Below are 72,089 nucleotides of genomic sequence, written 5' to 3'. Positions count from 1 at the left end.
CTGCTGTATCCTGAGGAGTGCAAAGCACAGTCTCTCAAATCTCTACAGTGGGTGGTTTGCCCACTGCTGCATCCTGTGGAGTGCAAAGCCACAGTCTCTCAAGTCTCTAAAGTGGGTGGGTTGCCCACTGCTGCATCCTGGGGAGTGCAAAGCCACATTCTCTCAAGTCTACAGTGGGTGGGTTGCCCACTGCTGCATCCTGGGGAGTGCAAAGCCACAGTCTCTCAAGTCTCTACAGTGGTTGGTTTGCCCACTGTTGCATCCTGGGGAGTGCAAAGCCACAGTCTCTCAAGTCTCTACAGTGGGTGGTTTGCCAACTGCTACACCCTGGGGAGTGCAAAGCCACAGTCTCTCAAGTCTCTACAGTGGGTGGGTTGCCCACTGCTGCATCCTGGGGAGTGCAAAGCCACAGTCTCTCAAGTGGATAACAGTCTCCACTGGTTCTGGAGGGGGACTGGTGCCCAGAGTGCACCATTCACCCCGTGATGCCCTGTCCAGCGGTGCTTGCCCTGTTCAGCGGTGCTTGAGTTTGCGGTGCCCTGTTCAGCAGTGCTTGAGTTGGCGTGCCCTGTTCAGCGGTGCTTGCCCTGTTCAGCGGTGCTTGTGCTGGCAGTCCATCATGGCCCAGCAGGGCTTGTGCTGGCGGTCCTTCATGGCCCAGCTGGGCTGTGGCTGGCGGGGCCCTCCTGGGCAGCTGGGCTGGGGCTGGCGGTGGCCTCCTGGGCAGCTGGGCTGGGGGTGGCCTCCTGGGCAGCTGGGCTGTGGCTGGCGGGGCCCTCCTGGGCAGCTGGGCTGTGGCTGGCGTGGCCCTCCTGGGCAGCTGGGCTGTGGCTGACGGTGGCCTCCTGGACAGGGGGGATGGGCCTGGCAGGGCCCTCCTGGGCAGCGGGGATGATGGCGGTCTTCTCCGCCGTGCTGCCCTTCCCAGACTTGCCGGGTTTCTTGTGGCCCTTCCCCACCTTGGGAGGTGCCACAGCTGAGTCCATACTCCCACCGGGATCCCTGGGAGCGGCTTGGGTGGCTGGAGTCTTCCCCCTCTCCTGCGGGGCACTGGCCAACTTCTGGTGCTTCACAGGGGGGGACTGGCTGTGCTGTGGCTCCGTGACAAACTGGCTGTCCTGGTGGCCGGTGCACCCCACATACCTGTGATTACAGGCACCACTGGTCCCCGAGATGTTGTGGCTGAGGTGCTAGTACGGGACCTATGAGATGGACGGGGTGGGGGAGGTGGGGGAAAAAGGTCAAGGCTGGACAGGAAAATTCTTTTGGACACACTGGGACGGGTAGCTGGAGGGGGTTTGGGAGTGGAGGAGGAGGTGGGACACACACACGCAACACCCCCACCCCCACCCTCACCCACTACAACACACACACTAATACATATCTATACATTATAGTTACACCCCCCAACCACCCCGGAAGAACGCAAAGACAAAAGGAAATGAGTGTAATCATTGTAATATATGAAAATGCAGTACGGAAAAATATACATATATACACCATTAACAAAATATACACCAAGAATAGTAGTCCAGGTATTGCACCATTCATAGTCCGTGGACCACTGGGCCCAAAATGCAAGGGCGAGGCCCACACTCAATACCAGATCAAAATAGAGAGAACACTGCAGGGGCATCAGATAGAAATACAACAGGCACCTCAGGGGGGAGGGAAGAGGGGGCACCTCAGACGGATGAGTGCACGACGCTAGATCCACGAGGGGGCTCCATGCCCACTGCTGTATTCTGAGGAGTGCAAAGCACAGTCTCTCAAGTCTCTACAGTGGGTGGTTTGCCCACTGCTGCATCCTGGGGAGTGCAAAGCCACAGTCTCTCAAGTCTCTACAGTGGGTGGGTTGCCCACTGCTGCATCCTGGGGAGTGCAAAGCCACATTCTCTCAAGTCTACAGTGGGTGGGTTGCCCACTGCTGCATCCTGGGGAGTGTAAAGCCACAGTCTCTCAAGTCTCTACAGTGGTTGGTTTGCCCACTGCTGCATCCTGGGGAGTTCAAAGCCACAGTCTCTCAAGTCTCTACAGTGGGTGGTTTGCCCACTGCTGCATCCTGGGGAGTGAAAAGCCACAGTCTCTCAAGTCTCTACAGTGGGTGGTTTGCCAACTGCTACACCCTGGGGAGTGCAAAGCCACAGTCTCTCAAGTCTCTACAGTGGGTGGGTTGCCCACTGCTGCATCCTGGGGAGTGCAAAGCCACAGTCTCTCAAGTGGATAACAGTCTCCACTGGTTCTGGAGAGGGACTGGTGCCCAGAGTGCTTCATCCTGTTATGGACAGAGGTATTGGATGCATGACTCCACTGGTTCTGGAGGGGGACTGGTGCCCAGAGTGCTTCATCCTGTTATGGACAGAGGTAGTAGATGCATGTCTCCACTGGTTCTGGAGGGGGACTGGTGCCCAGAGTGCACCATTCACCCCGTGGTGCCCTGTCCATCGGTGCTTGCCGTGTTCAGCGGTGCTTGAGTTTGCGGTGCCCTGTTTAGCGGGGCTTGCCCTGTTCAGCGGTGCTTGAGTTGGCGGTGCCCTGTTCAGCGGTGCTTGAGTTGGCGATGCCCTGTTCAGCCGTGCTTGCCCTGTTCAGCGGTGCTTGAGTTGGCGGTGCCCTGTTCATCGGTGCTTGAGTTGGCGGTGCCCTGTTCAGCGGTGCTTGAGTTGGCGGTGCCCTGTTCAGCGGTGCTTAAGACGGCGGTGCCCTGTTCAGCAGTGCTTGCCCTGTTCAGCGGTGCTTGAGTTGGCGGTGCAATGTTCAGCGGTGCTTGAGTTGGCGGTGCCCTGTTCAGCGGTGCTTGAGTTGGCGGTGCCCTGTTCAGCAGTGCTTGAGTTGGCAGTGCCCTGTTCAGCGGTGCTTGTGCTGGCAGTCCTTCATGGCCCAGCAGGGCTTGTGCTGGCGGTCCTTCATGGCCCAGCTGGGCTGTGGCTGGCGGGGCCCTCCTGGGCAGCTGGGCTGGGGCTGGCGGTGGCCTCCTGGGCAGCTGGGCTGGGGGTGGCCTCCTGGGCAGCTGGGCTGTGGCTGGCGGGGCCCTCCTGGGCAGCTGGGCTGTGGCTGGCGTGGCCCTCCTGGGCAGCTGGGCTGTGGCTGACGGTGGCCTCCTGGACAGGGGGGATGGGCCTGGCGGGGCCCTCCTGGGCAGCGGGGATGATGGCGGTCTTATCCGCCGTGCTGCCCTTCCCAGACTTGCCGGGTTTCTTGTGGCCCTTCCCCACCTTGGGAGGTGCCACAGCTGAGTCCATACTCCCACCGGGATCCCTGGGAGCGGCTTGGGTGGCTGGAGTCTTCCCCCTCTCCCGCCGGGCACTGGCCAACTTCTGGTGCTTCACAGGGGGGGACTGGCTGTGCTGTGGCTCCGTGACAAACTGGCTGTCCTGGTGGCCGGTGCACCCCACATACCTGTGATTGCAGGCACCACTGGTCCCCGAGATGTTGTGGCTGAGGTGCTAGTACGGGACCTATGAGATGGACGGGGTGGGGGAGGTGTGCGAAAAAGGTCAAGGCTGGACAGGAAAATTCTTTTGGACACACTGGGACGGGTAGCTGGAGGGGGTTTGGGAGTGGAGGAGGAGGTGGTGGTAGTAGGAGGTGTACGTTTGGTGACTTTGGGTGCAGGTGCATGCGTCGTGAGGTGGATGGCTGTTGGGTGGGTGTGTGCCTGCGTTTGTGTATCTTCGGAGGGGGGGTCACAGACACACTGGGAGAGGACACAGGGGACGTGTGAATGGTAGTGGGGGTGGTGACTGCACGCGAGCGGGTGTGCTGATGAGGGACGTAGTGGCTGTAGAGGTAGTGCATGCAGGTGTGTGTATAGATGAGACTGGGAGAGAGGAGGGAGACGACGAGGAGGGGGACACAGTGGAGGCAGTGGATATTGGTGTGTCTGCATGTGTGTGATGCTTGCGTGAGTGCCTGTGGGATGTGTGGTGCTTATGTTTGCCTGAGCTTCCCTTGTGTGGTGAGGTCTGTGCAGGCTGGTCTGATGGTGTGCTTGGGATAGGCAGAGGTACAGGAGATTGGCTCTGGGTGGAGGAAGTTGGAGGGGGGAGGCTAGACACAGAGACAATGGCTGCCATCATTGCTGAGACCAGAGTTTGCAGGGTTCGATTAAGGGCCGCCTGACCAGAATGAATGCCCTCCAGGAATGCATTGGTTTGTTGCAACTGCCTTTCTACACCCTGGATGGCATTCAAAATGGTAGACTGCCCAACGGTGAGTGACCTGAGGAGGTCAATGGCCTCCTCACTGAGGGCAGCAGGGGTGACTGGGGCAGGGCCTGAGGTGCCTGGGGCGAAGGTGATGCTCACCCTCCTGGGTGAGCGGGCACGGGCCAAAGGCTGAGGGGCTGCTGGGAGGGCAGTGCTGGTAGGGAGGGGTGGCGGCTGTACCTGTAGATGCGGGGGGCACAGATGTTGCCGCCACCACAAGGGAGCTCCCATCAGAGGACGAGTCCGTGTCGCTGGTGTCAGCTCCTGTCCCCGCCGTGGAGCTCCCCTCTCCCTCCGTCCCACTGGTGAATTCAGAGTCTGTAGTGTCGCCCTCCATGGCCGTGTGGTATGCAGCTCCCTCGTGCTCCGGTGCCACTGCTCCTCTGCCTGATGATGCTAATGCACACAAGAACAGGGAGACCACAAAAAGAGGGGGGGGAAACAGGCGATAGACATGTTGAGTGCATGGATTACCGCTACAGTTGGCGGACAAGACAGACACAGAAGCCCCCTGCACTATGCCGCGCTCCTGGGCTCTACAGTGCAATTCCTGGAAAATGCCCTACAAGGCTATGGACGACATCTGCACACATAGATGACACAGGGGCATGAATAGCTGTACTTGGCACTCTACAGAGGTGGGGTGGGGGGGCCACAGGGCCATGCCTTACAGTGGGGCCTAGCCTACGGAACTCGCCCTGGCCTAGGGAAACCCACAGCCCTCCTCCCCCACCCAGACAACTCCACTGCATGCAAAGGTAGCTGAATGAGAGTGTACTCACCCCCTTGTGTCTGCCTTGGTGCCCTCAAGCGCTCATCCAACTCCGGGTAGGCCACAGCCGGGATCCTGAACATCAGGGGAGTCATGGTTCGACGGGCACCCCTCCCACGTTGGGAGGCCATCCCCAGCTGAGCCTCCGCCGCCTTCTTGCTCCAGCGGGAAATGTCCTCCCATCTTTTCCGGCAGTGGGTGCTCCGTCTGTTGTAGACCCCCAGGATCCGGACGTCCTTGGCGATGGCACGCCAAATATCTTTCTTCTTGTGGGCGCTGACCTACATGAAATGTACAGGGAAAGAAGAGAAGTCATTACCCACTGCACCGTCAAAGTGAGTTGCCCCCATCCCTACCCTTGCCATGTGGCACATGCACCCACCGTCTTTCATGCATGCAGAACTCTGCCCCCTTCCTTCTTACATCCAGCCCTCTCCACACAGGCATAGCCCATACAACATGCTCCCTGTGTACTTACCTGTTTGTCTGGAGGACTGTAGAGTAGTGTGTACTGGGAGAGGACCCCATCGACGAGCTTCTCCAACTCCTCCGATGTGAAGGCAGGGGCCCTTTCCCCAGATGCACGAGCCATTGTCTCTTCCAGACCGAGGTCACAGCAGCACTTGCAGTGTAGGTCCTCTCCTGTCGAAGATCAGGTATCGAGTGATTAAGCAGATAGAAAATGGCAGTCACGTCCGAGGCGGTCACGTCCGCAGCGGTGCGTACCATCACCTCCGTCGTACATCGTCATTGGCTCCTGGGACCCATAGGGTCCAATGTTAACCAATGCAGCATTGCGCTGCGGTCTCCGACCGTCTACCGCAACGGTGTACAATGCCAGCGCAGTTACCTCACATCCCATTCTCCCACTTTAGAGGTCAGGCAGCCGCCATTTCAGGGGCCCACATGGCCTAATTTCCACCTGCATCACACATACCTAGGCCTAGTCTCAACACACACACAGGTCACATTTTGTGTAAGATTGGTGTTCTGTGTAAACTGTGGGCATCTACCTCAGAGTTGTTTGACTCTGTGGTCGCTGTTGTCCTTCATAGGCACCGTCCACTGGGACATGTGAGAAGATGGCGGAATCCTGGACCTGTCAACAATGGAGGAGCGACATTTGATCATCACCTACAGGTTTGACTGTGCCACAATCCAAGAACTGTGTACCCAGTTGGAGCCAGACCTGATGTCAGCAATCCGCCATCCCACATGAATCCCCCCTCAAGTGCAGGTGCTATCAGTGCTCCATTTCCTTACAAGTGGGTCTTTTCAAACAACTGTGGCCATGGCATCAGGGATGTCCCAGCCTATGTGTTCAAACGTATTATCCAGAGTGTTGTCTGCCCTGCTGAAACACATGCGGAGCTACATTGTTTTCCCTCAGGTGGAGGATTTGCCTACAGTGAAAGGTAACTTCTATGCCCTTGGACATATCCCCAACATCATAGGTGCCATTGATGGGACACATGTGGCTTTGGTCCCCCCCCCACAGGAGTGAACAGGTGTACAGAAACCAGAAGAGTTATCATTCCATGAATGTACAGATGGTATGTTTGGCAGACCAGTACATCTCCCATGTGAATGCCCTGTTCCCTGGCTCAGTGCATGATGCCTACATCCTGCGGAATAGCAGCATCCCTTATGTGATGGGTCAACTCCAGAGGCACTGTGTGAGGCTATTAGGTGAGCCCCTGGAAGCAAGACAGTGGGAATGGTTGTCTGGGGTTGTCCCTACAGGTTAGTGTGTGTCTAACAGTTGTCCCTCGCCATTTGCAGGTGACTCTGGGTACCCCAACCTGTCATGGCTACTGACCCCAGTGAGGAATCCCAGGACCAGGGCAGAGGAATGCTACAATGAGGCCCATGGGCGAACTAGGAGGGTGATCGAGCGGACCTTCGGCCGCCTGAAGGCCAGGTTCAGGTGCCTGCATATGACAGGTAGATCTCTATTCTACTCACCAAAGAAGGTGTGCCAGATCATCATGGCCTGCTGTATGCTTCACAACTTGACTTTGCGATGACAGGTGCCTTTTCTGCAGGAGGATGGTCCAGATGGCGGTGTAGTGGCAGCTGTGGAGCAGAGGAAGAAGACATGCAGAACAGGGACTAAGTGATCCAGCAATATTTCTAGTGACACACAGGTGAGAATACATTCCTGCCTACTACATGTACTTTTACACTACTACCTCTCCCCTGTCTGTCATTTTCACCCAGTGTATGGTCACTGAGTTGTCACTTTCCCTTACGGTTTCACAGATGTGGGTCCCAACGTGTGTCATCTGCTTAGATTCCTCATAGACTAGAGCTGTGTGACATAGGTATGTTGACATTACTATTTCAAGAACATTTTGTCACTGTAATTGCAAATACACTATTTCAAAATCAAAGACAGACTCCAGATCTTTTTGTGCTTTAGGTGTGTTTATTTAAATGCAAAATATTGGAGGGGGAAGTGAAATGGTCAGGGGTGATGGCGGAGGAGTGTCCATAGCAGAGTCCAGTCTATTAGTCTCACAGGTGCAATGCCCATATGGGCATAAGAAGTGGAGCTGGGGCAGTTTAAATATGGACAGGGTGACACAGTGGGACAGTGGGATGACAATCAGGGTAGTCTCATTTCTTGGCGGGGGTCTTGGCATCGTGCTCTGTCTTGTTCCTGGATCTCAGGGACCGTTTGCGGGGTGGTTCACCGTCTGCAGGGGGTGGGGTGCTGGTGTGGTGGTCCTGTGGTGGGGTGTCCTGTCCACTAGCACCGACAGAGGTTCATCGTCCATGCTAGAGTCAGGGGCCCCTTGTAGTGCCACAGTGTCCCTCCTGGTGTTCAGTACTTCTTTCAGCACCCCTACGATGGTGCCCAGGGTGGAGCTGATGGTTCTGAGTTCCTCCCTGAAGCCCAAATACTGTTGCTCCTGCATGCGCTGGGTCTCCTGAAACTTGGCCAGGACCGTTGCCATTGTCTCCTGGGAGTGGTGGTATGCTCCCATGATGGAGGAGAGGGCCTCGTGGAGAGGGGGTTCCCTTGGCCTGTCCGCCCCCTGTCACACGGCAGCCCTCCCAGTTCCCCTGTGTTCCTGGGCCTCCGTCCCCTGGACCGTGTGCCCACTGCCACTGTCCCCAGGTCCCTATTGTTGTTGGGGTGGCGGGTTATCCTGGGTTCCCTGTAGTGGTGGACACACAGCTGATTGACATGTCCTGGGGACGGAGGTATGGGCCCGCTGGGTGGGTGCTGTGCTGGTGTTTCCAGAGGGGGGAAGGTCTGTGGTGGCCTGTGCCTGTGTGAGGGGAACCAACTGTCCCGAGGCCCACGATGGTCCAGGCTGGTCATCTAGATCCAATTGGAAAGAGGTGCTGTCATCACTGTGGGCCTCTTTTGTGGGTGGAGTGGGCATGTCTGGACCCTCCTGTCTGGTGACGTTGGGTAGTGGTCCTGTAGGGGTGGAAAGGCATGATTATTGCATCTCTGTGTGGCATGGTGTGCAATGGGTGGGTGACCGTGTACCCCAGTGCTGGCATTCCTGTGTGTGAGCTTGTGTGATGATGGTTTAGGGGGGTGTATGGGTATGTGCAGTGGGCATGCTTTAGTGATGTGTGTCCATGCTTTGTTGTTACATGCAGGGCTTGGTGTTGGGATGTGTGGTTTGTGATATTGGTACATTTGTGAGGAGTTGGAGTGATAGGGGTGAGGGCGAGGGTGGGGGTATGTGATAGCATGCAGGCAGGGTGGGGGATGTAATAGTTAAGATTTGACTTACCAGAGTCCATTCCTCCACCAACTCTTGCGAGGCCCTCAGGATGCAGAATCTCCAAGACTTGCTCCTCCCATGTTGTTAGTTGTGGGGGAAGAGGTGGGGGTCCGCCGCCAGTCCGCTGTAGGTGATGTGTGGGGTGGTGTGTGTGTGATAAGTGTGCTGATATGTAGTGGTGTGTTGTGTGAGGTGCCTGGAAGTTGTGTGGGTGATGGTGTTGTGTGCCTGTGGATGCTAGTTTGTTGATGGTGGTGTCTCTCTCTGGCCTGCGTTGGTGAATTTCGGTCATAGGGGTTTGTGGGTGATGTGGGTGTGTGTTTTATATTGTAATGGGTGTGTGGGTGTGGTGTGTGTATGTGTATCAGCTGTGTGTATTTGGAATTGTCCCTTGTGGTTGTGTTTTGTAAAAGTGTGTGTATTTTGACCACGCGGTGTGTACCGCCAATGGAATACTGCGGTTGAAAGACCGTGTGTCATGATAGTGTGGGCGGATTTCTGTTGGCGTGACGGTGGAGGTTTAGTTTTCACCAGTTTATCACTGACCTTTGGTGTGGCGGACTTGTGTGGGTGTCTTAATTTTGGCGGATTTCGTGCATTGGGTCACAATGACCGTGGCGGAATTCCGCGGCGGTGGTTTGGCGGTCTTCTGCACGGCGGTAAGCGCCTTTTACAGCCAATGTTGTAATGACCGCCATGATGTTCACATACATGCACAATGTGTTGTATGCGTTTCATGTTGTGGCCATTCCCATATGATGCATATGTTGTGTGTGAGTGGTTGTAGGTTCACCCTGTATGGGCTGTGTCCACAGGTTGCAAGCTTTAGGGCAGATTTTTTTTCTCATTTGGATTGGCTCAGAGCAGCTACAAGATGTGTTGCAGTACACTGAAGCAGTTTAGATGTGCCATATTTATTTGAATACAGTACAGCCCTGCAATTCCCGCTGTGCCTGCACAGATTAGTGTTCCCTGCACCAACACAGTCATTGGTGCAGCATGATGATGGGGTGCCTGCCTTGAAGTGATGATTTGTTCATCTCCAGGGAGGTGTCCCTTCCTGCACATGTACAACCTATTTTTGCTGAGAAGGCATTTCAATATGTGCTGCAAGATGGAGCACACATGAGCAAAAGACAATGCGACATTGAGAAAGGGAAGCATTTTGGCAAGAGACACCACCCTGACACCACCTCTGGATTGGTATTGACTTCTGACCTAGTCTCTTAGTTCTACGTTGTGTTGGTACTGGGGCTTTGACTATATGCAATGTGTGTTCTAATGGCACAGCCACAGCCTCACTGTTTGCACGTGCCTACCAAACAATGTGAGGCTTATTTACATGACAGATTATAGCCATAGTGAGTGGCCTATGTTGACGGTGTGTATAGGTTGGAGTGCATTGCACAACCAAAGCGTCAGTAAATGTGTGGCTTGGGAGAGGATGGTGCGTCTTGATTTGGGGTCTATGTGTCCCAATGCAACCCTTTAGCATGCATTGAGTGTGTCCTATGTACCTCCCCTTTTGCCATTAGTGGAGTTCTAGATATCGCCCCCGTTGCAACTTACCCTGCATTTGTGGTGGTTCCTGATAGTCTGAGCTGTCCTGTTCTACGATTCCAGTGACCAGCTCTTCCGGGATGACCGCTGCTACCATCTTCTCCTGCTCATCCAGGTCCTCCTGTGGTGCAGGACTTCCACCTCCAGTCTGCAGTACTGCCTTACGGTTCCTGGGAAGTTTCTACTTAGTTCTTCACTTGGATTTGTGATAACGTTTCTTGACCTCAATGACAGTCCTCTTCACCTCAGCCACACTGTTGATTTTGTCCACTATTTGCTGCCATATTGTGTCTCTCCTACCAACTGGCAGTTTGGAGCTGATGAAGAGCTGATGTTGGTGCTCCGTCACCCCTCTGACCAGGATGTCATGCGCCTCCTCGCTAAAGGGACAGCTGCTCTTTCTCTTCTCTTTCTACTGTGACTTTTCTAGACACTCCTGGCTGATACATGGGTGTCTGGTGTCTCCCTGGAATCTCTCCCGGCCTGATGATTCCATCTTCTCTTGCAATTGCACTCTTTCCTGCTTGTGTGTTTTGACGCTAATGCGGTGTAAAAATGGCGTTTTGCAACAGTTTATGTGCCACAAAATGGTGTAGCGCCACTTTTTCAGCATTGTAATTTTTTCCTTACTGCATTGCACAGCTGCTAGCTCCTTTTTTCATGCTAACCATTCCTTATCTCCATCTTACATCATTTCATAAATATGTGCAAGGATCACACTAAGGAATGTCACTAGCTCATGTAAAAAGAAATGAAGCACAACGGGGCTAGCGCAGTTGTGCGTTATTTTCCATAAATATGCCCCTAAATGTGTGAGCATATTTATGTGATTACCCTAAAACACTATCAGTCAAGTTGTGTTCAAGGGAGTTTATTGTAGTGGAAATAATGGACGGGAAAGTGCAATGGAATGGGGTGATGGTAGAAGAAAGTCCAGGGTATGGTTCCATTCTGTTTCCAGCACAGGTCCAGTGTCCAATGGCCATAGGAAGGGGAGCAAAGGGAGTTCAAAGTGGACAAGGTGACAGGGTGGGACACAAGGGGGACATTCAGGAGGGTCTTATTCCCTGGCGGTAGTCTTGGTCTTGGCAAGTGTCTCTGGCTTCTGTCTGGGTCGCAGGGAGCGTTTGTGGGTGGTTCACCTTCTGTAGAGGGAGGGGTGCTGGTGGCCTGTGGTTCCTGTGGCAGGGCCTCCTGCCCACTAGCTGCAGTAGAAGTGGAGGGCTGGTCAGTAGGCTGGCTAGTGGTAGGGACCCACTGGTGTCCTGTCCAATCCCTCATGATGTTGGCCATGTCTGCCAGCACCCCAGCTATGGAGATCATGGTGGTGTTGAGGCCCTGCAAATCCTCCCTGATCTCCTGATGGTGTTCCTCCTGCAGTTGCTTGTTCCCCTGCATGTTGGCAATGATCTGGCCAATCTTGTCCTGGAATTGTTGGTAAGCCCCCAGGACATTAGTGAGTGTCTCCTGGAGAGTCGGTTCCCTGGGCCTCTCCTCCCACTGGTGCACAGCGGTCCTCCCATTGTCCCTGTTCTTCTGTCCCCTGAATGGTGTGCCCACTGACCCCAGGACCCTGACTGTCTTGTGGGTGAGGTGTGAACTGGGGTCCCTGTAGAGGAGGGCACACTTCAGATTGACGTGTTTTGGGGGCAGAGTTGTGGGGACGTTGGGTGTGTGCTGTGGTGTTGGATACTGATGGGGGAGGCTCTGTGATGGACTGTGAGTGGGCTGGGGTGGCCGACTGACCAGTGGTGTCTGATGGGCCAGGTAGTTCATCCAAATCCTGAAGTCCGGAGTTACTGTCATCACTGGGGCATCTTATGTTGGGGGACTGGATAGACCTGGCACGTCCTCTCTGCTGAAATCGGCTGTGGCACCTGTGCGGCTGTAAGTGAGGTATTATGCCTCATGTCTGTGAGAAATTGTACTCCCTGGCTTCCCCTCTATCATTGTTATTGCCCTGCAACCTTTGTTTGTGTTTGGTGAGGTATTGTGGGCTTGTTAGTTCTCCATGCTGTGCATGCTTTTGTGATGGGTGTCCATGCAGGGCTGGGACGGCTGACCATGCATTGGTATAACATGCAGGGCTAGGCATTGGGGTTAGTCATATGTGTAGGTGCAGTGTGTGAGATGGAGTGGAGTAATGGGATTGAGGGTGAGAGCGTATGATGGCATGCAGGTATGGGGGTGATAATAGTAACTATTGACTCACCAGTGTCTAGTCCTCTGGCAACTTCAATGAGTCCCTCAGGATGCAGTAATGCCAAGACTTGCTCCTCCCACGCTGTGAACTGTGGGGGAGGAGATGGGGGTCCACCGCCAGTCCTCTGTATGGCGAGCTGGTAACTTGTTGCCACAGAACGTGCCTTCCCCTGTAGGTCATTCCACCTCTTCCTGATGTCGTCCCTTGTTCTGGGATGCTGTCCCACGGCATTCACCCTTTCCACGATTCTCCACCATAGTTCCACCTTCCTGGCAATTGATATTTTCTGTACATGTGCTCCAAACAGCTGTGGCTCTACCCTGACTATTTCCTCCACCATGACCCGCAACTCCTCATCAGTGAAACTGGGGTGCCTTAGTGGGGACATGGGTGTTGTGTGGTGTGTGTTGGTCAGAGGGTGTTGAGTAATGTGGTGGGGTGTGGGATGTGGGATTCATGACGAATGTGTGGGTGTTTGTGGTGTGTGTGTGTAGTTGTCGCAGTGGTCTTGGTTTCAGTCTGGTGGCAATAATTGGTGTTCATAAAGGGTTGTGGGTAATGTGGGTGTGTGTTTTATGTTGTGGGTGGGTGTTGTGTGTGTATCACCGTCAGGTGTGTGATTTTGGTTTTGGCCAATGTAGTGTTGTTTTGTATTTGGGTGTCCATTCTGAGCGCACCGGTGTGTACTGCAAATGGTTTACCGCCGTTGAATGTCTTCTGTGGTAATTCGTGGGTCATAATGTGGTGGGCGTTGTTTTGTTGGCGTAACGGTGTGGGTGTTGTTACCGACACTTTACCACTGACCTTTGGGCTGGGGAATTTGCGTATGTAGCAGTATTCTGTCGGATTGGTGTGTGTGTGTGTTATAATATGGCAAATGGATATCCGCCACCACAGCAGTAAGCAGGGTTTACCGCCAATGTCATAATGAGGGCCTATGTTTCTTACAAATGCTATTTTCATTGTGCTGTTGTCTAGGGGCTGTTCCAAGCATTGTAGTCATATCAACATACTAAAATATTTGTGGCACACAGAAGCATGCTCCATTATGCTTTGCAGGGCATTACTTTTACAAAACATTTTTGATCATAGCTCAGCATTTGGTGCTCCTAGGTCAATGGGTGCAAAAAGAAAAGATGATGGGCGAAATACTGAACAATGCAAACATTCACCCCCCAGTCATACAGATCTGGGTTTAATCCAAAGTTGTTTTGCTCACCACACCACCTTATTTTGGACCTAGCCATAAGCAAATCCGTCTTGACCCTGCTCCCCATAAGAACAGTTCTGCCCGAACTGCCAAGCCAGTTCCTCCCTGGACCAGAAACAAGCATTCTGGGATTGATTTCAGGGTATCACCCTTCGTCAGTCAGGCTAGCTTGAATCCAGTGGTGCAGTGAGACCGGGACCTACGTTGGGGCATAGCCTTCCCACTTAGGGCAACAAATTAAAAAAGAACAGATGATTGATGTAATGCTGAACAATGCAAACATTCGCCCCCCAGTCAAGTCACAAAGATCTGGGTTTAATCCATTGTTTTTTTGCTCATCACGCCAGACCAGTTTGAACTCAGCGATATGTAAACCAGTTTCCACCCTGTTCCCCATGGGAACAGTCCAGCCCAAACTGCCAAGCCAGGTTCTCCCTGGACCGGAAACAAGCATTATGGGTCTTGTTCCGGGATATCACCCTTCATCAGCCAGGCTAGCTTGGATCCAGTGGTTTAGTGAGCACGGGACCCACATCCGGGCACATCCTTCCCACTTAGGGTAAAAATGCAAAAAAAGACAGATGATGGTCAGAATGCTGAACAATGCATACATTTACCCCCAGTCAAAAAGAACATGGAAACAGTCCAGCCAGAACTGTTAAGCCAGGTACTCCCTGGACTGGAAACAATCATCCTGGCACTGGTTTCAGTGGGTGAATGAGCGCCACCAATACATTCAGCACATGTGCTCTTTCTGTCTAGATCATCTCTTGGACCCACAGTAGCTTAGTAGGGACTTCAAAATAATAATCCCCACCACCATTTATTGTCTCATTGATGTAACTTTTGTTTTACAGTTGAGAGAAGTTACGTTTTAGGGGGCTTGGTTGTAATATCATTACAATAGATTTGCTGGCCTTGAAAAGGTGTAATGTATTACCTTCTCTAGGGACTAAATATATGGTTCAACTGCATTACTTTTGCCTGTTTCTTTCATGAGGTTATGCACTTTAGGGGCTAACAACATGGTTACATGACTGTGTTTCTTAAAATGTGTTTGTTATGGTGTTTTGTGCACCACGGTCTCATGCCATACGTGTATTTCTGATAAAGTTTTAAATGCTAATTGTATATGTTTTAATAATCTCTCTTTATTACAATCATGACCATGATTCAGGCCAATTTAAAATTATTTTTACACTATGACTGTTTGACACACTTGATATGTTTGGGTGACCCTCTAGTTTATTTCTCCTCTGTGGCTGTCTTGTGTCTTTTTTGGGGGGAATTGTGTTAGCTAGCCAGCATTTCTGATGGTGGGGTGGCGAAAGTGGTATTCTATTGGAATTAGCATGGCAGATTTAAATTAGGATGCTGCATAGCAACATTTTCATTTTTTGGTGCAGATAGAGGAATGGAAGTGCTTTAGAATTGAAATGAATTATCTTTATTTCGATTATAAATGGCATCATAAAAGCATAACCACATAAAAAGTGAACATACATAATACAATTAACATAATTTTATAAAAAATTACATAACCACATAAAAAGAGAACAAGCATAATACAGTTAAAACCATTAAAAAAAATCTATATACATCATGGGAAGACAGCTAAATAGGTAACTAAAAAGAGTGAGTCATTCTTCATTACTCAGCACATAAGATAAAACAACAAATCATTATACTAAAACACAAATTTCATCACTTTTTTTCCAAAACAGGGTGCTTTTCAGAAAAGTTGAAATCACCCAAGCCACAGAGCAGTCATGTATTAGCTTAGGGTAAAGAAAGACATGTCTAAATTGTATGAAGCCCTTTGCTGTAAGGATTGGCAGTGAAAATCTCCTCCTAGGGGGTTCATAATGATAACAAAACTGGACAAAATGCTCAAGACTCTGGAGTGAAAAACCATTGCAAGGACAACACTTGATAGAGGGCATGTCTTGTTGCCCTGGTTGGGGGTGGGGGAAGAAAGATTGAGCCCAATGATGCCCAACCTAAATCTGATAAGAAGTGATTTAGTTAAATGCTGGGCCACTGGATTTATATGGCAGGAAAAGACAAAGTTATAAGGAAGGGTTGACCAATTTATGTGGAAAGAAAAGTCCTGTTGTGAATTTACAGTGCCAGTAGCTCTAACTCAAGAAAATGCAAGAACTGTTGCATTACAAATGCTTGTTATTGCTTCTCCTCAGAGCCAGGAAATAATTGGCAAATCTTTTACAAACGGATTTTCATTTGGTAGTGGAAACGTGGGAATACTTGTGCATTTCAAGGAAGGCAACCCAGGGGATTATTTTGGGGCCTTGAAACCCTGGTCCTCTAGGGATTTCTGACAATAATCCATTCTACTCTGCTTCCACAGCAATCTTCATTTTTATTACCTCCTGGCCTTTAATGCACCACAGCCTGCCTATCACTATAAGCATGGGCAACGACCACATGGCAGGATTAGCAGATGAGAGGCCTGTTCTGAAGGAGTCACTCAATCACGGTATAAACCGAGGTCTAAATGAGGCCTTAAACGCACACAAACCTCAGAAAATATGAACAGTGGCATCATGGAGACTATTGGGGCCTTTAAGACGCTACACAGTGATAAACAGATTTTGCAACTAGTCCATTAAATCACTATCTTGGGTATGTCCTCACACCATTTCTCCCTCTAGACTGTGAAAAACAGATGTGGTCAGGTTTGGAAAAGTTTTGCCAGACGCAAAGGAAAACGCAAACACTCAGACATCCTGACCATGTTTAAGTCTTAAGTATTAATAAGCATAAATAAATTCTGTAAGTTTGAAAGTTGTTTAGTGCATGCAAGTAGGAAGACTAGGGAGGCCTAACTGTTCAATATCAAAACAGACAGTATTTCCAGTCCTGAACTTTCATAGCAAATGCATTCTTGATTTGCTTCCATTTAACTAACACGACTAGCACATTTGATAGCAATGATTTTGTAGAGTAAAAAGCCCAGGCCTTCAAACAGACTCCTTGATGACATGAGTGAGTATGCTACAGCGAGATAAACACACAAGTTGATACAAATGACACCTGTAGGAAAATATGGAAGCAGCGCAACAAACATGCAAACGAGCACACACAAATTGACACGCATAAAGCTACCCATGCTCAGACCGGTGTAAAGCATACACACATGCACTCAAACTCGCAGAGACTCATACACTTAGCCCATGTGACGTGTAGTTATCTCTACGCACAGATCAAGAGACTAGTGCTATGTTATTTTGGTAGTATGCACACCAAATGAGAGTGTAAGATACCTTAAGAGATAGATGTGACAGGAGACAAAAAAGGATGGAACAAGATAAGGTAATGGGGAGGTGTTTTGTGAATTGAATGATCTTTCCCAAAATGGAGTGGTAGGAGGAAGCCTACTATAGGTATCTGGTTGGCGTAGGAGAGGAAAACAGATTGCAGGGCAGCGAAACAGTGTGCAGGAGAGAGTAAAAGATATGAATTAAAGGATGGTAAGTAGTGAAGGTATTGTAGCCTTATAAAGTGTGAGTAGGGTAGACTGTTAGTGAGGGGCTAGGAAAGACAGGAAGAGCCAGGTAACCATGTCAACAAACTAAAACACAGAGGCCCAGATTTAAGAAGTTCTAGCATACATTAGCATCATTTTAGGGCTTCAAAAAATGCTGTGCCGTATTTACAAAATGGCGCAATGCATGCATTGCTCTACTTGGTGACTCCTTGTTCCACATTATGCTTGCACCAGGCATAATTTTTGGTGATAGTCCTGCAAGGTACATCAATAGCGTAAAAAATGTTGCTGCTATTGCCCCTACCCTGCACATTGGTGCGGCATATATTAAGTACGACACACACATGGTGACTTTAGGGTGTGGCACTAAGGGGGGGCTAGAAAAGTGGGGCTGCATTAGACGCAGGGCCACTTTTCTTAAATATGCCCCAGAGTCTGCAAAAAACAAGCAGCAAAGAGATATGCCCGCATACATTCCCACACATCACAGGTAAGATCTCCCAGCGCACACACACAAAATGAAACGGAAATGAAGAGACAAAAAGCAGGAACGACAGCTGAAAGGATGAAGGTTTCATAATGCTTAAATATGTAGGCTCTTTGGTATCAATGCCTAATCAATCCATGACCTTTCTGCTCAAGTTGATTAATGTTAGTATTTGCATGTTGGTCTGTGGCAGCCTCTCATTTTACCACTTATTTTCCAGATTAAGGAATATTTTAGCTGATACATTCCAAAAAATATACAACCTTAAGAAAATGTCATGTGAATATTTACTTCTTACACCATGATATTAGACTACTTTTGTTGCCTGAATATATCAGCCTATGTGCTGGGTAAACTGACACATTGTATACATCTGCATTTGATTTCATTCTTTCATTTAGCTGGATATAAGGAGTCTAGTTTGATTAAATACTTTAGTCTCTATGGTTAGTTAATAACAGCTTTCCTTGCCCTCATCACCTGTTGGTAGTAATGCAGCCCTCTCTGCATGCCCATTGCATCCTTTGCTCTTTTGCCTCGGTTAGTACCTTCATATCAATAATATTCACATGTGGCACACCTAAGTTTATCAAATTGCTCAATCTACACCATGCATTGTGTTCACTGTTCTGGACTTTCCCTTTACAAAGCATTCTTGAAAATTAATTGATTGTTTGAAGCCAAGACTGCAGCTTCCATAATGCAGAGATTTGTTAAATTAAAGCCAAGGACCAAAAATAGGGTGTTGGCTCCTGATTAAATGTAAGGGTGTCTTTTGCAAGCTTAAATAATCTCAAGATAATTCTATCAATCATTTGACTTGCTTTACTGCAGTGGTTCCCAACATGTGGTCCGGGGACTCCTGGGGTGGCGGGGCCGCAAAGCCTCCTCAGGGGGTCCGCAACTGCATAGAAAATGTAATGATATTAGCAGATTAGGTCCCCAGTTTTCAGTAATGACTAAGTAGGGGGTCCCTGGATTCGAATTATGATTCAGTGAGGGTCCTCGGTTCCAGTATTGATAAAGTGGGGTCCACAGAAGTCAAAAGGTTGGGAACCACTGCTTTACTGTATTTCAAGAATTGAGTCTTATTTTGTGCTCTCCATTTCACAGAAGTTACATGATTTTGCCTCTTACTAGTACTCCACACGTTTAAAAAAAAAAAAAAAAAACAATCCTATTGCAATTATTTGTTGTAATGGTAGGAGAAAAGCTGAGCTTTTTATTATATTCAGTTTTATGCAGTGCAACCTCGACCTGAAGGGATTAGAGTACTCCTCATGAGCACCAGTTACATTACACAAGGTCACATTCAGTTTTTTTTTAATGCACAGGGTGGGGAAGGGCAAGATATCAAAGCATCTTTCTGTTTGCAAATGGCCTGATTCGCAGAATTGGACCATTTGCGACCAGAAAAAATATTTTTCTAATGTACAAAATGCAAATTACAATTTGGTCACTCGTTACCAAATCACATTTAGCATTTGGGATCTGGTATTTGGAAGGGCGGGTTTAGGTCATCCTTTCCAAATACTGAATTCGCATGGCATATAATACTGTTTTGTAACCGAATTCTGATAGCAAAACAGTAATAATTTACCACCAGTTTAAAACTGGTTGTAACCCCTTCACAAAGAGGAAGGGGATCTCCAGGAGACCCCTTCCCCTTTGAGAATGTAAATGTTAATATTTTTTAAGAGGAGGCAGTGGTCACATGGACAATAGTCTCCTCTTAAAACTGAAACTGCAAAGTTTCATTTTTTATTTTTAAACATATTCTATTGTCCTTTATGAAAAACGGGCTGTATTTTTTAAAAGTTGCAATCACAGATATGGAGGTCTGTTGACCTCAGCAGGCCACCATTCCTGTGATGGCTGCAGTTCCTAATGGGTCATAAATTGCTACATCCCTCATTAATATGCTTGAGGTAGGTCTATTTGTGATCCACTAGGATTCACTTATCAACTCAAAAGAGTTTCATATGTTAGGAATACAGATTTCCTAATTGTGATTCTGAGAGAGTCGCTATTAGAAATTGATATTCCTAATGTTAGTACATCTGGCCCTTAGTGATTTGCCCAGAATCACAGGATGTTGAGCTGACACCAAATTTGAACCTGGTTCCCCAATTCCAAAGCCAGCAGCTCTGGTCATAACCCCATAACTCTACCCCATAACCACAAGCCAACTGGCTGTACACTGATATGGTTCACACAGCTACCACCAAAATGGGTACTTCAACATGCTTTCTCTATCAAACCACTTTCCTTGTATCAATGGACCACCAACAAAGACGAAAGACATGGAATGAAAAAATAAGAAATTACAATCCCATTTTTTCCTGGTCATGATGTTTGCATACTGTTCTCTTTAAATCAGTCGCAAACAGTTTTACTTACAAACCGAATTAAGTAAAGGGACATCAGGTCAGCCTAAAAAGGGTTGTCTGGATTGTGTATTTAACTAAGAAATTAATGGGTGATGGAATGTTGTAAAAACCTAGCATTTCTCCACTTATTTACAAAGGTTTTGGAGTGGAACACAAAAAGAAAAGCACACCTAATATCCCTAATAGTTAAACGTCAGATGTTACGTCATGTCATGCCATGTCACGTCACGTTTTGTTATGTTATGTTATATGTTATGTTATGGTGTTATGGGAGGCTGGCCCGCTATGTTGTGTGCAAAGCTAGACACACTGTGCAGGGAGTCCAGGCAACCATACATTGGTCTACAGGGGAAAAAACTAGAATACCTAATGCTCCAATTTTTAAGGTAGCTTGGTCTAGGAGTTAGGCCAATCTTGGAGATGTGCAAAGCATTTGTTGTACTCACAGCATCAATCTTGGAACACACACTCAAAGGAATAACTTGCGACCACTTTATAGAAATACTTCACGTTTTTATTTAAATTTTAAGACCAAGATCATCAGAATTGGGTAAGTACTTTTGGAGATATTAATTTTTGAAGTTTAATAAAAATAGGCTTCATATGTGTTATTATGCATCAATGAATGATCACCTTTAAACATACATATAAATCGTACAGTTGGTTTACCAAGTTCTTCTACTGCAAGTTGGTCGACATTGTAGGTGGGCATACTGTTCCAGCTGGAGAACTTTGGGCTGCTCCTGGTTCTTGCAGGAGCAGCAGGAGAACGTATTTGGAGCTGGTGCAGGGTCATTGCAGGAGACCACTTGGAAATGCGCTGCACAGGAATGCTTAAATAATGGTTCCTTGGGTTCACCTTGAAGTGTTGAGGTCGCAAGCAGTGGGAGACTCTTAGGGCACAGCAGGTTCTTTGGTACAGGGCACAGAGCGGCCAGGTGCAGAGTGAATCTGTGAGCCTGGACCTGTGCGCAAGAATGCCCTCAGGAGCAGAAGGTAAGTTGGTTCCAGGGTCGTTGACAGGACAATGGGGGCACTCTCGTGGGAGCTACAGGTTTCTTGTGGCGTCCCTTGACTGGGGTATCCTCCTCTTCCTTTTTTAGCCACAGGTGGGCTGTTTTTCTTGAAGTCTGACGTGTGCTGACCAATACATCTGGCATTGGCACTATTTGCTCGCTGGAGGTCACAGTGCCAATAAACTTGGCACACTGGCAGGGTTTGTCCTTGCTGTCATCAAGTTGCAGTTTGGTCTGGCTTCAGCATCCGGTTCAGGAGTTAGTGGTTGATCAGTGAAGTGACCCTCACTGGCTTGCTGGTTTCTTGCAGTTGTAGAGTGGTACCTCCACTCTGGAGGGTGTTCTCTGGTGATTTTGAAATCCTGGAGGTCCTCTAGGGTTTTTGTAGAGCTGTTCTATTCACTCACTATGTCCCAGGTTTGGAAAGGACACAGTGGGGGCATATTGCTCATGCAGCTATGCCCTCACACACAATATAGCTCACCCTGCCTTAGAGCTTAAAGGCCTGCCAGAGGGGTGAGTTACCTTTAGTGCATGCAGTGTGGAGTGGACAGGGCACACAGGCAGTGAGCCATGTTGAGTTTTCACTTTCAGTTTGCATCAGGGCACTCAGCCTGCAATGGCAGTGTTGGGTGTACATGGATGCAGGGCTCTAGAAGGTGGCAAAATCAGTGCTGCTGCCATCAGGGGCCTGCCTTTAGTACCTCCTACTCTGTGCTCTGAAGTACCATTTACTAGGGGCTTATTGGGGTAGCAAAAGGTGTCTCCAGTTGTGCCAAGGCATCACAACAATTTAGGGAATAAGGTCCAGCCCAGGGAACCTGGTTGGCAAGGGGCCACGGGCACTATCAACTTCTAGGCTAAAACGTGGGGGGCTAACCATGTCAAAAAGAAGCCTCTTTTCACAGTTATGAATATTCCTTGATCACAAGTGCACCCAGAGGTTTCATGTGCTGAATAAGTCAGATTGTCAGAAAACAAGACTGCAGTCCATAATTAAATAAATAGGGAATTAGTTTAGTTGACTTTCATGAAGAGTGCAATGATTAGCAGTGAACGTTCTAATATCCAAAGCTCTGGTTTCTCCATATATGCAAGAAATAGCCCCAGCTCAATCAGAAGGCATAGCTCTGTATTTGGTTTGGTGCTAAGCTGTACAGGAGCAAGCTTAAGTTCTGTCTAGGTATGCTCATACAATATAGATATATATTCAGGCCACTGGAAATATGCAATTGTGCGGCCACTGAGTAGTAGGCACACTTATAGATTTGCTGCATTTGCCACAAAATCCCTCACGTGCTGTATAATCTACAGATTTTAACATAAAAAATGTTGTTTCTAGCTCAAACGGTTCAAATGTTACTAAAAATGCTGAGACACATGTTGTTGCGGTATGGAAAGACCTTTTCAAAGGTTGAGTGGCCCCCTTTCTGTTGCTTATCGCTATAATGAGGTGTTAAACTGGTACTAATAAGGTGCAACCAATGCCCAGACGGTGTTAACAAGTGTAAAAATTACAAAAAAATGAAGCAATACTATCACAAAATGTGCCACATTATGCTGCATAATTTGCCCTTTCCTGCCACATAATTTACACAGTTCTACTGCATTATTGCAGTAGCCCTGGATATAGTTCTCACCGATGCCTAAATATTCATTGGGAGCACATCCCTGCGAAGGGTGAGCGAATTGCAAGTACTCCCAGTCCAAGAACCCTTCACTTCTATACACAAAAAAAATGTAGGTACGCGAACACACCCACATTCCTGTCTAATGTTAAGTCACCTTTTGACATTATTTTGACTAGGAATCCACCAAGATTCTTCCAGCAGTCATCACACTTGGCAAAAAGAGCACTGTATACTTTAGATGTGAGACGAGGGGCCATGTACTACATCCAAGTCACCAAAGATATCAGGAAAACAAATGAGTTCCCTATAGGTCGTCATAACAGGCCAAATACACCCTGGTGATGAAAATAACTGTTGCTAGATGGGTTGTTAAGACCATCGAGCTGTGCTATTCAGTGGCCAATAAGAGCTTGAGCAAAAAAACAAGGGTGTACTCAACAAGGAAAAAAGGGACTAAAATGACCTTTTTACCAAATGTATCCATGCAGGAGAATTGTATAGCAGCCACATGGGCTTCTGAATTTATGTTTACAAAACACTACTGCATAGATTTAGACTCCAGGATGGAGCAATAGGCAAAGCAGCACAAAAAATCTCTTTGCTTTCGCTCCCCTACTCTAACCCACCCCCAAAAGGGGGTGATACCACTACATAGTCTGTGCAAAGCATGTGGATGTAAATGTGATTTGATACTGAAACAGAAACCAGTTTGTCCTACCTGTAATTATGGTTTTGCAGCTTGAAGCTCTTCTAGATACAGAAGCAAGTGCCCCCAAACCTCACCTATAGAGGAAGATAGCGGAGGGTAGAAAAAGAGAATCTAGCATGGTGGGCAAGTGCAGCGGCATTGTGGGATTACTATTGCCTGTGTGAATCTCACTCACTGACCAGGAGACTTTTTGCCAGGCAGGACACTTCCAGGCCAGCTGCTGGACAGCAGATTTGTGCAAGGCATGTGAATGTAGAAGCGTTTCAAGCTGCAAAACCATACTTACAGGTAAGTACCTGCAATATTAGAGTATTGAAATCCCGTCACTAACTTCCTGTGAAGGTATATATAAATTTCACATGGCTAAACCCGTTTAAAACAGTTGTCCTACGCATCTAAAATCTGAACTCACCAGACCCTCTAGAAGACTCTGGTTACCAAACCCCATCTTATAGAAGTCCCTCGAGTTTTCTGGCAGAAACAGGGTAGTCTGAGTGTCTAGTTATTCGCTCTAAGTTATGAAACTCGCTACCTGCTGCACTTCACAATGAACATAACCTTATCTGAATTACAAAAAATGCAAGACCCAACTGTTAAATTGTCTGGCGTTTTTCTACTTGCCTTGACCACCCACAGACATCTCAACTTCATCTCCAGTCATCTTACCACATTCTCTGACAACATGCATTTGAAGCGGCTGTTTCAAACTGCATGAGCGCTTTGCAAATTACCAATAAAAATAACTTGTTTCCACTGATTAAGAAAGTACCTGGCAATTTAAATTTAGACAGTACGGACTATGTCTTATCAAAGCAAACTTTCAGACTCATGACTTCCACTGAATTTAAGTTTCTGACTTCTAATGCCTTCTCTCTCTGATTCAGGACTGCAAAATATTTCTGACTGACAGAATTTTTGTACATACCCCACTATCCTTATTTACCTTTTTTTTCCATATTAATTAGATGTCTTCCCTCTTTTTTATGTACACGTATTTATTGGACCGAAGGATCACTACTAAATTTGCAAGGGATACATTATCTTATATATTGCAGTGACAGCCTCAAAGATTTTATATGTACACCTCGGGCAAGTGAATCATTCTCCTACCAGTGCAACTTTTAACTTGTTTAGAAAACAAGCCCTTGCTGCTTTAAGCAGTCAAACTCTGCCTGCTTCCCTGATGTCAGGGTTGCCTTTCTCTGTTGTCATTAACCCTGCATTGGTAATCTGTTTGTTCATTTGGGCAGTATTTGTGGAAGCTGGGTATAGAGGTAAGGAAAGCATACTAACTGTCATATCTGGTATACTGTCAAAGGCTCCCTTTTGTTATCAGTCCCACCTCTGACTCAGTGACAGATATAGCAATGATGGATTTCAGGCTAATTCGTCGAGTTCAGAACGGTAAAGTACAACAGGAAACACTTGTTGAAATTCATGAACGACAGAAATGTCTATGCTATAGTCTATAGTACAAAAGCCAATGATTACCATTTTATTGTGCTATTTAGGTAAACACAAAAGGCCTGATTACGACTTTGGCAGAGGGGATTACTCCGTCCTAAATGTGACGGATATCCCGCCCGCTGAATTATGAGTCTATTATATCCCATGGAACTCGTAATACGGCGGCCTGGATATCCGTCACATTTGGGACGGAGTAATCCCCTCCGCCGAAGTCATAATCAGGCCCAAAGTCTGTCTTTGGTTGAAGAATTCTGATGATGTTCAAAAACTGATGGGGGAAAAGGGACATTAGATAGCATATCTGCCCATTGTAAGGAAAAGCTCCTTTTTGTATGGTCAACCCAAGGTTTTTGCACAGATGCTGCTAATTGTTTAGACTCAGAGTGAACTGAGTTAAAAACACAAAACGATTGTTTTTGCTGTGGAAAGACTTGGTTGCCCCATTGACGAGTACCGGGTTACATGCTGACCCTGCAGCTGTGCTGAATTGTGAGTGTTGTAACCAAAGTTGATACTTCAAGGAATTAAACTAGTTGTATTGAGCCCAACCAGATTACCTGGTTGAAATTAATGTAACAAGTTGTGGTGTGCAAAATTCACAAAGTTACCACTTTGTTGCCTTCAATCTCCTGTACACTTACTGGTTACTGATGGTGCTTGAACCTGAGATAGCTTTCAGACTCCCAGGAAATAAGGCAATAAGGTCTGCGTTGGAGAGAGGTGTTACCTCTCTCCTCCAGGAAGCCACACAGGAATTGGCACCAAAGGCGAGCTTCAAATCTTGACCCACCTTTGAAGAACAAATAGAAAATATTTGGGAGAGAGGCTGCCTCATTGTTTAGGTAGACTAGCTGGCACCCAGGAAGGAGAGGGGATACCTGTTGTTAAACTGTTTTTTCAGGGGCATGTAGCACCCTTGGTAGCCACACGCCTGGTTTGGGCTAGGGAGCTCTGGGCACTAAGAGGTATTCTGCCATCTTGAAAGTGGGCAAAATGGTGCATCTTGGGCTAGCTAGATGCCACATTTCCCAAGAAATGGTCAACAGGAGGGAAGGAACCTGGTAGCCCTTTGTCTTCTGACTGCGTCTACCCTGAGGGCACTTTCTGAGCATAAAAGTGACATCCCTGGCACCCAGAATTCAGATTTTGTCTGCACTGATAGAATGACTGAAGAAGGACTGCCCTGCTGTACTGTGGAGTCAGCAAAGAGAGGCTGCACCAGCGTGGACTGCACCTGTTGAACCTGGTGGTTAACAAAGGAGGGGGACTGTGCCTGCTGTGTCTTGCTTGTAGCGAAGTTATCTCCAGAGCCCAGCTAAAGCAAGTGGCCAAAGCAAGCTAGAGCAAGAGGCTCCAAGGGTCAGTTGGCTGACCTATTTACAGCACAGGGTCTCAACAGCTGAAGTAGCCTGCCAGGTCAAGTTGGCAGTCCAAATGATCAAGCCACTGCTTCTCAAGGACGTGAAGCACTGGAGACCAGGACCTCTGTTGAAAGTTGCATTCGAGTTTGCTGAACCTACGAGAGTTGTCAAAGTGCAGCTTGCTCACCCAGAAGGCAAGTTTTCCCCCAGGGAAGGATTTGACTGTGACCACAATAGCAGGTGACTGGTAGCCGAGTGGCTACTGGACTTTTTGCAGGACCAAGAGGACTTCAAGGGGCATTGACTGTGTGGCCAGGACCACCATCCCCTCATTCCCCCTTCATGGAACAAGGTGTAGGCACAGGAAGATCCCCGTTGACCGCGTTGCTTCCACAGCATCTTTTAGCATCTTCAGAATCCTGTATGCCCTGAATCACGACCATTTCTGTAAGAACCTGTTACAGAAGAATAAAAGTGGCTGGGACATCCTAAAGACTGCTTCTCCTTTGAAATAACTGTTTCGGTAGAACTTGCTGGTCCCTCTGACTGGCTTCCTGACAGAGTTGGTCCCCTAAAGTAACTCTAACTAACTGCACTGACAGTTGCCCAATGGTTTCCCAAAGTTTTTAAGTGTCAAATTTATTGAATTTACCAATGCTTGTTTGTGGTTACGTGAAAAGGTGCATATTTACTGCACCTTGCAAAATCTAGATCTCTAGAACACCCTGGTGGATCTTTTTTATTGTAGTGTCTCAAAATACATAAAATTAGTCTTTTTTTATGAATTGGTGTTGGATTACTTACGTCTTGTGTAGTTCTGCTAGAGATAATTATGGAGCGTTATTTTCTAAATTCTTCCATGTATCCCTCCTTTGACTCATCCCAAACCTAATTTTACTAGTATGATCTCCCTAATACATTCATAGATACTCTTCCTTCCTGCAACCCTCCTTTTACTCATCCCAAACCTCATTTTACTACTATAATCTCCAAAACAACACTGTCTAGACTCATCAATCTTCTATCCCTCCATTAGCCTTTTCAATCCAACTAACAGACACTGTTGAAATGAACTCATATTTCCCTATACTAATCAACTACTAATTTTTTTGGGTTCCAAAGTATCGTGCTACTCGCTGAAAAGAGCTTCGACGCCTGGTGAGATGTAGTAAGGGCATATAAATACAATCACAAATAGAAAATGAAATAATATTTACAGATGAAAAAAGTGTACATATAAAGAATTTATTTTAAAACAATCTGCAAATGTGAAGGAATCTGAAATTGGAGGTTAAAATTAATTTAGTATCATCGGATCAATTTGTTTTGGCAATGCAACTGCATCAAGCAGAATATAGTATGAATGATGAGTAGACTCAATTGAATTGATAAAATCTCTAACCTTACCAATAAAATTCAAAATTTCATTTTTTCACTTTTTTATATTGATGTGTGAATTAAATACAATAGTTCATAATTTGTTCAACTGTTTGGAGAATGCTTGTTTCTGTATTTTGGTATGTTATTTTGCAGTTCAATTTTTAAAAATGCTTGGGCGCGGGGCCCCCAGCTTCTAGTAATTATTCAGTGGGGGTCCCTAGGTTATAATAATCAATTCATGGGGGGTCCTCGACTTCCAGTAGGGAGTAAGTAGGGGTCCACAGAAGTCAAAAGATTAATAAATACTGCCCTAGATCATGGTGTGTCGGCTTCACTGAGGAACAGTTATCGATTGCAAGGAGCCATGGAGGAGGGCATCCAACACTGAAGCAGGACGTCCGGAGACTTGGGAAAGGCGACAAAAGGCTGCAGCCCAATAGCATCATTAGACTGGAGAACGCAGAGTCACTCCCCAGTCCTCCTGCATTTGCCAGCTATAATTGCTGCGCTGGTGAAGTTGACTCTTGAGGCCAAATTTATAATTTGTCATATGTGGACTAGGTTGTTCCATGTCTGAAAGTCACCTTCAGTATCAAGTGGGGAGTAACCAGCCTCTCTAAATTGGAATGGAGGGGCTCAGGTATATCGCCAAGGATGACTCTAGCATGCTAACATTAAGAGACTGTAAATATTATTTAGTATATTGCCTCTATGACTTATATGCTTACATTAAAATACTACCTATTTGTTAAAAGTAAGTATTTTTATCTTGGCAATCACCCTATTGCGGTTACTGTTGGTACTTTAAGTCTTGTGCCTGAGTATGCCTCACACCTACCGTCCCCTTGAAGAGCCTTGGACTGTTTGACTTTAATCCTACTGCTTAAGGTACTTTAATGATACCATTGGATTAGATTGATGGGTACAAGGGCTCGCTGACAGTGAGATATGAGCCACAACTACACACATATGGGTTGAGGAGGGGGGTGGGGTTTGTTTTTCTATTTTTCTGATTGATGTAATTCATATTAAAATGTAAATACTCTTGTTGCAATTGTCCAGATGTTGGTAAAAAGAAACACAATTTTTGTACTGTTGGCAAGTGTTACATATTTTCCTGGTATGGCACTTCGGTCCCTCCAAGAGTCGGGTCTTTATGGGAGGGGAGTGACCCAAATGCGCAAGTATCCAGAAGTAATCTGAACACAAATGAGTGAAATGTATCTGACTTCCTTCCTCTGATGCAAAGTGGTGTTAATGTATGCCAAATGTGATTTTGTTACTTATGCCAATCAAACATAAAATGCAATAAAGGTATCTACAAAGAAAAAAAGAAACAAGCTTTGGTGTATATTTCGGTGAATGATCTACATATGTTATTTACTTTTTATGTTGTTCTATATATGCTCTATGGTTTATGTTTAATGATCCCAGAGCAAATATTAGCTGTGTTTTTGTGCCTAAGCCAATAAGCCCTGCTTCATGACACCCAGCTAACGAAGAAATAATTTGCGAAAGCAAAACATATTTAGCCCTACATCACTTCCTGGAAGAGACTCACAGCTATAATAGCAAAACAATACTTTAGTTGTAGTGGCACTAAAAAGTCTGTATGGAAAAAAACTAAACAAGCATTGGCAAAGCCAATAGGTTTCACCTTTGAGAGATCTATTGTTTTTGTAAATGTTTTTTCTGACATGTTGCACATATGTTTGACATGACTTAAAGTAAAAGAAAAAGAGCTATGACGCCGCCAGCATTGACCGTATCAGCATTTTTTTTTCATTTAACATATCCTAATCAGCAGTATGCAACACCATGGAGGTGAGCGGGTGGAAACAAAATGGACAGAGGGTGGGCAAATCGAGTTCTGGAGGGCAAAATGGACAGGGGGTGGGGAAAATGGATGGTAGTAAGAAGAAACCAGGGATGGGAAACAGATGGCAGAGGGGTGGTGGTGGATAAATGGTCATCAGGGGTGTGGTGGAAAATGGAAGGTGGTGGTGGAAAGAGACCTACAGTGCCATGCACTCTGTAGGAGTGCATGTCCAAAAGAAACAAAAAAAGGATCTGAGTAGCACGTGGTCAGTAGAAGGACACTGTCCACAAATAGGAAGTTGAATTGGGTCCATGTGCCACTGCATGGGCAGAACCCCGAAAAGATTTTTTTCACAATAGCTTTTGCTGACTTCATGCTCGATGTAGGCGAAACATAAAAACGCAGCTACTGAGAGAAATAATATGGCAGTTTTTAAAGCGCGATTCAGAAAATAAAGTGCACCTGGAGTTTGTGTTTAAAATCTGAATTTGGTGTTAAACTGCTGAAATGCATTTAATGCCCATGAAGTGGTTTTCGTTTCTACCTGCTTTGCTGAAATGCCTCATGTGATAACGCCTCGCCCTTTAGCGGTCTAAACATGTCTCTTTAAAGCACTATCAGCACCACCTTATAGAAAAGTATACACCTCAAAACAATGCTGAAAAATGATTTTGTATAAAAACAGCCTTTATTAGCATGGAAGACTGCATGGATTTGACCCTGCTGCAGGACATGTTCATTTTAACAACAGGGATATCAGCAGTACAAGCGGGCCCAGAAGACCATACAACAGGTTCACAGTCAATAAACTGCCCACACACTGGCCTGTCAGCTCGACCTGTTGGGCACTGTCCGAATGACCTACTGGCCGGCCCAACCCTACCAGTGGTCCTTGCCATTTAGCAGTGTGCCATAATAGTGCGGTGCTATAATAAACTTGAAGTGCACCTCACACTAGTGCAGTATCACTGTCTTGTAATGCACCGACATTTGTAGTGCATCACATCCATCATTTTATAACAGTGTTTCATCACTGACAGCAAAGTGCACCACTTTCCGGTAAGCTATTAAGATGTTACCATACAACAACAGTGAAATATCAAGCGTGTACATCAACAGGCTTAACACATATAATAATATCACGATGTAACTACCCATTTAGTGCATCCCATAATATGGTAGTAGGTCACAGCCACATTAGTAAGTGAATCATCAGTTACTGTGTGGTGCATCCAGTAAGCATCATACAGATCAGTGCCCTCAACATTCACAGATGTACTGACTAGCAATACTCTGACACTGTCATCACCAGTGTGCCCTGTCATTGCCATCTAATGGTGCACAGCAAGCACAAAAAGCATCTTTAGCACCAAATTGTACACTCTGTTACTTAACAGCACGACCTGTTGAATCATCACTATCATTTAAAAGTTGATGAGTCAGTATCACGACAGCCATGCTGAATCAGCTCACTGCTCTGTGTGGTTTTAAGCAGCACTTACCACAACGCTTTTCTATGTTCGACAGGCTCCACGGTGAGGACTCAATGTTGAGAAACCTCTCCATGAGTATGTTCTCTTCACTTCCTTCCTTCACTGCTACCTGAATCGAAGTGCTGGCAGATCCACAGACACCTGTCTGCCTTTCTTTAAGAAAATACTAGAATGCGTCAAGCGCTGGCCGTCATATCACTTTTTCTTCTAAGGCGGGTGGGGCAAAAAAAGGATGAAAGATGGGGGTGGAAGGGACGTCAACAGAAAAGTAGGATAGAGTGAGGACAGGGAAAACATCAAGGACAGTGGAAAGGGTGGGATGAATGTCAACAATGAAGCAGGAGGGGGTAGAAGGAACAGGGAAAAAACAGGAACGTGAGATGGGCTGGGAGAGACAGAAGCAGCGAAGCTACTGGCTGTGGAAGGGACAGGGAAAACAACAAGCACAAGAAAGGAGGTAAGAGGGATGGGGAGGGGTAGAGAGGATTACAATCACATGCACTCTTAAAGAGTACAAGATTAAAAATAAAACGCTACAAGTGGTGGCCAGTGGTAGAACGCTGAACGCAGAGACAGGAAACTATACTTGGTCCAAGCTCCATGGATGATGAGATGATTGGAAGAACCAAAGAGAAAGTTTAATTGCAGGAGACCCTGACCAATGAGAAGCAAAGAAATGAGAGCGACATGGAAGCGAACAGTAAGTATGGGGTGGGCTCTAAGCCCATTTTTACTTATTTTCAGGGTGCAGCACAAAGCGCTCTGTCCCTGGTGTAATCTCTCTGTGGGCTTTTAGCTAAGCCCACTGCAGCCCCACCAGTTTGGTTGGTTCGTGGGCTTGCCTTTTTACAATTTGCTTCATTTCATCAGTGAAAGGCATACATATGTCATGCCTTTTCCGGTGTTTAGCCCTCCTTGAGAGCACCGGCCAACTACTGAAAACATACGAGGCTCCATGTTTTCTGTATGGTTTCTGGACTACTTTTTCTCTTTATTTCACACACAGCATGATCTCGCTGGGCAGTAGTCAAGCGCTTTGCATGACATCGACCCTGTTACATGGATATTTCCACTTTGGCGGGTTACATGGATAATTTCACTTTTGGCAGACATGTTTTAAATGCAAGTGAACTTCTGTTTCCTTTTGTGTGTCTCTGTCACTCCTTATGGTGGCCGTGGGCTCGCTTATGTGAAACTGTTTTACTTTTCAGTTTATGTGGCAAGAAAAGTCCAGTTAGTAGTTTAAAACGCGAATAGCTCTAACTCGAGCAAACACGAGACCTGTTGCATTGCAAATGCTTGTGTTATTTCTGTATGTGGTAGCTCAGACTTCGCCTCTATAACCTATTCGATTTCATGACCATTCAGTACTTGGTGGCACATGCGTAGTTAGCACCTGGCATTGAGAGAGCCTTAAAATTAGTAAAGGCGCCTTGGAGTTAAGAAAAGTAAACTATTTCTCAATTACGCTGCAATTCTGACACCTGACATTTTAATTTAAAGGCTAGAAAATAATAAAGGTATCTATGTCATGGCACTCAAAGAAAGAAACAGACAAGAGCGAAGCTGTGTGCCAAATAATTGCTAAATATTGTTCACATCCCAATTGCGTCATGCGTGAATTAAACGCTTTATAACTTTCCAGGCAGTATTCCATTTCCCTACCTAAGTACTGAAAATGGAAACATCCACTCCGTGTAGCAAGAATTTTGGGCGGAAGCAAGAAGTAGACGACGGTCCAATTATACGGAGCAGAGACGATTATTGTCTGCCTTGGGTCTGTTAATAGTAATTTGGTGCTTTGACTCAGCCCCAAATAAATTGATAACGAAGATACATGTTAAAATAGGTATGGATTGCTTCATTTGTCAGAAATAAGCCTCTTTTTAAGATGTCTTAACGTGGGAAAGCACTTGATAAGAGATCTAGCTGTATCCAACACAGTTAACGGGTAACGAATTTGAGAAAATAGTCAGTTCAGGCACTTGCTGCAGCGACCTGCCCATAGCCTGCATGTAACTAGCTTGCATTTCCATACAATAATGCAGAAAGGCAATATTCGGGCGGCACTTGTGTATCACAGGCTTGTGTGCTACTAGTGCAGCTTAGTCGGTTAATGCAATTGTTGCAGAGATTCTTGGGACACAAGTTTAAACCCTGTTAAAATATTCCGTGATTTAGGCGCCCTCTGCAAAATTGTGCATATCTTAGGCAAGGTACAAGTTTGAATCGTTGCTGATTTTCATTCAAACATTACTGATACTAGTTTAATGAAATTGAGCCTTTTTACGTTGTAGTAATTATCAGTTATATTTAAGTTCCAAATCAGTTAATCTTTCATTGTGTGGTATCTAAATTATAATCATTATTGTAATTCTGCACACGGAACTACATTATTTTCTTACAAACAGAGCTTCGGAAAGTGAAAGAGCTTTAGAAAGTGAAACAGTTGATTAATTCGGTGTATCTGTTGCACAGCAAATGAAATGACAAGTATGTTCTATCTCTATATCCACTAATGAGGGTTGAGCCTAGAGGCAGTCCTTGGAGTAGCTAGTGTGTCATGAGGGCTTGTGCCAGGATGGAACCTGGCCCTTGACTACTGCTTGATTTGCAAAATATATCAATAATCAGGGTTTAGTGGGCGCCTCAGATCTCTGGGCACCAGTTTCACTGCGCCTGCTGCACCAATAGAAGCAACGCGGCAGGGGCAGTGTCAAGCCGTGCTGTAACTGACTTTAAAAGCGTGTTCCCAATGAGGTCCTCTTAACCTAGAGGACATTTTTAAAAAGAGGCACGTGAACTGCAAGCAGTGCTTTCCGATCCGAAGGGTAGGCTGTATGAGGCTGGGCAACCTTAAGAAGCCCCCAATGAGGGTACCACTATCAAGCATAACCAGAACCGCACTCCTGTAGGATTCCTTCTCTATTTACAATACATTTCTGATTTCGGGGATTTCACCAAGGTTTCTAAGAGAATACCTAGAAGCTGCGATGGGCACATGTTCCTAGATGTAGTCCAGGAAAGCATTAGATAATTCCCACTTACTTTAATGTGAGGACTTTCCCACGTGCAAATTTGAGCACAGTGCACAATTATGCACACAACAATATGAATGCAATGGCAGCTTTACTCTTAACCTGATTGGAGTTAATTTCTGTCTGCTTCCAGGGTGAGGCTGTACAATAAGAAGGTTTGTGTTAAATTATAAATGTGTAAATCAGTGGGAGTTCCCACATGTTTAGGGAACTTTTGCCCTGGAATGCCAACTTCCGGCCTCTGGAAGAAATCCTATTCATACAAAAAAGTACGCGAGAGTAGGTCGTTTTAGGCCTCCAAAACTTTTTTTTTATAAAATGCAAACTTGTCTTCACCCTCAATTAAAAAATGTTAGTTGGATTTACAGGTGCAAATATTTTTCCAAATCAGCGTTAAATGATCGGGGTGTCACTGCGTTACTATCCACCCTGAGCCCTGATGCGGAGACACTAACAGGGCACTGATCCAGTCTTGTGAAAGCACATTTGTCCATAAATTTAAATGCTGCATGCAGATTTTTGAAGCAGATATATAATGCCTATATAATTGGACAAAGCAGTTTACATACTTGGCCGAGATTCACAAATAAACAAGTCATGCTTTGATGATTCAAAATTGTTAATTGTGCCTCAAGTACAGAGCAAAATGTGCACAGAAATGTTTGTAAATCACATAAGCCATGTGCAGTTTGCTACCAGTAGCAGCAAGTAGTAAAAGCAAAAGTATTCAATCTAATCAATCAATCAACTTGTAAATCGCGACTTGTCACCTGTGAGAGATTCCAGGAGCTGTCAGGGTGCAGGGTCTCAGTTGAAGAGGCAGGTTTTTAGCATCCTATGGGACTCCTGTAGTGTAGGGAAGGTCAGGGGAACGGGTGTGCCAGGCATTTACTGCGAGGCAGGAGAAGGACGTCCTCTTGCTTTGCTGCTTTGTATGTGGGGGTATGGGCCAGCGTGAGGGAGGCGGAGTGGAGTTAAGTAGTAAGTGGAGGCCACGAAACTATGCCATTGCAGATATTTTTAAAATATCGCCACTACCACGTAGTGCACAGAAACCGCAGATGACGTGGTTCCCAAGAGGAAAGATTAGGAATAAAAAAAATAAGATTTTCTACACATGGGTTTCAAAGACATTCTTTATTTACAATAAGGATAAAAAAGGGGCAAACGTGAAGTGTTTGCTCTTTTTGGGGTATTAACCTAACATTTATTACTTTTTATTGCACACTCTTACATCGTTTTCATTTTGCATATGCAAATTTCATTGTTTTTCTGTACTTGTCTATATTAGAACCTTTGTTTGTAGCAGTATACATTTTTCACATAGGTCATTTTCACCCATAAAGTGTACAGTCACTGAAAGCTTTGCACATGCAGTGTGTATCGTGCCATGTGTGTATTTCTGGTTTCTGCATGTGCAGATTATGGCTTTTATGAACATAAACCAATTCACAAGTTTTGTAATTTATTGTATAATATTTGGTTTTGTAAAGTATCCCATTACCCAGGGACAGGGCAGGGTGCTCTGGCCTAGCATAGGAGACAGCAGTTATCAGTCACAAAGAAGCAGTTAGAATGAGATGAGATCATTTTTCAGTGATTTGCAAAATTTGAGCAAATCATTCTCAGTCTTAAGTTTGGGAGGCAGAGTATTCCAAGCTTTTGCATTGATCACTGTGTTGTCACGTTCTTCTCTGTGCAACTTTTTAGGTCAAGCCCGCAAGTGCTCTGGCCTGTTGTAATCTATCTGTGGGCTTTTAACCACACCCACTGCATGCCCATCACTATGACTCGTTCATTGGCTTGCCTTTCAAAAGTCCTTTGTTATCATTGGTAAATGCTTTATATTTGTTCCTCCTTGGGGCAGTTTTGTTTCTGCCTTGGCCATCGATCCTGTTACACAGATAATTGCACGTTTTCCGATACGTTTGACTGCGAGCAAACTTCTTTTTCCTTTTGCGTTTCTCCTTCGCGCTCACGGTGTCCAAGGCACTTTGAATAGGCTCACTTATGTCAACTGTTTTACTTTTCATTTTCAATTTATGTGACAAGAAAAGTACAGTTGAGAGTTTCCCACGCTAATAGCTCTAACTCGAGTAAACGCGAGACCCATTGCATTGTAAATGCTTGTTTTATTTGCCATAGATTTTGCTGTGACAGTGCTTGCATTGTCTAGGTGAAACCTAAAAAGGTCAAAGGGATCTTTATTTGCAAAAACTTTTCATCCAGGATGTTGTGTCGTGGGAGCGTTACTGACTTTTCGATAAGTGCCATAGAAATATTAAAAAAAACAATGTTAACACATTGTACTTGGAGTATGATATGAGGGAAAAACAAACTTCTTCAATGAAATGAACACGCAACTTTAATTTACCCCCGTTATGAATATAATATCATGTAAGCAAACATCACATTTTGCTCCTTTCAATATTGATATATAGAATGTTTAGATAATGTTCTTTCATTGCCATCGTTAACTAGCACCTTTTTTTCAGAAAATATGAAACTTCAGTTATGATGAACAGCACATTCAGTGAAACAGGGAGGGTCACTTGCATTCTAACTAATTAATCACGCCATCCGGATACAGTATGAACGCAAACAATATTTCTGGATTAGTAGCTCCACAAGATGACGAGCAAATGCATTCAATGTTTCTACTTGAATAATTGGCACCGGGTCGAAGCAGGTGATTGCAGCCTAAGAGGCCATTCATGCTCAAGTGACTAAACTCTGCTTCCTTCCTTACTCTAATGTTTACTTAGAACTTTCTTTACAACAAGATTTTTTTCACAAATGCCACAGTGGCGTGGCGTTTGCTAGGGATTGTTCCAGGCTCTTCCTTAGAAATACAAAAAAAAATGGTCTTTCTATAGGTTATTAGGATGGGACTGGGTGCGGGGTTTGCACTTCCTTAAGCTTGCAGTACCACCCAGACCATATTTGTTTAGTAACGTAGGCAGTGGGGAAACCATTTCCAAAACTCAACATACACTTTGAGGCAGATTTAAGAAAGTAACGCTGACCCAGTGCAGCTCCACTTTCCTTGCGCCCCTTAGCATCCCCCTACTGCCACCATGTGTACGCAATATATAAAAAACGGCGCACCATGACACAGGGTAGAGGACAATAGCGTAATTTTTCCTTACGCTAATGATGCACTCCGAAGGAGTAGGGCCAACATTTTGGCGATACTTCTGCAGAGTACATAGGCTGAGATTTTGGTGGGCCTAGCGCCATTCCAACACCACATTAGTGTGATTTTCTTTACGCAAATGTGGCGTTGGAATGCTGAAAAGGGCGTGTTACTTTGACACTAGGTGCTGCACTACTTTTCATAAATCTGCCCTATAGGGGCAATTCTTAAATAATGGAACCCTTTTAATGCTCTGAGCAGGCATTAAAAGTGCGGAGCAAATGGCGCAAGGAAATCTCTGAGATTTACTTGCGCCATTTTTCCCCCCCCCCCCAACGGGGGAACACCCCTCTTGCATACATTATTCTTGGAGCAGGCATAATGTGGGGCAAGGGTTGTTTACAATGTGGTGCCATACATGCATTGCGCCACTTTGTAAATACGGTGCAGAGAAAATGCCACTTTAGCGCCACCTTAGCATAAAAAAAATGACGCTATGGCGGTTCTAAGGTGGCGCTAGCGGCTCTAAAATCTGTCCCTTTGTTTTTCTAAATTTGTGCAGCTATTTGGGTGCAAATGTGAGGAGTGGCTTTTTGTGTTTCTTGAAGCTCCTCCAGACTCTACCCATATTGATACACTCCACAGTATTACTGTGTCGGTTGGCGAGGAAAATCTATTGTGAGATATCATAAAATAAAAATAGTGTCACTACATCAGACAAGAAGGAGCTTTGTATTGGATACGGTAAGAAGATCAAACCATTCATGTGAGGACAAGGGATGACATGAGGTGTGTAATGGTTAGGCCGCCATGTCACTCGCAGCAGGACATGCACAGAGGGAAATATGCCTATTGCCCTGCATGATGTTAAGAATTCATGCTCTGCCGGAGGTTCGCACTCCCTCAGAGGCAAAAGGTGGCAAGGCCTTGATGGTTTTGTAGGCAGCAGGCAGTGGCCAGCAGGGCAGCAAGGTGACTCCTTGGCAGCAAGGCAAGGTATGAGGCCCAAGAGTGAAGATTGTGTAGGTTCCTGCAGTGGTAGTGGTATACATGTACCAAAAAAAAAAGAAGTGGCGGGCCCCAATGAGCACATATGGCCCCCAGGGGACAATGTAAAACCAAAGGATCTCAAAGAGAGAGGGACACAGCTATTAACAATACAGGACACCCAGGGAGACAGTGGGCCAGAAGCAGGATTGGAGAGCGGGCTCTGTCCAATGCTCGAAAAGTCTTGGACCCACAGTGAAGAGAAGGAGGGAAGAAGCAGGAGGGGGATGCCGTTGTGGACAGGCTCTTAAGAAGCCACTGGCTTAGGGACACAAGACTGGATATACAGCAACAGGTAGCTGTGAAGGAAGTCGACCTTTTGGCGGAACGGACTGATGGGAAATTACAGAATGCTACAGCTGGGGTGGCCAAGTGGCAAGTGGCAAGTGAGTGAGGGCACCAAGGTGCGTGAGAAGGGTAAAGCGACCAGGGCAGGCACCTCAGGAAAGGAGTGCACCCAATGGGCACCTATGATACTTGTGTGCATGGGCATAAGACACTTTAGGCAGTAAGGAGAGGAGACCAGCAGGGACAAATATGAAGGGCAAGCAGTGAGGACAGAGTTTAACAGGCAGAGGGTCAAGTCATCATTCAGTAGGCAGGTAGAAGTGGGGATGTATAGTAGAGGCAAGATACCTGGGACAAGGGACCAAGGGTCCATTGGAGGTACGGTGGACACAGGAGAGTAGAGTCACTGCATGGTCAGGGGTATGGACACCGTGTAAAGGATGCTGAGGTCCACAACAAAGGAAAACTACATGATGGAGTAAGAAGAAGAGCTGCCAGTCACGTGATAGGCAGTCAAGGGGGGATGCAGTACAAGAATAGAATCTGTGGTAGTGGTGCCAAGAACATAGCAGGAGGGAGTGAAGAAAGAACCAAGGACTATGGGAGAAGATGTGAAGGGAGATGCAAGTACATCAACGGCCAGCACTGGTACAAGGTCAGACACGGAAAAGAGGAACAGCGGATGTCACGGGCACAAGGGCCTTGAAGACTGGAAGATGGAGACAGAAGGCCAAGATAGATGAGATCCTCAAGTAATAGGGAAATTGAGTCTGATGGTGAATACTCTAAGATCTGGACAGCGTCTTGTGAGCAGGAGAAAAGAAAGGATGCACTGGAGTGGTGAGTATTGGGAGCTGTAGAAAGGTGAGTATGAGATTTTTTTGGTGAAATAGTGGAAGTCAAGTCAAGAAATGCCAGAGACACTCATAAAAGCACGGAAAGCTTAAATACATTAACAAACAATTAAAAAAACATTGAGTTGCAGCAATGTTCAACAGATTTTAACAACAATCCGAGAATGACGCACACAATATCATCTTCAAGCATCTATGAAAGCACAGAGCCACTGTACAGTTTTTAAAAGTACACTTTCCTTATGAAGGTAATACAAACTGTTTGGTGAAAACTTGATACAATTTACTGAAAAAGGTCAAATGCAAAAGCGTCCGGCAACTGCCCCATCGCAAGGACGTGTGCAAATTCTGGGATTACTCTATTGCCCAAAGGGAAATCAAAGTAAGCTATAAATGGTGCTGGATCTAAATAGTAATTTCCTTTCCCAAAGGCCCGGCACAAGCTTCAAAGAGGGCTCAATAATAGTGAAATAACATGAAATTAAAATGAATTTGTAGAGCACACTAAACCCATATGGTGTCAAAGTGCTATTCCCTACAGGGAGATATCAACTGGAAAACAGAGAAAAACTTTCACATAAGAGAGAAAACCCAAGTTTTTATAAGCTTACAGAACAAAAGGAAAGACTCCAATGCAGTAATGTGAGCAGGTTTAGCGTTCCATAATTTTGTTTCCACGAAAGAGAAGGAATACTCCCCATCTAGTTTTGCGAAACCTTGGGACAGTCACCCTCCTGCTGAAAGATAATCTAAGCAGTCTACGTGGAGGATAGCACTGGAAGAATGCTCTAAAATGTGAAGGTCCCTGGTGATGAAGAGCAATAAAAACCATGCAAAGGGTTTTGTAGACTACTTGCTTTCTAACAGGCAACCAGTGAAGAGAGCGAATGCCATCCCTCACCGGAATATGTTTAGGCTTATTTAAGTGCAGTATTCTGTATCATATGAAGATTATTGAGGGAGGACTTGTTAATATTCAGATGAAGAGCATTACAGTAGTCTAAGAGTAACATTATGAGGGCACTGGGTACTGATAGTCGAAGATCAGGCCAACAAAAAGAAAAGATTTTCTTCGGAGTCCTGATGAAGGGAGAACAAGTTCTGGTGGAATGGCTAACCTGTGTGTCAAAATTAAGCAAACTGTCAAAGATGACCCCTGGAGTTTTTGCTGATTCCACTGGGGCAGGTAAAGGCCCCCAAGACTCACACCACCATAACTCAGACCAGATTGCGTGCTGATCCTGTTGGAGTGTGTCTTTTAAAAGCAATATTAACATGAAAAGCTTGCAATATATTGTGTAATGAAGCTGCATAGAAAATGTGTTAACGTAGAAAATAATGCACACGTTTGAAATGTGCCCACGGGGAGTGGCTACCAATGTATATGAAGACTATTGAAACTTATTAATAATGAATTAATAATGTACTAATGTTTTGAATTTGTATTACCATATTATAATTAGATTCATATATTAGGGGTTTGTTAATTAAATTACTAGGCCTTAGTTAGCGAGGGTCTGGGCCTAGCTACCCGGTCTCATCTTAAACTGTGTTTTTTTTAACGTGCAATGTGCTGTCTTCTTGAAGGACACAACACTGTACTTTTCCAGAAGTTAGATGTGTGTGTAGCCGTAGTAAATTCTTTCTTATGGGACCCGACTTGCTCAAGGAGACATTCTTGCTGAATGCAACAGTGTAATTTGTAACAGGTGCAAGGCTGCCTGGAGTAGGAGAAAACAATGGGACTACTGACTGGAGCGTAAAGTGTAACTTTTCTTACCTGACATTCCAACCGATGAAGACGTCAATAATGTGAGCCAATCAACGCCATGAAAACTGTGTTCTGTGGAAAATTCTAGTGAAATGCGTGGAGAATTATTGGACAGAGATAATGATGCACCAAATATTATCCAATGGGGAATTAAGGGCTAGTTCGACAGTTTTAATTTAACCGCATGACACAAGGAGAAAACAGCCATTATTGAACATTCCACTTTAAGCCATACCTTGCCATTATTCTAAGACTTTAACCATCCTCTATTCAATTCTTACTTGATGCTTACTTCTCCTCCAAATGAGGGTAGAGCCTTATTCTTTAGCTATGTCATACTGAGACTATGCCCTGTCCTATCTTTGCTGATGGTGAATCGACTGATGTCTTGAGGACGAAGACTGACGCTGTTTGCTGATTCATTGGAGGGGTAACTACCTGATGAAAATTTTAATTGTTTGTTTGCCTTTTCTTTCTAGGTACCAAATGCTCTTTTGATAGAGGCCATAGTTAGATGTTTTCCAAATTTGTGTTTGCTAAATTGTTTTGCATGAAGCCCAACATGCTGATGCTAATTCAAGGTTAGTTAAGGTGTTCACAAATACCTGTCGCAAATAGACAAATGACTGAGTTCTTGCTTTGTTGAATCTTGCACTACTGAGACTTTGCTAAGCTGTTCTTCTTAATGATGTGTTAATGGTTAATGAATATTCTCTATGCATTGATTAACGGTGTTCTAATGATAAAATCTGAAGAGTTACTAATGAGACTGATTGCTAATGAGATTAACGGAAATGATTTTTAGATTGTAACCAATAGGGAATAAATATCCTAACACTTAACAAGAATTGTGTGGGTATTTCTGACTGAAAGGTCATGGTGTATTCACTTATTGATTCTTATTAAATGTTATTGATTAACTTGTTGATTAGCTACTAAGAATATCGATTGGGTTATTGCTATATTGATTTTGTGATGCCAGAAAGATATCTTGTACTCGGAAGTCTCCGAACGTGGTCAAGAGGTTCATCGGCCTAGGCATGTCTCCTTGTAAGTTTACTTATCAAGGTTCTGACGCGCTATTCGTTTTTGGTAGCAGAGGTAATGGTTTGGTCCTTTGGGGCCCCAGTGCGAAAGATCATGGTTTGATAACAGCTTATAGCGGTCCGGTAGGAATTGATGAGCGTAGTTTGGAAGTAAGCAAGGTGTATCATAAAATTGGGTTTTGGGAAAAATTGTTCTTTTTTCAAGGAGGCAAATTGGAGAAATGATGTGCCCCTAAATCCCGAATGACTTTCGCGGAATCTCGGAGCTTGCTGAAGGGAGTTTGAGTATGTTCCCGGCGTTCTAGTGATAGTGTGACTGAAGTAGGGTTTGCGCTTGCACAGTTTATGCGTACAGCAGGAGAATTGTGAAGTCTGTGAGGATTTTATGCCAAATGATGATGATGATTGTGCTCAAGCATTGTCCACGTGGTTATTGTTGATTTACGGACCCTGCGTGGTCTAAGACTCCGGAGTATATTGATAAGTTTATGAGACACTTGGTTTATGTTGTAATTTGCGTGGTTTAATATGTCGATGGTGAAATCGATGAGTCGAGTTTGAGTCAAAGTGAGTGAATGGAAACTTCAGTGGAGATTTGGTGAGTTCTAAAGTGCACTAGAACAACCCATTGACAAGTCGAGATGAAAGTTGCGGGTCAAATTTTGCTTGCGAGTGCGGGATCTGAGAAGGAGAGAGTAGCGGCCAAGGCTAAGCAAAATCTCTGTAAAGTTCTGAAGCGATTGTGTTACCCTTTCCTGTAGTAAACCGGCAAATTTGAGTTTTTGTTGTTGCTCGCAATATATTCCATTAGTTTTGTGTGAATTGAGAGTGAGGAAGACAAGCCGCAAGACTTTGTCAGCCGCAGTGTGTGTGAGTGTGACTTCATTGGAGCCACGTTGGGATAGGTCAGTTAGTGAGAAGGGTCGCGCACGGATTAGCAGCTGTCCGTGAGAGGCAATTGGTTGAGAAGGTAGGCGAAGAGAGTTCTGGGAATTAAAGTCACTTCCTGATTCAATTGTGAACGAAATGAAAGATGCAAAAATGAAATTTTTCAAGGCTTTAAAGAGCGCTTTGAGGGGAGATGTATATATTACTGCGAGTGTAGGGGAAGTTACACCGACAGAAGATATACCGGCTTATGCTGTAATGGAGGAAAGGGGTGTCGCGCCATGTCTTTGGCTAAAGCGATGGTGCAAAGCGACAGAGAAAGAAGGGTGTTTTGAGTTTTCTTGAGCACAGAATGTTCAACATAAGGGTTTTGGAAAATTTGCAGAGGGTGCTAAATGAGCTAAAGCCACCTCCTAGGCCAGCACAGTTCGAGGCATTAGCAATTTGGGAATTGATGGCAATACGACAACAGCAACAGATATTTGAGAGGAGGATGAGGAAAGCGGAAAAGACACTAGCGGAGGCTAGGTGGGATAGTGCACAAAGAGTTTGGAGGAGAGAAACAATAGACGGAATGAGGATGTTTCCAGCAATAGCTCAAGGAGGTGAAAACAAAGGCTGGAAAGCCGCTTGTAAGACTGACAAAAGTTCTTCCAAAGACAAAGAGGCTAAGAAGCCCTGGCCAGAGATGGATGACTCAGACGATGATGAGTTCCTTAATCAGTTACTGAATGACCGACCACCGCCATATGCAATAGATGACAACAGACCTAGTACTAGTACATGTCCTGTAGGTTTGACACAAGATAAAGTGACAACGAATCCGGTACAGGTTAGTCCTGTCTCCACACCAGTTCTGTTGCAGAGTAGTATTAGTGGGTCCACTGCTCCAAGTATGCAATCTCAGCTGCAGCCACCGCAGGTTCATAGGATTTACCCTGATGTCCCAATCTTGGAGACTACAACTAATCTGATTGCGCCGTCAGAGCCAGCATATACGAGACCAAAGCTGATTCACACTGATCCAACTCCACCTTTACCGCCCCAGGAACAGCAGCAAATGATTCAGAATTACACTTCGGTCACAGGACCGCAGTCAGCCATGGCACCAGCAATGAACCAGAATATGGGAGTTAATACTCCACAGGTTTTGGGAAAAAGGCAGCCGCCAGCCGACATATCTTTGCCCATTACAGTTGGTCCGCCAGTACCATTGTATGTGCAGGTGAAGCCTAGTGTATGCGAACAGGGGATAATGACCCAAGAGATGACAAGAGAAGGGTTCGTAGGGAGCTCTCAAGGGATGACTTCAGTGGAACCGACATTCGAGAGATTAGGTCCCTGTTAGAGTTTACCCCAGATGCTATGAGACAATCAGGTTTGGGACTGCTGACACCGCAGATCTCAAATGCGAACATGCCGCAGACACCCATAGCGCAGGCTGGGAATATCTCATTACAAGGTTTGACAGCCCAATAGCTGAATGACTGGTTGGATAAGCTAAATTCACCACAGTCTACTCCTGCAGCAGCAGGGAGGACGGAAGGAGAAGAGTACCTGAATTTTGTGAGGTTGGGAATGGAGGCAAATGAACTTGTTGAAGGGAGCATGGGAGTGAACAGGTTAGAGTCATACACGGAAGCAGAATTGAGATACTTGGGTCCAAAGATAACCAAAGAAGTGAGCAGGGTGCACCAGAGGTTGGCAAACTTGGCAGACAAATATGGAATAGACTTAGAAAATACCAAACACCTGAAGAGGAGTTACAGGTTAGACTTTGAGCCTACGGATTTTGAACACATGAGGTCTACTGGGATGAAGGCACACCTTAAAGAAATACTGCAGAGTGCCCAAGTTTGGGGAGCCTTAGAGAAATGGGAAGGCAGATGGGCGAAGAAAAGAGATATCAGGAAAAGTGACTGCTTAGAGCAGCCAGCAAAAGCCCCACAGGATGCTGGTACGGTAAAGATGTTACCAATGAGAGAGACGGCTTGAGGGTTTCTTGTCCATGTGCCGTGGGCTAGAGGTGATATTCTGTCATTTACAAATGACTTTCCCAGGCTGAGGGAGAAGCCAATAGAGTGGTATCAGCAGACGGACAGGTTTGTGAAGCTTGTGAAATGTCTCTGGGAAGACCTGAATACTCTCTTTGAGATCATAGTTCCGGCTGATTTGTGGCTTGAGTGCAAGAGAAGTGTGGATTGGCCAACAGCAGAACCGGCAAGGGATAGAGTCACAGGAGCACCGTCTCCTGAGGTGATGAAGTATTACTATAAGGTGATTGAATTCCTGAAACAGAGAGTTTCGCCGAAGAATATTGATTGGCAAAAGACTGATCAAATGGATCAGGAAGCCAAAGAGTCGATACATGCCTATTATGAGAGGTTGTTGAAAGCGTTCAAGCACTACAGCGGTACAGAGGTTGTTGAGGCGAAGGACATGAATCACCTTGTGTTTAGGTTTGTTGAAGGGTTGAGACCTGAGATTAGTCAGATGATTAGGAACCACTTGATTTGCTGGCAAGCAAAGCCGATTGACGAGGTGTTGCAGTATGCAAAGTACTGTAGTGACACGATTGAGTTGAAACAGAAAAAGCTGAAGGAGAAAGCAATGGTGATGCAAATTAAGGCAGCACAATCAGGGATGCAGGGTGATTGTCTACAACAGATAGTGCAACAGCCACAAGGAAACGGGATGTTTCAGGTGCAAGTGAGAGGCAGAGGTCGCAGAGGTTTTGTGAATCGAAGTCCGGATTTGAACACGGTAGTGGTTCAAAATGATGTGCAGGGGATGAAGAAGATGTTAGCTTGTCATGCTTGTGGGGTCGTTGGACATTGGAAGCGGGAGTGCCCGATGTTGGTGCAGGAGGGTGTTGTTCAACAAAGCAATAATGTCAGTGCATTCCAAAATGTGAAAGGACCGAGGCTGAGAGGTCCTAATCCGAACTTCCAAAATAATATGAATCAGATGCAGGGTTTCCAACCCATGCAGCAGATGCAGATGCCACGTATACAGCCGATGCAGATGCATCAAATGCAACAGCAGGTTCCTATGGTACCTAGACAGCAAATGCCAGTGCCTTTAGCGCCAATGGAACAGCAACAGGTGATGCTTCCTCAACAGGTCACAGGTCAAAGAATGAGTCAAAACAACACAGTGCAACAGTTCCCATTGCGTGGTGAGAATGGAATAAACGATGAATGGTCAGATGAGAGTTCAGATAGTGAGAGTATAGACTTACAGCGTTCTTAGAAGTTGATCAGAAATGGCCCTATGTTCAGGGGAAAGTAATGGGTCACAAGATGTCATTCTTGGTTGACACAGGGGCTACATGCTCTACAGTTAGAAACGCAGAGGTTACAAAACTGCCTCTTTCGGGACGGACAGTCAAGGTAGTGGGAGTAGCAAACCAACTCCTGACAAACCCGATCACATCTCCGGTACAGGTTGAGCTTGGCACTTTTCAGGGACTGCACAGGTTTATGGTTTGCGATTCGGGTCCTTTGTCCCTACTGGGAAGAGACTAACTGTGCAAGACAAGGTGTTCTATCACCTGTTCAAATGAGGGGATCGAGGTTCAGACAAACCATGATGATGAAGGGGAAGATGAGCAGGTTTCAGAGCCTGAAACAGAGACCACAGACAAGGAGTATCCTCTGATTAACTTCTTCCCGATGTTCACAGTGGCTGATCTCCCGGCAGACTTACAAAGAACAGTCCAAGAGAAAGTGTGGGATTTGACAGGAAAAGAAGTAGGACTGATTAAAGGAGTAGAGCCAGTTAAAGTCAGTGTGAAGCCAAATGCTGTGTTTCCCCAGGTACTGCAGTACCACATGGCACAAGATGTCCTTATAAAGGTTGCACAATTAATTGCAGACTTTGTGAAACAGGGAGACTTGAAGGAAGTGATGAGCAGTCCATGTAATTCACCAATAATGGGATTGAGAAAGCCTTGTGGGAAAGTTCAGATTGTCCAAGATTTGAGAAAGATCAATGACATAGTGGTTAAATGCTGCCCAGTGGTGCCAAATCCAGCTGTGATTATGTTCCAGGTTCCATGTGATGCAGAGTGGTTCACAGTAATTGATTTGTCCCAAGCGTTCTTTTCTGTGCCTCTTCATGAGGACAGCCAATTTCTCTTCAGTTTCAAATTCCTGGATAAGGTTTACAATTGGTGTTGAATTCCTCAAGGGTTTTTGGAATCACCTTCCATATTCAATCATATATTGAAGAAGGATTTGGAGCCGTTGGAATTGCCTTTTTAATCGACTCTAGTGCAGAACAAAACGAGGGATGAGTGCAAGTATGATTCGATTTGCCTTACTGAACCACTTGGGGAAGAACGGCCACAAGGTGTCCCCTAAGAAATTGCAATACTGCCAGAAAGAGGTGAAGTACTTGGGTCATCAAATTGAGCAAGGGTCAAGGAAGTTATCCAGGGAAAGAGTAACTGCACTGTTACAGATGAATCCCCCAACGACTCGGTGAGATGTTACGATGTTTCTGGGAATGGTAGGTTACTGTTGTCAGTGGATCCCAAATTTCTCAGTCATCTCCAAGCCATTGGTGAGACTGATGGTTAAGGAAGGGCCAGATGTTATAGTGCTGACAGAGAAAGAAATGAAGGCGTTTACTGAATTATGGGAGAGCATGTGCAGGGCTTCAGCTTTAGGTATGCCTGATTACAAAAAGCCTTTTGTGCTGTTTTGTCATGAACGTGATGCATGTTCTTTGTCTGTCCTGACGCAGGTCCATGGATGTGTAAACGAGCCAGTAGCATATTTTTCATCTACTTTGGACCCAGTTGCAGCAGCCTTACCAGGTTGTCTGCGTGCAGTAGCAGCAGTTGGTCAAAGCCTCACACAGTGTGAAGGCATAGTGATGGAACATCCTTTAACAGTCATGGTCCCTCACTCAGTTGAAATCCTGTTGACCCGTACTAAAACGCAGCACGTGACAAATGCCAGATTGACAAAATATGAAATGATTATATTGTGGTCACCAAGTGTACCGTTGAAAAGATGTACAGTGTTGAACCCGGCAACTAGAAGTTGAAAATGTTGAAGATGTAGAACATGATTGTCTTGAGGTAACAGAAATGTGCACCAAACCGATGCCTGATATTAAAGATACCCAATTGGAAGAAAATGACCAAATTATCTTTGTCGATCGCTCATGTTTGAGAGACTCAGTAGGAGTGCTGAGAGCCGGATACGCTGTATGCACAATCTCTGGTATCCTGGAAGCGTCTTGGCTTGAAAGAGTATATTCTGCTCAAGTGGCTGAATTGGTTGCTCTTACTAGAGCTTGCCATGCCGCTGCCCAGCTGAGAGTGACTATCTATACTGACAGCCGATACGGATTTGGAATTGTTCATGACTTTGGCCAACTATGGTCACAGAGGGGTTTTCTGACCTCTTCTGGTTCACCAGTGAAAATTGGTGAAAGAATTAAGGAGTTGTTGCACGCGATTCAGTTACCTCATGAAATTGCCGTGGTGAAGTGCAGTGCTCACCTGAAATCACAAGACTTTGTTTCCATGGGAAATTAATATGCACATCAAGTCGCAAGGTTTTGCGCATTGAACTGTATATCATTTAAGGATCAGTGGGAATTGTTACCTGAAACAGAAAATGAGACATGCACAGGTTAGGCATTAAGGGTGATTGACACGTTAGAAGAATTGAGATTGTTGCAGGGACGTGCCAGCAAAGATGAGAAGCATTCTTGGGTTAGGATGCAATGTGTACAAAGACCAGATGATTTGTGGGTTTCAGATGAAGGGAAAATGGTCTTGCCGAACAGTCTCCTGTCACAATATGTGAGGTTTTTACCATGGTCAAGCACATATTGGGTGGGATGCTATGATCAGGTTGTTCAAAGTTGACTGGTTTAATCCAAAATTCAGACAAGCTGCAGAAGTAATCTGTCATAGGTGTATCATCTGTCAACAGATGAATGCGGGGAAAAAGGAACACTGGTGAATTTGAGCCACATTGGGAGCAGGAGGTCCATTTAGCAGAATGCAATTGGATTTTATTGAGATGCCCGTGTGTGGAGGTTTGAGATATGTGTTGGTGATTGTGTATCTTTAGTCACCGGATTGAAGCATACCCTACATGTAGGAATGACAGACTCCCAGTAGCGAAGCTGCTGCTTAGGGAATTGATACCACATTTCGGGTTTCCAATCTCTTTAGAATCAGATAGAGGAAGTCACTTCAACAACGAGGTGGTTAAGCTATTGTATGCATCATTGAACATCGAGCAAAAGTTGCATTTCAGTTACCGCCCTGAAGCATCAGGACTAGTGGAGCAGATGAATGGTACCCTGAAGTCGAGAATGGCAAAAATATGTGCAGCCACGAATTTGAAATGGCCCGATGCATTGCCTTTGGTATTAATGTCAATGAGAAATACACCTAACAAGAAAACAGGACTGTCCCCTCATGAGATTCTCATGGGCCGAGCTATGAGACTGCCCGCAGGGCCTGCGAATGCTCTTGTAAATAGCACAGATGATATGGTGTTGGACTACTGCAAGGGTCTGGCTGATGTGGTCCGCTCTTTTTCTCACCAGGTGGAAGCTACCACCCTGCCACCGATAAATGATCCAGGACACAATCTAAAAGCTGGTGACTGGGTTGTCATCAAGAAACAGGTAAGGAAGTCGTGTTTGGAGCCACGTTGGAAGGGGCCCTATCAAGTGATATGAATGACTACTACTGCTGTGAAGTGTGTGGGAATTCCGAATTGGATCCATGCCAGTCACACGAAAAAGGTGACGTGTCCAACTGATGAGAAAGCTGAGTTGTTGAAAGGATTATATGACGGAACACCGAATTAAAAACAACTACTAACCTTAACAACGAGGTCGGAACACCTTACTACTAATGATTTTACCACCTTACTACTAATGATTTTACCACGAATGCCTTAACAACGATATTTCGTTGTAAATGCATTCCTGATAAAATCATTAGCAATAGGCACCATTCACCCTACATGCCTCACCCCACCCCCCCAACCCCACCCCAAAACCTAAAACCCGCTGACCCCCCACCCACTCCCCAAAACCAAAAACGCCCCACCCCCCAACCCCACCCTAAAACCTAAAACCCCCTGACCCCCCACCCACTCCCCAAAACCAAAAACGCCCCACCCCCCCAACCCCACCCAAAAACCTAAAACCCCCTGACCCCCCACCCACTCCACAAAACCCAAAACACCCCACCCCCCCAACCCCACCCCAAAACCTAAAACCCCCTGACCCCCACCCACTCCTCAAAACCAAAAACGCCCCACCCCCCCAACCCCACCCCAAAACCTAAAAACCACTGACCCCCCACCCCCTCCCCAAAACTAAAAACACCCCACCCCCCCAACCCCACCCCAAAACCCAAAACCCCCTAACCCCCCACCCCCTCCCCAAAACCAAAAACGCCCCACCCCCCCAACCCCACCCCAAAACCTAAAACCCCCTGACCCCCCACCCCCACCCCAAAACCTAAACCCACCACTTACCTTCGCCAACTCCCTTCTTTGTACCTTAACCACGCATGTTCGTTGTTCAGAACATACGTAGTTAAGGCACAAAAATACGAAGTCGTGGTTAAAAAAAGCGTTGTTACGCTTTCGTTAACCACGACTTTCGTAATTAAAAAGTCGTAAAAAAGGATGTTTCCCTGTTGAAAGTACCAAAAACAGAGAAGGAAGTCTCAGGGCCGGAGAGTGATCGAAGGGAAACTGAGACAAAAGGAGAGCCCGTTGAGGACGGCTTCGTCACTCCAGTAAGAGACTAAGGAGAAGAGACCCAGAGGGGTGACTGTGAGCCTATCTCAACTGAGGCACGAGGAAAACCAAATCAGAGGGAGGTTTTCCCAGAAGCAGGCGAATATGTAAATGAGCTTGAGCCCTGACAGACCCAGAAGTTGAAGGAGTTGAGGTGGAAGAGAGTCAGAGTGGCCCGACTCCTCCTGAGCAAATTGCAGGTCCATCAAGAGAAAACACCATAGAGTCAAAGGGGGACAAAGGCCTGCCACAGGAGAGATCAAAGGCCATAGAGATACTGAAAGGAGATAAGTGCCCAGAATTGCAAGTGAAGAAGAGAAAGGTGTTTGTCGAAGATGCAATAGAGGAAGAGGTCGATACAACAAGGAGAGAAGATTTAAGTGAGGGAGAGTTGCAAGGAATCGCAAGTTGAAAAGAAACTGAGTAGCAAACAGAAGGTACGCGGGTCCTGAATAGGTGTATGCAACATCAGCTGAATGGCAACAAGAGTTCTTGGCATTTTGCTTTGATAGAGAGATTCCAGGTCAGTACTTTGGTTCCTGAGTCCGGCCAAAAAAGACTGATTTGGCATAAGAACTGAATTAAAGGGAAGAGAAAGTTGAGAAAAGAGACTGAGAATTTACCGGATGAGACACTGATAACCTGAATTTACACTTGAAACAGATTTTGACAAGATGCTAACCTGATTTGACAAGAATCCTGGGAGAGAAACTGAGAGCTGTAAATACTTGCTTGTTTGACTTTTGCTGCGAAGAACAAAAAAAAGAGAAAAAAAAGAGAGAAGAAAAACTCATTCTAATTGTCCTCTGTTGTTGTTTGAATTAACCATCCTTCACTTTCTGATTCTTTACAGATCATGGCTAACATTAGAGAGGATAATAGAGGGAGTAGGCGTTGTAAATATTTGGGGGTTGGTTTGAGTGTCGTGTGTGTGATATTCATCATAGTTATGGTTGTGGGTATGCAACTAATGGATAAGAGTGGGACTAACAATGCTACAATTCCTGAGACTGCCACTGCTCTAACAGCTTGGGAGAGGTTAGAGCAGGATACAAGATATTTGCATGAGGGAACTAACACAAAAGGGGAACTATCCACTAATGTTTTCTATCGCTTGCTGAGTGAGTATGTTGACACAATGGATGTGAAGGATTGCTATGTGTGCACACAGATTCCTGTTTCGGTACAAGAGGCGGTTACCTATCATAGTCTGCCTTTAACATATGGGATAAGTTGTAATCTGTTACTAAAAAGATTCCATAACCAAGATTAGATCCAGTATTTTTACTCAAACCCTGATCTTGTGTTTTCTTATGTGCCTATCATAGAGGATTTGAATGGGGTAGCTAAGTAATATAGTATAAAGTTAGTCAAAGGGTTCTTTGAGGCGATATTAACAATTAGTACATCTTATGCACACCGCAATAACTTGACATGTTTGCTTACACCTTACAGAGAAAAGCTTTTTAGATCACACAGAAGATAGAAGAAGAGCATTGAAGGGAAAATTGGAGAAAGGATTGCAGCAGCGTGCTTTTGCTAGTAGTGAGGGCTACAGTGCAATTAGGGAACAGGGGAAGCTAGCTTTAGATGCACTACATGTAGGTAAGCTTTGCATATCTAGGCCAAAGTCATATTATGACAATGTGTTTGTGGGAACGAGTGAATGTAAGCATGTGTTTTTGTTTCAGAGTAAATGGACGTTCATGTTAAATGGACAGGATCCAGCGATCCCTGGGATCTATTATATATGTGGACTTAATGCTTATTGCCATCTTCCAAAGGGATGGTATGGGACATGCTATTTGGGAATAGTTTTCCCAAAGATATATCAACTTGACGATTTGAAAAAGTTTCCCAAATTGTCTGAATTACATCGTACTAGACAGAAGAGAGAAACTGCTGCTGGTGTAGTAGGAGGCATATTTGGGGCGATAATTCCTTCAGTGGGAGTTATCTTAAACTCCATAAAGATTTGAAAGTTGTCTATTATTGTGGATAACATGCTGACAAATTTTACAGGGGCTATACTCCTGATGGATACTGAACTTGCTGCGGAGAGGGCTATGACTCTTCAAAACAGGCTTGCTTTAGACATTCTTTTAGCGAAAAATGACGGAGTTTGTAAGATGCTTAATGACCGTCACTGCTGTGCTTACATACCAGATAATAGTAATGAGATTAGAAGTATGCTTACTAACTTGACTAGGGATAGTGCAGACTTGAAGGAACTGAAAGAACCAGGTGTTTGGGAAAAGGTTGGGAAAGGACTTGCTTCAGTGGGAAATTGGTTTAGTAGTAATTGGCATGGGATATTGTCTAAAATAATCCAGGGATATTGATTGTTATAGCTTGCTTATTTGGATTGTGGGGGGCATGTAAAATTAGTAAAAGAATAAAATTTTAAATGGCGAAAAATAATAAGAGGAGGGAAGAAAAAAGAAGGGAAAAATTATTCAGGGCAAAATCACAGGGGAACGATTGAGAGAGGAAATTGAGATGAGAGAATTTTAATATGTAAAATTTCTGGGGTAAAGTTTGTGTGATGACAAGAGTCATCAGAGGAGGGATTGTTGGAGTGTGCTTTTTAAAAGCAATATTAATATGAAAAGCTTGCAATATATTGTGTAATGAAGCTGCATAGAAAATGTGTTAACGTAGAAAATAATGCACACGTTTGAAATGTGCCCACGGGGAGTGGCTACCAATGTATACGAAGACTAATGAAACTTATTAATGATGAATTAATAATGTACTAATGTTTTGAATTTGTATTACCATATTATAATTAGAGTCATATATTAGGGGTTTGTTAATTAAATTACTAGAACTTAGTTAGCAAGGTTCTGGGCCTAGCTGCTTGGTCTCATATTAAACTGTGTTTTTCCTAACGTGCAATGTGCTGTCTTCCTGAAGGACATGACGCTGTACTTTTCCAGAAGTTAGATGTGGGTGTAGCCGTAGTAACTTCTTTCTCATGGGACCCGACTTGCTCAAGGAGACATTCTTGCTGAATGCAACAGTGTAATTTGTAACAGGTGCAAGGCTGCCTGGAGTAGGAGAAAACAATGGGACTACTGACTGGAGCGTAAAGTGTAACTTTTCTTACCTGACATTCCAACCGATGAAGACGTCAGTAATGTGAGCCAATCAACGACATGAGAACTGTGTTCTGTGGAAAATTCTAGTGAAATGCGTGGAGAATTATTGGACAGAGATAATGATGCACCAAATATTATCCAATGGGGAATTAAGGGCTAGTTTGACAGTTTTGATTTAACCACATGACCCGAGGAGAAAACAGCCATTATTGAACATTCCACTTTAAGCCATACCTTGCCATTATTCTGAGACTTTGGCGTTTATTCTTCCTGATACTTTAACCATCCTCTATTCAATTCTTACCTAATGTTTACTTCTCCTCCATGTGAGGGAAGAGCCTTATTCTTTAGCTACGCCATACTGAGACTTTGCCCTGTCCTATCTTTGCTGATGGTGAATCGACTGATGTCCTGAGGACGAAGACTGACGCTGTTTGCTGATTCGTTGGAGGGTTAACTATCTGATGAAAATTTTAATTTTTTGTTCGCCTTTTCTTTCTAGGTACCAACTGCTCTTTTGATAGAGGCCACAGTTAGATGTTTTCCAAATTTGTGTTTGCTAAATTGTTTTGCATTTAGCCCGGCATGCTTATGCTAATTCGAGGTTAGTTAAGGTGTTCACAAATACCTGACGCAAATAGACAACTGACTGAGTTCTTGCGTTGTTGAATCTTGCACTACTGAGACTTTGCTAAGCTGTTCCTATTAATGATGTGCTAATAGTTAATGAATATTCTCTATGCATTGAATACTGTGTTCTAATGATAAAATCTGAAGAGTTACTAATGAGACTGATTGCTAATGAGATTAACGGAGATGATTATTAGATTGTAACCAATAGGGAATAAATATCCTAACACTTAACTAGATTTGTGTGGTTATTTCTGACTGAAAGGTCATGGTGTATTCACTTATTGATTCTTATTAAATGTTATTGATTAACTTGTTGATTAGTTACTAAGAATATTGATTGGGTTATTGATATACTGATTTTGTGATGCCAGAAAGATATCTCGTACTGGGAAGTCTCCGAATGTGGTCAAAACGTTCATCGGCCTAGGCGTGTCTCCTTGTAAGTTTGCTTATCAAGGTTCTGACGTGCTATCACTCCCCAAACACAAGGTCCTCTGTTTTTTCTTCATTCAGTTTTAAACAGTTATCTTTTATCCAAAGGCTAATGCCATACATGCATTGTTCAAATTTCTCTTTTACCAGCAGTTAAGATAGACACAATAATTTGTGTGTCATCCACATAGGATAGCACTTGGAAGCCAAATATCCCACCAGCTCAGCAAGTGGGGAGACATAAAGATTAAAAAGAATATGGCTAAAGGAGGACCCCTGCGGCACCCCACAAGGGAGTTTGAAGGCCTTTGCCCTGAGATCTCCACAGCTTAATGTTTGAACCCTGTCTGTTAGGAAGGAGCGGAGGCGTCCAAGGAAGTAGCACTCACCCGGACCTGCTGGAGACTTTGGACCAGACATAGCAGTCACAGATTAAATCAGCTGCACCAGAAAGCTCAGTCTCAGGATTATGGGTGCTCCTGAAATGATTTTGGAAAAGATCCAGGAGCTTGTGTGTATTAATAAATGTAACTAGCTCCTGGTTGATGTATTTTTCTAGCACTTTTGCTGCTGTAGACAACAATGAAATGCAACGAAAATTATTTAAATCCTCTGAGTCTGCATTATGTTTCTTCTGTAAAGGAATGACTATGGCTTCCTTCCATTGAATGGAATACACTCCTGTGTCGAGGACAAGGTTTAAAACATTTAGCAGAGATACAGCAATACGATCAAGAGCAAGTTACAGAATTCTAGGAGGGTAGGGATCAGCCGGAAATATGATTTCTTGTTCATGAGATAATCTTTGACTTGCAAATTTGAATTAGGAGGAAAAGCAGAGAGTAAGGTTGAATGAGTGAGGTCAGAAAAAGGCTTCTGAACGGACAATCCAGCTTCATGAACTTTGAATTCTGAGTATAACTCAGGGATTTTATCTCAAAAATATGTGTATACTTTATCGCAGAAGTTGTTGGACGGGAGGGTTGGTAGTGCAAGTCTGAGTGATAGCATATTGCCCCACTGTTGGTTTGTTTAAGGCATTCTTTCCTTAGCTAAGGGGATATGTTAAAAAAAAATAAAAGTCCAAGACCCATATCTTGTCTATCTTACATACAACAACAGGTTAGACAGTTGCTAATGACTGACTGCTTGAACCTATATGTGAGACCAAATAGGTATCCACAGCTTTATGTGGCTGAGTTTGAAAATCCTTTAAATATGTATGGTCAAGTTCCTCGTGGCAGAGGTTATGTGATGTGAAGTGTGATAAACAGAGATGAAGCAAGCAGAAGCAGTTCTCTTTCACTTGTGAGGAGAAGATGGTATACTCAGTGTAAGTTACAAATTTCTAACATAGAATGGGACAATAGGTTTTACTCCTAACGATAAGGATAGATTAAGTAGAGGGTTTTGCACACAATGTAGAGATTTTAGACCCCCCAAAAAAGGAAGATTCAAAGTCTACTCTCCAGTATGGAAAGGTAGAAACCTTTTCTGACCCGTTATTATCTATGACAAAAGCACAAAGGTCGGATCTATTAGGGACACAAGACATTGTGTGAAACTTGGTGTTGAGATTTAATCTAGTCATGAGTAAAAACTGCCACCAAATATCTCAACACCCTGGGAGTACAGGCCAATTGGTCCACATTGTCTGCGTATAATAGGACAGGTATGTGTTTGCCATGTGTTTGCCATTGACATGGGAACAAAAGAACATCTATTCACTAGATGCCAGTTGATTTTTTTAATGTACAAAATAAACAAAAGAGGGGCAAGTATGCAACCTTGGCACACACTTTTTTCTAAAGTAAACCAATCAGATAGCTCCCCATTAGGTCCAAATGTTGTAAGATGGCAATGCACATCAAAAAGAGAATCCACCAATGAGATATCAAGGCCCATAGGTAATGAAAGAAGCCAAAGCTGTGACCGATTAAAAAGGGATTGGATAAGTCCATTAAAGCTAGGCACAGTGGGCATCTTCGAGCAATGGTGTATTTGCCCAATAACAGATTTAGGGACAGATTTAAGAAACATGGTGCTGACCCAATGCAGCGCTACTTTCCTTGCGCATCTTAGCACCCCACAACCGCCACCATGTGTGCACTGTATTTAAAATACGGCGCACCATGGCGCAGGGCAGGGGGCAATAGTGTCAGGATTTTTTATGCTATTGATGTACTGTTCAGGGTTAGCACCAAAATGTTGGCAATAACCCTGAACAGTACATAGGGGCCCATTATAAATAATGGTGAGCCCCTTTTTAATGCATGCTCTGAGAAGGCGTTAAAAATGCTGAAAAATCTTTTAGATTTCTTTGCACCATTTCTTCAGCCCCTCTAATAGGGGGAAACACCCCCCCTTGTATATACTATGCCTGGCGCAAGCATAATGTGGCATACGGGGCACGAAGTGGCTCAATGCATGCACTATTCCAATATGTAAGTCTGGCGTGGTGTGGCGATTTTGGCCTGTTTTGGTCACATTACTGTAAGGAATTACTCTAATGTGGCGCAAGGAGGCACTAGGCCCTATTAAATCTGGGCCTTAGTTTTTGACGTTGCTCCACTGCACCTTACTGCTCTCTAAAACTATACTGAAAGAGACTAAAACTATTATTATCATTAGCTCATTTACAGATTCTGTTAAATTCCACACTATCTGTGATTTTAACTGTTAAATCAATAGGAGAAATTGGTCTATAAAATTGTGGTTCAAATTTGTTGCTCTTCTTAAAAAATTGAAACTACAACGGATGCCGACAAGGACACAGGTAGTTTAGTAATACAAAAGTTATTAAAATAATAATTCAGAGGGAGGGGGCACGCAAATCTTTAACACATATGATTCGGTTCACGGGAACCCCATCTGGGCCCCGGGATTTGCCAGAGGAACTCTGAAGAATAGCTAAAAGAAATCTCATTATGGTTAAAGCTTAATTTTGGACCAGGTACTAGACAAAAAATGGTATGAGCAATATCATCAGTAAGGCTGTATTTAACCTTAAAATGTGTAAGCAAATGGTCATCTGTAATGTGAGTGCTTAACGTACTTACGATACTATAACTGGTCCTAATAAAATTAACCATCTGCAAAAGAACTTTGGATTTCCTAGTTTAAATGTTTCCAAATAATATTTTTTTTTTAAAGATGTTTTTTATTGAGTCAAATACAAGAACATTAACTTAACATTGCCAGGACAGAGATTTACAGTTGTGAATATATATGCATAAAGAATATTGTACTTATAAATGCATATTAAACAAGTAAGTTAATTAGGCATGTACAGCAATATAGTAACAAAGACTCCAAGTTTGAACAAAGAAAGAAGAAAGAGAGAGAGGGAGTAGAGCTATAAGGATAGAAAATGGAATCAAGTGGTAGCCATGTGGAGAGAGAGGTAGTAGACGTTAGTCACAGAGAATGTAAGATGAAATAAGTATATATAAGAAGAAAACCAGGAAATGTATTGAATTTTTTTGAAAAGGAGGAGAAAAATCAATTTCCTTTGCAGTGTGTGAGAGATAGTTACTTAATGGCAACCATGGCGGATGACGTTTGAAGAAAGTTCCTTTTAAATCAAGCTTGTAGCTGTCAAGTCTATGATGATAACATACAGAATTCCACCACTGTCTGACAGTAATGTTCTCGGAAGATTTCCAGTTAGAAGTAATAATAGAGATTGCAATAGAAAGCGAAAGGTCCACCAATTTTCCAAGAGCCCTGAATGAACTCCAGATATTGTGTATGCCACCCAAAAGCAGTAATTCATATGACATTGGTAAGGAGAACCGAGCTATTGCTGAAATGCGAGACCATATGGAGGACAAAAAAGTAGATAGGAATGGACAAGAAGAAAACATGTGAAAGTCAGTACCCTGCTGAGTGTGGCAGCGCCAACTATTGTCATTTGGTGCACGTTTGAGTTTGTAAAGGCGTACAGGAGTGTAGAAAAGTCTATTCTAAAAAAAATATAGGGTTTGTGTGAGGCTTTCAGTACGTGCAGTGGAATATATCTTTTACCATAATCTATCCCATAAAAACATTGGCCAAACAACACCAAGATCTGATTCCCACAATGTCTCAATAGGTGATTTGAGTCTAGGTGAAACAAACGTTCTTAAAAGTTTATAAATTCCAGCTGCCCTAGGATAATTAGAAGTTACGATTGGGTGTGGAGATGATGCAAGAGAAGAATGATTATGATGTATAAGTGTATTGAGGGCCTCTTGGACTAGAGCAGAAAGAATGATATATTAGGATTTCATGCAAATGGGGAGATTATAAATTGCTGAGAGAGTAGTAAAAGGGATGAAATAGTCTTTATGATATAATTGGGAAATTAGAAGAATACCTTTAGTCATCCAAGCCCTCCAACACAAGGTTTTACCTTGTTTCCTAAGCGAACTATTGTTCCAAATAGGACTGTTAAAGAATTGATTAATGGAAGTAAGATGCAAAATAAAAAAAGGTTTAAGTAAGTTGACTGGGAATTTTGGGGGGTTAGACATAAATATAATGTGTTTATGGGAAAAGGGAGAAATAAATGTTTGTTCCAAAGAGAACCATAGCTTTTGAGGGGCATCAGTGAGTGTAGATAAATAGGGATGTATTTGCCTAATGCCAAAAGATTTGTGATAAGTTAAAAAGTCAGGGAAATTAACTCCACCTTGTACTTTAGGAAGTTTAATTTTGGGAGAGAGATTCTGTATTGTTTACCGTTCCATAGGAACTTGGATATAATTTTATCAATTGAACTAAAAAATAGTTTAGGTATCTTAATAGGAAGCATCATAAGGAAGAAGTTAATGATAGGGAGAAGCATTATCTTAATGGTGTCCAAGCGACCCACCACGTGAGATATAACGGAGACCATTTCTGTGTGAGATCTACAAGCTTTGCAGATAAGATTTCTAAATTAGTCTTTAATGTATCCTTGAGAGTAGTGCAGTACCATACCCCAGGCATTTAATCTTAGAAGAATTCCATGATAATCCAGCATCAAGGAATACAGAGCCAGTGCAATGAGCATTAAGTGGTAAGACCACTGTTTTGTCTATATTAAGTTTATAGCCAGATACATCAGAATATAAGTTGAGCTCATGTAGGAATGCAGGAAGAGAAGTGTCAGGGTGAGACATGAACAAAAAAACATCATCAGCATATGCCATAAATTTGATGTGTGCATTATTAATTTGAACCCCCGTAAATTGTTCAGACATTTTTAATTGGTATTGAAAAGGTTTGAGAGCCAAAATAAATAGTAAAGGAGATAATGTCATCCCTGACGAGTACCCCTTTTAAGAGGGAAAAAAGGAGATCGGATACCATTTGTTATAACCGAGGAACATGGTGAGGAATAAAGAATGGGTATAGAATGTTGGAATTTAGTGCCTAGTCAATGCCATTCCAATGCCTTCGACAAGAAACCCCAGTAGACTCTATCAAAGGCCTTTTCTGCATCCAATGGTAAAGCTGCCAGAGAAATCTTAAGTTTAGATGCCTCGTTAATAATATTTTAAAAAGTACGGGAATTATCTGCCACATTTCTATTAGGGATAAAACCAGATTGATGAGAATCAATAAGGTCAGGTATATATGGGAGTAAACGGAGAGCTAAAACTTTGGCATAGAATTTACAATCAGTATTAATTAAAGATAGGGGTCTATAATTTTTAAAGTCAGTCGCATCCCGATCTTTTTTGGGAATAAGACAAATCATGGCCTCCGTAAATGAGCCAGATGCAGAACCTGACATTATAAAGTGATTAAGTAATTGAAAGAGTTTGGGGAAGAGAGACTTAGCAAACTGAATAAAGAATTCTACTGTGAGGCCAGCTGGGCCTGGAGCCTTACCCTTGGGGAGAGATTGTAAAGCTGTATATAGTTTGGTAAGTTGTAGAGGTTGGTCTAAAGATGAGAGGTCAATCTGCAATGGGTCTCTTGGTTTGAGATTAGAGAAATATTGGTTGAGAGATTCAACTGTTGGTATGTGTTCTGGAGTGTACAGGTCCTGATAGTAAGAAGCGAAACACAATGCTATATCTTTATCTCTGTTTAACACCATTGTTATCTATGATAGATTCAATTGTTGTTTTTTATTTTCTTTGTTTCAAATATCGAGCTAGAAGAGAACCAGCTTCATTGTTACAACCATAATATCTGGCATTTATTTTCAGGAGGGTGTTGCATGCTTGTTCATTGGTATATTGGTTAAACTCCATTTTAGCTGAGACTAGTGCTTCAAGATGTGATTTACTAGTTTTGTGAGTATAGTATTCATGTTCTAGGGACTTGATATTTTTAAGGATGGAAGTACATTTTTGGTGAGCAGACTTTTTTTTTGCGTGAGCGTATCTTTTGATGAAACCCGTAGAGGCTGCTTTGAATGCATCCCACACAAAAAGAAATGATAGTTGATCACTATCATTGCTGTGGAAGTATTCTTCTATAAACTTACTGTAGGAAGTGATAAAAGTAGCATTTGAAAGTAGAGAGTTATTAAACCTCCATTAAGATGTTTTAGAACCGTTAAGAAAAAGATCAAGGTCAGTAATCACAGGTGCGTGATCTGCGATCAAAATAGCACCAATTTCAGAGTTGACCATATGTTGCAATAAACTTTTTCTCAGAAAGATATAATCAAGCCTAGAAAGGGAATGGTGGGTAGGAGAATAAAAAGAGTATTCCAAGAGGTCAGGATTGCATATTCTCCAGGAATAAAAGAGAGAATGCTGTAAAATAAAGTTTTTAAAAGCTTTGTGGGAGGCATGTGGAATGAAACGTGACGTGGAATGTCTGTCCAAAAATGGATCGAGAGTTTTGTTGCAGACACCACCTATTAGTAAATTGTTTGAGGAATGTTCAGAGACAATATGTGAAAGATTCTTCCAGAAATTTGGATCCGGATGTGTGGGGCCGTATATATTTAGGATAGTAAGAGAAATATTGTCAATTGTAAATGTAACAAGTACCCAGCGACCTTCTGTATCTTGATGCTGTGAAATTATGGTAGGTTAGAGAAATTTATGACAGAGTATAATTACCCCATTTTGTTTGTGGTGGAAGGGGAGTAGAAAATGTCCCCCACCCATTTTTTTTTAAGCTTAATTGCCTCAGAGTTGTTGAGGTGAGTCTCTTGCAACAAAGCAATGTGGCATTTCAAACGAGCTAGGTGAGATAAGACACGATGACGTTTAATGGGGTGTTTAAGCCCCTTAACATTCCAAGTAACAGTTCTGAGTTGCATAACAAGAAGTATTAATTAACAACTGCTGTAACAAGGAAAAAACTAGGCATATCAATTTTGCAAAAGCAAAGAAATGGGAAAGAAACAAGACAGTAAAGAAAAAGAAAAGGAGGAAGATGACCTCCAGAAGTTGTATATACATGGATGTGGCAATACAGGGACTAAAGTCCACGAAAGCTAAAGAAGACAAGATAGAAAGTTAATACCCCGTTAGGTAGAGGGACAGCGGAGAACCTGAAAAGACAGGCAAGAATGGCTTCAGCACAAGAAAAGTGATATTAGATATTAAAACACATGAAGGCGAGTTTCATGAAGAAAAAAAAACACCACACAAACACAAAATTTACCATTCAGGAGACCAAATAACGTAATAACTACAGTAAAGGAGTGTGACATGAAGAACAATAAAAATCAAAGCTTACCAGTGGAACGTGTAGCAGAACAATTTGGATGGTGAGAAAGGGATACGGTTGGGAAAGGAACATGAGGATTGCACAAAGAACACTATCTAAAAAATAAAATAAGAAAGTAAGAAGATGCAGAGAAGGAAAACCATGGATATAAATACTAAACATGACCATTACTATTAAACTGTCCAGAAAAAAAAAGAAAGGACATTAAAGACAAATTAAATTGTATCTTCAAGTAATTGCAGATGCTCCTAGTTCCATTGCTTCTGTTTTGTGTTGGTTAATAAAAGTTTGTAGTGCTGAAGGTGCCTCAAACAAGTAAGATTTGTCCTTGAATGTAATTTTAAAAAGGCTTGGGTGAAGAAGACCATATCGAATATTCAAGGATTTGAGTTGTGGACGTAAGTCCAAAAACTGTTTGCGATGTGCAGCTGTAGCAGGAGAGAAGTCCTGTGTGAAAAACACTTTATGACCTGACCATAGCAAAGAGCCCATCTTTTTGGCTTCCAAGAGTATTTGCATCAAGTCAGTAAATTGGAGAAAGAGAATAATAATGCCTCTAGGATGTGCACGAGGGCCAGTTGAAGTCTGTTGACCGAAACAATGTGCCCGTTGGATAGAGAGGGAGAGGTAGAAGGCAAGCGAAGAATTGAAGTTATTGCTGTTTGAAGGAATGCAATCATGTTAGAGCCTTCTGAACCTTCTGGAATCCAAAAAAGGTGAAGATTATTTCTCCTATTTCTATTTTCTAAGTTTTCAGTAAGCCTTTTAAGTTGAGCTACGTCCTTGGAGATCTGAGGATTGACAGTGTTACAATCTTCAAGGTTACTGACTCTCTGTTCCAGAGTACAAATTTGTTGTTCGTGTTGGGACCATTGCTCCTCAATACGTTGCAAAGAGGTATTAGTGTCCATCATAAAGGGCTTAGTGCACGCAATTCCTCCATGACATCATCTAGAGTAAGATGTGTATGTGATTTTGAGGGAGAATCAAGGTTTTTTGGGGCGCTTGACGGAGGAGGTGTTAGATGGTTTTTTCGTAATTGCGCCAACAGCATGAGGTGAAGAGGTGCTATCCTTTAAAAAGACTGTAGCACAATCCATTGTTAAAGCTGATGGTAGAGAAGATTTAGTTATATTTGTGCGCACCACTTGAAGAGGATTATTAGACTTGGAGGAAGATGATGACTGGCTGCTCTGAGAATTATGTGGCCTCCCGATAAAAGCCAGCAGCAATTTGGTAATAGGAAGCCAGCAATGTGAGGTGTTGATGAAATTATATTATGATGAGAAGCTGCTGCAAGAAGTTTCCAACAACCAAGCAAAATATAATAAAAAATATATAAATAGAAAATCCTAAATTATTCTCTCATAACAGGCATGACAGAATACCACAAGAGCAAAGCCCTTTACTGCACATAGTCAAACAATTGGTGACTAGTTTTAAAGGAACCTTCTGGAAAGGAAAAATCCCCTTCATCAAAGGAAAGCATTTACCATGTTATGAAGAGCAATTTGAAAGAGCTCATTGACAACAAGAGCTGCCAGTGAATACTGAAAGTTGAAAACCTCAGCTAAATGTGTTTGAAGAGAGAGGTCAAAAGTTCAGCTGGCTGTCAGAAGGTAATAAATATTCCATTGCAGAGGAAATTAGATTTGTAGAATGACATCCAGACAAGCAGTTAAAAGTCAAATAGAAACATCTCTGTGAAAGTTGAGGTTTGTGCAGAGGCTTATGGAGTGAAAAAATGATGCAGATAAATAATTACCTCAGGCCCTCTTCAAAACTCAATGTCTCTGTAAGATAAAGGCATATTTATGCAGCAGCAGAGCTCCAGTGCTAAAAAATGCTGAAGAAGTTAATCATTTTGATGTGAAAACATCTCCTTCTTTCCAGGAAGTGCTGAAGCCTCACTGAGCTCCAAAGAGCAGGCCATCTTGCGTGACCTCCAGCCACGCCCCCCTCCAGATTATATTTTTGATCTCCATTTTTCTCCTTTTTAACAAGGACTTATAATGCACTTGGCAAGCCATAACCCGCTTTTTCGTTTCTCATTTTATTTCACCAAGATCTGTATGCAACCACCTATCAAGCAAGGGACTGCAATTGGCTTTGTGGAGAAGAATGTCAGGGCCTGCATTGACTCTCCATTTTAGATTGCACATTTTAGCCTGACATATTTTTCTGATGTTGACTTTTTTACATATTTCTACATCTATGTGACAATGTACTGAGAAGGCACTGCTGATGTAGCTTATTTTTCATAAGCATTGCTGCCTTGTGGTCTGTACACCTCATCCAAAGCTAGGCATACAGAACACAATGCCCTTGTATCATGACTGTCTGTTGTAGACAGCTCTGAAACTGCAGACAAATCATCACATCAGCTCTGCATCTCTATCGCAGTACAATTTGAACACTTTTCATTATGTAAAATGTCTCAGTGCTGCATTCGGCAAAGGAGCACTTCTGCTGAGTATATCCTGAAAGACAGTGTACTGTGACCGAGATGAAACCCTGCTGACTCTGACCTGCATCCTGCAAAGGAAGATAGCTTGTATTACATCAGACCGGCTTCCTGGCACTTCTTACCCAGTTATGGGGTGTTAGGTTATCCCAGTGGATCTGGCAGAGTGTACTCAGGCTATGCTCTTCATAGTATGGGTAACAAATAGGAGTGTAACTTAACAACGTAGTGATATTATCATAGTTGAATTGTTTCTCTTATTTACCATTCTCATTATGCTGGTTACCATGCTTTGTTTAATCTGCCTAGTAATAGCAGCTCATTCTCTCTATGCAAGAATACCATTGTTTCAATTCATGTTTGAAAAGGCATATCATATCCTTTCTTGTGTTTACATTGGGCATGCAGAGTAACAGGTGGAAAGGTAGATCTGTCTCCATGATTTCCCGGAAAATTCAATTAGTCATGTTCATGGTTGCCAATACCATCCGGTTCCCTGATGAGCTTAGGGGTTCAGATGGGGAGTTATGAGTAGCGAGCAATTGTGTCAACATTTCCTGATGGTATAGAGACATTAAGTCCCTCTATCCTGAAGTTCATGTTGACCTGATACATGGTCCTGTCTAGTTGATAGGGACTGTATAACATTGTGCTGCCAATGTTCTACATCAGGTTCTTATTTATTGGGTCTCTTGAGTAGTTCTTATGTGTGGCCAAGGCCCCTTTTTCGCCTACAAATAGAGACGTTTCAGGTGTTAGGGTTTAATCCTCCTCACTTTAATAGGAAACCCTTATTTTAGTCTGAAGGTTGCTCATGCTTGAACCATTATAAGGATTACCCTACTATAGTATTTCCTCTCTGAATTCCATTAATTAAAATGGTGAATGGAGTTAGCATCCCTGTTGATACAATGACACAAATGAATAGAAGCCTCTGTTGTGTGAATGGTCCTTGCATTATCTGATTAGCAGGTCACAAAGATGCTGAAATTAATTCTTACCAAGGTGACCAGGAAAGTGGAAGGATAAGGGAAATTCGACACAATCTTAAACCAGCTGGTGGGAGGGACAATGGATTAATGCAGTGGATTTACAAACAAAATGTTGAGGGGATGAGAATGAAGCAAGCAAGGGACTGTGATCCTCGTAATTAACATCCAAAGAAAATAGTTCAGGAGATCTGGAGACATAAAAATATAGCCAATATTTGAAGCCTAACCACAATCAAAAAAAGTTGTTGTTTTGGTGGTTTGGTAAAAATCATCCTCATGCACATTGATTAGATCTTAGGGCAATATATAATTGCCTAATTCTTCCTCCCTGTGGTCTGGGTGTCCTAGAGAGGTTATAGCAGATAGTTGGTTTTCAAACATAGAACTATCAAATGTTCTTGCAGACAATTTGGAATCAAAATCACCACAGATAAATAAGGTTTTCAAGAGGAGAAATTATTACAGAGCCGCATGCCATTGATAAAGTCAAACAAATATCTGAAAGTTAGGATTATTGGAATTCACAAAATAAGTATCATAACAATAGACTAAATAGAAATTAAAATTGGTAGTGCTCCTTACAGAAAAGTAATGAAACTTCCCATGCTTTATGTCTATTGGAGCAATCTTAACATTTAATGTACGCTTGAACCAGGATAAGAGACCTCCCGTCACTCAGCCTGAGCTAGAGGGAGTGGATGGGTATGAATAACATGTAAGACCGTTCTAAAGCATGGGACATGTAGCCTACATTTCCTGTAAAATAACTATGCCAAAAAATGTAACCAGGGAAATCCAATTGGGAGGCTTCAACTTTGAGTAAATCCTAACAATGTTATAACTAGTTAAAATATTACATTAATTGAGTTGATTGTGATGGGACAAGTACTTAGCAAAGAGAATTTAGCTGGGAAAAGTAAAAGGGAATATGCAGAACAGAGCCAGACAAGTGCAGCAACTTGATATTGAGGGGCAAGGCGTAGGTGTGAATATAGGACCAGCAGGGGGAACTGTAGGGATAGACATAACAGATGACAAAATTGAGGTGAGCCAGGAAGGTGCAGGGGAAGGGCCTCAAAGAGATTGACAATAAAACAAAGAGGTATCACGCAAGGCAGGTGTATTTGCCATACATGGGGATAGCAGCCCCATTAGAGAGTAATTTGCCAACAACAATGAAGAACAAGCAAGTACATTGATATCTTTAAACTATTACAACCAGGAGAAAAAAATAGAGAATGTTCTAAGGTGGAAGGAAGGGAGTTGGCAAGTATGCCCTCCAATATTGACATGTGTAAAACGGTTTTCGTGATTTGCACTAGCTTGTTTTGTGAGAAATATCCAGAGAGTAGCTTGGATCATTTCAAATGTATGGATGTCAGCAGGATGGCTTATATAAGTTTTGGTGGGTTGCAGGGATGCAGTATGATGAACAAATCAGAGCAGAAGATGGTTGGATCCCAAAAACCTATGGCTTGAGGTGGACCATGAGTTGTGATTGCAAAATATGACATTCACCAGGCAGATACCAGTGGGATACATGGCAAGAGGTTTGCTTCTGCAGCATGTGCCTTTTCGGAGTCTCCACACTGGGATCAGTGGGGCAGCCAGCTGATATTCAGCCAGGGAGGTGCATGCTGGAGTTTCAACAAAGCAAATTGTTTCAGACAACTCTGCAAGTTTACAATTGAGTGCGCAAAATGTGGGGTGGGGAGTACATTGTCTAGAGGGAAGTAACAACCGTTTCACAGAGATTTGGGGGCCCAAAATGGAAAATGGGAAAGTGCTACTATGCCAGTCAAGGGTAGGCATTGGCACCTTGGCTGCATCATTATCCTGATAGAGCAGCTGAGGAGGTAATGAACAGAATCTTTCAGGATTCCTTACTGAGGGCTGCATTCAAGACTGGTTGAGAACTCGAAGTCTACTAAAAGTCTCACAGTGTTCAAACTAAAACAGTGAAAAAGGTATGAGCAAGCAGGATGGCGGGCCCCTTTGGGGTGATGCCCATCACAAATTTAATGGCACCCCCATTAGATGTTGTGCCAAAAAAGTGGCAGGTTAATTCACAATTTATTATGGTCAGAATGTGGGTCAGTAAATTATTTCCTAATGACGAAAGACTGCTCAATTTGTTACATAGGATTAGACAAAGCGATTGACATGAAAAGGACTTTGGAAGAGGGGCAGAACTGAGTAAAACAGACATAAGGTCACCATTTAGACTACTAACTGTATACCTGGGTGATTTGTCCCTAATGGGGGTTTTGTTTGAGAGCCAATATTTCATGGACAAGACTATGCCTATGGAGTAATTGGTAGTGTGTGCAGTTTTTGAAACTTTAAGCACCTTTCTGCAGTGGGTGGTGAAGAAAGTGGTGGGAACTGAGCAGATGCTGCACCACCTTGATGATTTTCTATATTTTGGGCAGGACAGAGATAATGTGCAGTGGTGATGGGGATAATGAAAGGAGTATGCAAGAAACTTGAGTTATCATTAGCTCTAGAGAAGCCAGAGGAACCAATGACATGCTTGATACTTCTGATCATAGAACTGGATTCTGTTCAAATGATATCTAGACTGTTGGTATGCAAACTGGACCTGTTGAGAACACAATTAAAGGAAAGTGGTGGACAGAAAGAAATGTGAGCTGATAAACATGGATCAGATCTTATGCCAACTAAATGTTGCCTGCAAGGTAGTGCACAATGCAGAGTCTTTTGCAGATGTATGGCTTTGGCCATGAGGAGAGTGACAAGACCCCACCACCAGATCAGGATTAGCACAAATGTGAAACAGGACATTTGCCTAACCTTTTTTAGTGAGTACAGTGGAGTGACATTACGAATGAACGCTGACCTTTACAATTGGTCCAGGGAAATAAGGGGTATCTGGAGCATTTAGTTTTGGTTTCTACTGCAAAGGGAGGTGGTGTGCAGAAAGGTAGCCAGAAAATGGGAAGAGAGAAAGTTATAGTGTTGCCTTCCTGAAATTTGTTCTAGTGTTGTTGGCTATGGAGCAGGGGAATGGGGCCTGTCTGCGAAACCAAAGCAGCCCTCAGCAAAATGCTCAAACCAGCCCCACTCCCTTTGTCTCCCAATCCAATTTTTACTGTTTCATCCATTCATTGTTTCTCTCTCTCTCTGTCTCTCTCTCTCTCACTCTCTCTCTGTCTCTCTCTCTCTCTCTCTGTCTCTCTGTCTCTCTCTCTCTCCCTCTTTCTCTCCTTCTCTCCTCCTTCCCTTATGGATTTCTCTTTGACTTTCACCCTCCCTCTCTTTCTCTCGGTGTGCCTGCTTCATTAACCTCAGAGAGATGGGGAAAAGTAAAAGTGACAGAGCACCAGGAGCCTCCCTGGGCTTTTCAAACTGGCCCCCCATGTGCTCCAGTCTACCAGGCAAATGCCAGGTAGAATAAAATGCCTGTCTGCCACTGGGGTGAGCAGGCTAGCTAAAAAGTGGCATTTGCAATTGACAATGAGGCAGTGGTATGAGTGGGAAACAGCCAGTGGCTTATCGGTACTGAGGCTGTTGAGGGAGCTGGTGCTGAGATGTTCATGCCTCAATGTGCTGTTTCAGGATAGGCACTTCTCAGGACTAAACAATGAAATAGATGTATTGCATTCTAAGTGGTCAAGGTTCCGTGGACTGGTCCCAGAAGCAGAGAGGTGTGGAGAAAGAGTGCTGGAAGATCTTTGTAACATAGAGGGGTAGGAGCACTGTCTTTAGCAAAATAATAGAAAGCCTCCTAAAAAAAAAATGGAAAAAAATGGACATGATTTAAATGTGGAGTTCTTGAAAAAAGAAGAAGAGGTAAGAATGGTATGTTGAACAGGAGCAATGATGTAATAAACTTTGTAATGTCACTGATAGAGAAGAATTTGTCATCAGTGATAATACCTGTGAAACTGGCAGGGATATCTTTCTATGGAGACATTTTTGGGGCTATGAACTAAGCAGTGGATAATTTGTAAGAAGGTTAATGGAAGGTTGCTAGAGAGATGGGGCTAAGTGAAGATATTCAAAGGGCGATAACAGTAACAGTGTTCAATGGCATAATGTCACAGACACAAACTATGTGTGTGTTCACCTGTGAGTTGAGGAATTTTTGGTCAGTATTTTCAATCACATTTTTTTTTAGCATTCAGAGTGTTGGACGTGGAGGGGAAGACATGAAGATTGGCGAATTACAGACGAGGGTGAAAGTGGGTAGGATACAGTTAAGAATTAGGAATTCAGAAGAAAAAGACAAATCAGAAATGGAGGGGAAGTTGGGTCAGTTTACTAAGATCAGCATATACAGTGAATTACCCAGTAGCACCTGAAGACATGAAGAAAGAAAGAAGCCAGACAAGCAGGTGTTGTCAGTGTTGAGGAAATGTTTAAAGAAAGTGGGATGTCATGACAAGGATTTTGGAACACATTTATTTAGGATAGGAGTGATGAAGGAAGAACACAGATGGTAATAATGGGGAACGATTGATTGAAAAGGCTGGGAAGGTGGATGTTAGCGAGGATATGTGAGAATGTTAGGATGGCGGAGCATGGGAGATATAAGAATAATTGTTAAGTTATATCTCTCCAATCAGAAAAAGCTAGATGGCAGCGAGAAAGAGAGAGGTGTGGATATGTGGCCATTCCATTGTAAAGTGGTCAGTGCATCATGCAATGAAGCAATGTTTTGGTATGTAGATGGGTTTGGATGAGGACAAAAAAGGTGTCAAATGGCAGGGCTTATGAGGAATGAGATGGAATCAGTTGTTTTCTCAAGCCAGATCTGATTTGAATTCATTTGGGGGTAAACAGTCTTGTACGGTTTAAGGGATTAAAGCTGCTGAAAGTGATGAAGAAGTTCTTGAGGAAGTGCAAAGTGAATGGGAAAAGGCAAAGGTGTTATGTACATATTTTCTACCAGGAATGGTGTGGGGAGGGGCGAGGAACCCTGCATCAATAAATAAGACCTGGACAAAGGTAAATTGTGAGCTGAATGGTATTTTTTTGCAGATTTTTAAAACCGTGAAATCTGTCCATGGGCATCGACTACCAGTTACATTACACAAGGCCAGATTCATTTCTTTAGGCATTGGGCAATTAAGTGATGTGTCCAGAATTACAGGATGTTGCGCCAACACCAGAACTCAAACCTGGTTCCCTAGTTCCAGGTTGGCAGCTCTGGCCGCAATGACATATCCTCTATTAGTGTGGTGAGCCATTTGGGCATTTCTTACATGTGGCCCACGTTAGTGCAACAGGATATGTGTCACATTGGTCTGTATTTAGCTTCATGTTTATAAAAAGAAATGTCATCTGGATCAAACCTCTAAATAGCACCCACACTGATACATATGATCTGTGTTTTTTTCTGAAGTGGGAAGTATTTAACTTATCCCCATATCCCAAATATGCATGTTCAGTGTGTGTTCTAGAGATGAGGGGGTGAGTGCAAAGAGCCAGCACTGAAATTAGCAGTTTTTCAAGAGACCATGGGGCATATTTAAGAAACGTAGTGCTGCACCATTTTTCTTGCACCCCTTAGCGCCCCCTAACACCACCATGTGTGCGTCGTATTTAAAATATGGCACACCATGGTGGTAGTTAGGGGACTAGTTTCAGAATTTTTTAAACTAGTCCAGAGCTTTTCAGGATTAGCGTAAAAAACGTTGGCACTAATCCTGCAAAGCTCATTGAGGCCCATTGTGATCAATAGTGTGCCTCCTTTTAACACCTGCTCTGAGAAGGCGTTAAAAGTGCAGAAAAACATTATGCAAATAAATCTGTTAGATTTCTTTGCTCCATTTTTTTGGTCCCCCTAATGGGGGAACGCCTCATTTGCCTACATTATGCATAGCACAGGCATAATTTAGCGCAAAGGGTTACAAGGTGGCGCAATGCGTGTATTGTGCCACATAGTAAATATGGCGCTGAGATTTTGGCCTCGTTGACCCACATTAGTGTAAAAAAAAACGATGCTAACGTGGTGC

This window comes from Pleurodeles waltl, chromosome 11 (assembly GCF_031143425.1).
Source record: "Pleurodeles waltl isolate 20211129_DDA chromosome 11, aPleWal1.hap1.20221129, whole genome shotgun sequence".
NCBI lineage: Eukaryota > Metazoa > Chordata > Amphibia > Caudata > Salamandridae > Pleurodeles > Pleurodeles waltl.
The sequence above is the reverse complement of the archived record's forward strand: the minus strand, read 5'-3'. Positions refer to the sequence as shown.